Below are 72,089 nucleotides of genomic sequence, written 5' to 3' on the forward strand. Positions count from 1 at the left end.
ATTCAAAGGCTTTAACGAAGACTCTGCTCTTGATGGAATGGTAAGTAACAGTGTATTATTGCTTGGGAAACAGCTAGAATTGGACATTGACGGGAAGGTTGAGCTTGCAGGCCTTGAGCTGGAGAAGGTATCAATGAGGAGCTGATCAAACTGGAGTAAGAAAGAAGTAAAGAACTTGAGGCAGAGGAAGAAGTTTTACCCAGGGCATCAAGAAAGTGCACAGCAATGAAACTGCAGAGGTGTTTGCTATGATTAGCAGTGGTGTATAGATGTTATAAGAAAACACCGCATGTTCTCACTCATAAGTGGGTGTTGAACAATGAGAACACATAGACATAGGGAGAGGAACATCACATGCTGAACCCTGTCAGTTAATGGTGGGGACTAGGGGAGGGATATCAGGGGGTGGGAGGATTGGAGAGGGCTAACATTAGGAGAAATACCTAATGTAGATGACGGGGGATAGCTGCAGCAAACCACCATGGCATGTGTATACCTATGTAACAAACCTGCACGTTCTACACATGTACCCCAGAACTTAAAGTATAATAAAAAAAATAAAATAAATGAACAAAAAGGAAGAGAAATGGGTGTATCAAAAAGACACATGCATTCTTATGTTCTTCACAGTAGCAAAGACATGGAATCAACCTTGGTACTCATCAATAGTGGTTTGGATAAAGAAAATGTGGTACATATACACCATAGAATACCGTGCAGCCTTAAAAAGAATGAAATTATGTCCTTTGCGGCAACATGGGTGGAGCTGGAGACCATTATCCTGAGTGAACTAATTCAATAATAGAAAACCAAATACCAGATGTTCTCACTTGTAAGTGAGAGCTAAATATTGAATACACATGAATGTGAAAATGGGAACAATAGACACTGGGGACTGCTAGACAGGGGAGGGAGGGAGGGGAGTGGAGGCTGAAACTCCCTGTTAGATACTATCCTTACTGCCTGGGTGACAGAATTGTTGGAATCCCAAGCCTAAGCATCATGCAATATATCCATGTAACAAACCTGCACATGTAACCTTTAAGTTTTTTTTTTTTGAGACAGGGTCTCACTCTGTCACCCAGGCTGGAGTGCACTGGCATGATCTTGGCTCACTGCAACCTCTACCTTCCAGGTTCAAGCAATTCTCCTGCCTTAGTCTCTGAGTATCTGGGACTACAGGTGTGCACCACATGCCTAACTAATTTTTTGTATTTTTAATAGAGATGGGGTTTCACCATGTTGGCCAGGATGGTCTCGAACTCCTGGCCTCAAGTGAACCACCCACCTTGGCCTCCCAAAGTGCTGGGATTACAGGCATGAGCCACTGTGCCTGGCCAGTACCCTTTAGTCTATAATAGAAGTTGAAATTATAAAACAAAAACAAAAAAAGAGAAATGGATGCCAAATATGAGAGATTTGCAAGAGTTTCACAGGCAGATGCAGTATGCTCTTGCTTGCTGTAGGGAAATGTGTAATGAAAAGAAGAAACAAACTCTACAGTCAAATTCAATATCTTCCTGAACATTATGACTGCTAAATCATCAAGTGTTGATGTCCCAGTGCCTTCTACAGGTTGAGCATTCCTAACCCGAAAGTCCAAAATGAAAACCTTTGAGTGCTGACATGATGCCACTCTGGAAAATCCCACACTTGACTTCCTTTAATAATTTCACAAAATCATAAAAATATGGTATATAATTACCTTCAGTTTATGTGTATTATGTGCCTATAAAACAAATAAATTTTGTGTCTGGACTTGGGTCCCATCTCCAAGATCTCTCATTATGTATATGCAAATATTCCAAAAATCCAAAAAAAAAAAAAAAAAAAAAAATCTGAAATACTTCTGGTCCCAAGCATTTCAGATAAGGAATACTCAACCTATACCAGCTATTCTCTCTGGAGCCTCATTAGAAGAGTGAGAAATTGACAACTTTGTGGCTGTGACATTCCCTTCATTCAGCAATTAATTTCAGTTCAGTGCTTCAAATTTGGGTCCAGTGTACTTTCAGTTGTCTACATTAATGGTGAGGACCTATACAACTGCTCTATTTTTCACAGTTTGGTATTCAGTAAATTACATGAGATATTCAATACTTTATTATAAAATAGGCATTGTGTTAGATGATTTTGTCCAACTGTAGGTTAATATAAGCATTCTGAGCACATTTAAGGTAGGGTAGGCTAAGCTATGATGTTCAAGAGGTTAGGTGTATTTAATGCTTTTCTGACTTACAACATTTTTCATTTATGATGGGTTCATCGGGATGGAACCCCATCAGAAATTGAAGAGCATCTGTACTAGAATATGGCGGAGGCTTGCCCAGCTTTTTCTTGTTTTTAATTTAGTGGAATTATATTGATTTCAAAGGCTTTGCACTTGAGCATATTGAAATGCCCTTAATTGAAAGAGAAAGATATCTACTTTGTTTGAATAAATGTATGGTAATGTGCTGGCTGAAGTCTTTGGCTTGTCAAATACAATAAAAGTTACTTACAATGTCTGGTTATATGAAAGAAATATTTTAAGTGACAGAGTTTTTACATTTGAAGAGGATTTTTGTGTGGGCAGATAAATTGAGCTCATTTTTACTTTTTTTTTTTGAGACATAGTCTTGCTCTGTTGCCCAGGCAGAGGGCAGTGGTGTAATTGTAGCTCACTGCAGCCTCGACCTCCTAGGCTCCAGCGATCCTCCTTCCTCAGCCTCCTTGAATAGCTGAAACTACAAGTACACATCACCACACCTGACTTATTTTTAACTTATTTTGTAGAGATGGGTCTTACTATGTTGCCCAGGCTGATCTCAAACTCCTGGACTCCAGCCATCCTCCTGCCTTAGGCTCCCAAATCATTGGGAGTAGTTACAGAACACCTTGCCTGGCCCATTTTTACTTTATTTTAATTGAGATTTTTCTATAGTGCTTAGATTTTTTTTTTCCAAAAAAGACTACATCATGATTCCTGTCAGGGAAGCCCTGCTTTAGATACTGTTAATAAATTATAACATCATTAATAGCAACAATTTGACCACAAGTAGTAAGGAGAATGATTCTGAAAGACTATTCAAATAGTAATTTGAATAGTAATTGTATAAAACTTGAGAAAATGGAAACTAAACATGTCAGTTTAATGAAAGTTTGCTAGCTAATCTTTTTTGTTAGTGTACCTGTACCTCTTAAATTCTTTTTGTTTACGTTTTAAAAATTATTTTATTTATTTATTAGTAGATAGGTTCTCACTTTGTTATTCAGGCTAGAGTGTAGTGGTGCAACTACTACATAGCTCACTGTAGCCTTTACTTCTGACCTCAAGTGATCTTCCTGCCTTGGCCGTGCAAAGTGCTGGGATTACAGGCATGAGACACCGCACTAGGCCTTACTTAGGTTTTAACTTGTCATTTCATTTTAGTTAGAAGCATTTATTCACTTCAGCTTGATGGAAATTATTCCTATCGTTAAGCGCATTGGTTTATTTTTGTGTGGCTCCATAGTAATAATGGAACCACACAAAATCATGCACTTATTAGATTCCAGGCCTTGTGTTTGCTGCATGCTTTATGAGGATTTTCTTACTGAATCCTTCAACAGCTTCATGGAATAGGAATTAGGACTATCATCTCTGTTTTGTATATTAAAACACAGGAGTGGAATCCAAATCCTGTAATTCAAGAACTTGCAGTCTTATCCACTATGTTAAATTTATTTTAAGTAAAATTAAAGAGTTAATAAATAAAATAGGGAATAAAGGTTTTTTGTTATAGAAAATTTCAAGAGTTAAAGAATTATACTGAAAGAAATAATTATCCTGTGTACCCTCATGTACACATGTCCAATCTTGCATATGTAGATGAATCTCTGTATCCTCTGTCTTCTGCCCCATAACTATTGTAAAGCAAGCCCCAGACATCACATTATTTCATTAAAGTGATTTTGTTCTTTGAGTCAGGATCTTACTCTGTTGCCCAGGCTGAAGGGCATTGGCATTAACACGGCTCACTTGTAGCCTCAAGTGATCCTCCCACCTGAGCCTTCTGAGTCGCTGCTGGGACTACAGACACCTGCCACCACCCCCAGCTATTTTTTTTTTTTTTAATAGAAGCAAGGTCTTATTATGTTACCCAGGCTGGTCTCAAACTCCTGAACTTTAGTTATCCTTTCACCTTGGCCTCTCAAAGTGCTGGGATTACATTTGTGAGCCACTGAGCCCTGTCATTGATCCACTTAATTTTTTTGAAACAGAGTCCCACTCTGTCACCCAGGCTGGAGTGTGGTGGTGTGATCTCAGCTCACTGCAACCTCTCCCTCTCGGTTCAACTGGTTCTCCTGTCTAAGCCTCTCAAGTAGCTGGGCCTACAGACACCCATCACCATGCCTGGCTAATTTTTGTATTTTTAGTAAAGACTGGGTTTCATCATACTGGCCAGGCTGGTCTTGAACTCCTGACCTCAAGTGATTCGCCTGCCTTGGCCTCCCAAATTGTTGGGATTACAGGTGTGAGCCCCTGCGCCAGACCTAATTCACTTCTATAGTGCTGCAGATAGAATTGATCCTGTGACTTATTTCCTGAATGCTGTATTTATACATTTACTTTTGTGCTTAAATTTGCTGTGCTTTAAGTGGAAACCAAGATGCATTAAGCAAATTCTGTTCTCAAGAAACTTAAAATCTTATTTTGGAAGGCCAAGGTGGGAGGATCACTTGAGGCCAGGAGTTTGAGATTTGCTGGGCAACATAGTAAGTACCTGACCCTACAAAAAATATTTTAAAATAGTAAGCAAAATAAACTTAAAATCTAATGGTAGGGATAAAATATGTACATAAATATTCCTAATATAAATAATGTGATACATACCAAGGTCATGTATAGCTAGGTTTGGAAGAGAATTCAAGTATCTACCATTTGTGAATGACTTCTATTAGATGTTTTGAGCTCATAATTGTGTTATTTTAGTGCTTCAATACCCACCTTAAAAGATGAATATTAACCCCAGTTATCAATGATGAAGTTGAGGCTCAGGCAGGAGGTGGCAATTGAATAGGCCTGAGGGCTAGGGAGGATTTGCATAGCTGGCAAGTTGGGCACCCCAGGTGTGGGGAATAGCTGTGGCATGGCACTGAAAACACCCGGGTCCAGGAAGCAGAGAAACATCCCAGTGCATCGTCATGGAATAGTGAATGGAAAGGTAAAAGGCATATTTTAAGGCTTCTACTTTGTAAGGAAAGATGCTGAGTGGCTGGATATGTATTGTCATGTGTATGTTGAATGAGGAAAATACATTGGAGACAAACACAAGGGCAGATGTGTGATTTCTACAAAGGATCTGCTTATCAGTGCAACACCAATAGATCCTGAGTGATGTGAGTGTCTTGGAGAGGTCATGACCTTAAAAAGCTAAATAAAAAATAAAATAAAAAGTATTAAATAAATAAACGTGAGCACAAATCACAAATCTCTGATTTTTGAGACCAGACTGAGCAAGACCTTGTCTCTACAAAAGTATCTGTAGTCCCAGCTACTCTGGAGGCTGAGGTGAGAGGATTGCTTGAGCCCAGGAGTTTGAGGCTGCAGTGGGCTGTGATCACACTGTGGCACTCCAGCCTGGGCAACAGAGGGAGTCCCTGTTTCTTAAAAAAAAGAAAAGAAAAGAAATAATACATCTTCTTGTGGTCTGAGTCAGCCAATGAGAACACAACTGTGGGAGGATCTTGGAGTCAGAACAAAGTCATAGAATTCTAGGAGTGCAGCATTCATTGTCCTCTACTTTCCTGTGTTAAGGCAGGCCCAGCCATTCTTTGTATGCCTCGATTTCCAAAAAGTCTTTTAGTGCTATCTTCTCTTAAGAATGCATCTTGATTTTATAATGAAAATTGGCTCTCAGCATTTTTCTTTTGTACTTTAAAGCTTAAGACACAAAGAAAAGCATGCATAATTAATCTGTCGAATCTAGGGATAGCTCTGTATATACTGCCAAGTCTCTTCCTCTCTTTAAATTTTTTGTTAGAAATTTGTGGCAGTAAATTACATATCCCTGGCACCTACCACATCCTTTTGTTTTCATAGGCATCTTTGACTTAAATATTCTCTGCCATCACTTATTCTTCCACCTCCAAACTCATTTAAGTTTGCTATTGTATTTTCACTTTTTATTTATTTTTATTTTTGAGATGGCATCTTGCTCCGTCTTCCAGGGTGAAGTGCAGTGCAGTGCAGTGATCATGTCTTACCACAGCCTTGAACTCCTAGGCTCAAGTCATCCTCCTGCCTCAGCCTCCTGAGTAGCTGGGACTATAGGCAATCACCATCACACCTGGCTAATTAAAAAAAAAATGTTTTGCAGAGACAGGATCTTGCTATGTTGCCCAGGCTGGTCTCAAATTCTTAGCTTCAAGTGATCTTCCTCCTTGGCCTCCAAAAGTGCTAGAATAATAACAGGAGTGAGCCACTGTGCCTGGCCTCTATTTTCATTGAGAACTCTCTTTTAGGTCTAGTATTATCAGCTGCATCATAAAAAAAGTCCAGAAAAACAAAAACAACATATTAAAACTTAGGTCAAGATTTCTTTGATTTTCTTTTTTTTTTTTGAGATGGAGTCTTGCTCTGTCACCCAGGCTGGATGGAATGCAATGGCATGATCTCAGCTCACTGCAACCTACGCCTCCAGGTTTCAAGTGATTCTCCCACCTCAGCCTCCTGAGTCGCTGGGATTACAGGCACCTGCCATTATGCTGGGCCAATTTTTGTTATTTTTGTAGAGATGGGGTTTTACTGTGTTGTTGGCCAGGCTGATCTTGAACTTCTGACTTCAGGTGATCTGCCCACCTCAGCCTCCCAGATTGCTGGGATTACAGGCGTGAGCCACCATGCTCAGCCTCTTTGATATTTTTATATGATTGATTTCTTGCTGGCCTTCATTGGCCACAGACACATTTACATTTGTTAATGGTTCTTGGGCTAATAATCTCACTTTAAAGAACAACATAAATTGTTTAGATGACATGCGATTATAGAAAGGGACTGATCAAGCCAGGAAATGAGGATCCCCAGTCAATCATTTAGTCACTTACTATGGCCTAAAGTGAAATCAATTAAGTCCTTCCCGAATAATTTTTTTTTTCTTAATAGTGACAGGGCCTCTCTCTGTTTGTCACCCGGGCTGGAGTACAGTGGTGTGATCATGGTTCACTGTACCCTTGACTTCCCAGGCCCAAGAGATCCTCCCTTATTGATATGGTTTGGCCGTGTCCACACCTGTCTCAACTTAAATTTTTTCTTGGAACATTCCCACCTTTTTTTTATAGGAGCGACCCAGGGGTAGGTAATTGAATCGTGGGGGCTGGTTTTTCCCGTGCTAGTCTCAGGTCAGTGAATAAGTCTCAGGAGATCTGATGGGTTTATCAGGGTTTTCTGCTTTAGTCTCTTCCTTACTTTCTCTTGCAACTACCGTGTAAGAAGTGCCTTTCACCTCCCACCATGATTCTGAGGCCTCCCAAGCCATGTGAAACCTCCAATTAAACCTCTTTTTGTTCCCAGTTTCGGGTATGTCTAACAGTAGCATAAAAATGAATTAATACACATATCAACCTCCTTAGTAGCTAGGACTACAGGCATGTGCCATCATGCCTGGCTAAATAAAAACTTTTTTTTTTGTTGTGATAGGATCTTGCTATGTTGCACAGGCTGGTCTGGAACTCCTGACCTCAAGTAATTCTCCTGCCTGAGCCTCCCAAAATGCTGGGATCACAGAGTGAGCCATTGTACCTAGTCTTCCTTGTGTAATTCTTAGTGTAAATCTGGAACAATTCGTATCAATCTTATCGAAAAATAAGGAAGAAAATTGGTATGTATTTGTTTGAAAGAGATAAAATAATTAGATACCTTCAATTCAGCTGTTATACTTTTAGCAGAAATAACAATATTTACTTGTAGAATGCTTTATTTTCTTAAAAAACCCAAACAAAAAGACTTGGAAATCCTTTTCTACATAATCTTTTTATCTTGAAATTTACTGTCTGTTGAGAGAAGAGATGGTTTCCGAATTTTTTCTTGCATCACAATCTGCCAACCACAGAGAAATTAAGTGACTGCTTAAGAAACTATAGCCGGGTGCAGTGGCTCATGCCTATAATCCCAGCACTTTGGGAGGCCGAGGCAGGTGGATCACGAGGTCAAGAGATTGAGACCATCCTGGTCAACAAGGTGAAACCCCGTCTCTACTTAAAATACAAAAATTAGCTGGGCATGGTGGTGTGCACCTGTAGTCCCAGCTACTCGGGAGGCTGAGGCAGGAGAATTGCTTGAACCCAGGAGGCGGAGGTTGTGGTGAGCCGAGATCGTGTCATTGCACTCCAGTCTGGGTAACAACAGCGAAACTCCGTCTCAAAAAAAAAAGAAACCATGATCTATATTTATTTTCAGCATAATATTTTACTGATTTTTTTCACTGTCTATAAAATATCTGTGATGACTATGCCTAAAAATCTTACCTTTTTAAAGCTTCATAATTGTGTGATTTCTGGTTGGTGCTCTCTTAATCCATTTGCAAACATTCATCACCATTTAGTTCAGATGGAATGTCCTTGGATTATTTGACCCATCAAAAGGCCTCTTCTTCTTTTGGCTGTTTAAGTGATGAATACTGATCTCTAAAATGACTGTTTATAATTTAATTTTTTCACTAGTCTTTTTAAGTAAGAAAGAAAAGCTGTCTCTTCAAAATACAGAATTTCATCAAGTATTAAGGAGATCATAAGTGTTTCCTATGAGTGCTTACTGTATATATTACGATGATGTAAAAGGTGTAACTAGCTCACTCAGTTATTTGTGGTGGTAATATACAATATATTTAACAACCTGAAGGGCATGGGTGCCAACCAAACAGAACAAGGCATTGGCCTTAGTGCTAGAGAAGATTGCTGGATCATGAGGAGGGGGCTCCTGGGAAGGGGGGCCAGGGTAGTTGGGGAGGGATGGAAGTAAAATATTCAGAAAGCTGTGCTGTTTCACTATTTTAACAATAGCATGGCTGTGCTAAAAAGACCCCACCACCCGTAAGTTCTGTTGTTTGAAGAACTGTGTCAAGGAAGCCAAGAGTATAGATTTCACCTGGATGTAGCCCTGTTAACAGATACAGCAATTTCCACTACATTCTAATAAAGCCACATGATGATGAAAGAAAAGAGCACAGACTTTGGAGTCAGCAAGGCTGAATTTGGAACCTTTCTTTATTCCTTAATATCTGCGTGATCCTGGGAAAATTTCTTGTGCTCTACAAATGTCAGTTTCCTCCTCTACAAGAGGAGACAGGAATACCCTCCCTGTAGGGTTGCTGAATGGCTACAGGTGATATGGGTGAAGCTCCGGGAGTAGCACTGAGGCATAGGGAGGAGGGGCTAAGAGCAGCTGCCATCATTCCCTTGTTTCTGTGAGTTCATTCTCTAAGAGTTGTTCTTCTTGGAAAAACTTTTCTTGAGCTCTTTGTTTTCTGCTCTTGCCTTAAATGTGGGTGATCCTTGGAATTCCTTTCTGCAAGTGTCTTGTTCTTTTTCTCTCTTTATTCTCTCCAGCAGCCTCATCCACAACCACGACTTCTGCTATAACTTTAGGCATGACTTCCTAATCTGAATCATTGTTCAGACATTTCTCCTGAGCTCCAAATCCGGCTTACTAGTGTTCTCTGCTTGACTATCGTTCAGCACACCCAGACTCCACGTGTCTGGAATTGAACTTATCATTTCCCTAGCACCACACTCTTCCTGCCTCTGCTACCTTAGTTGAAGGTAGCACTATTCATATATGTTCTTAAGCTGGGAACCTGGGGGTTATCTATTAACATTAATTATCCCTTTCCTTTTTCCTCTTTCTCCTCTCCTCTCCTTCCTTTTCCTTTCTCCCTCCCTTCTTTCTCTGTCTCTTTTTCCTCCCTCCCTCCCTCCCTCCCTCCCTCCCTCCCTTCCTTCCTTCCTTCCTTCCAGATCTTGCTGTGTTGCTCAGGCTGGAGTGCAGTGGTTTGATCTCAGCTCAATGCAGCCTCGACTTCCTGGGCCCAAGCAATCCTCCCACTTCAGTTTTCTGAGTAGCTGGGACTACAGGTATATACCACTGCACCCAGATAATTTTTGCATTTTTAGTAGAGATGCTGTTGCCCAGGCTGGTCTTGAACTCCTGGGCTCAAGTGATCCACCTGCGTCGACTTCCCAGAGTGCTGGGATTATAGGCATGAGTCACTATGTCCTGCCAATTACCATTTCTACATCCAAATAATGTCATCTCTTCCTGTTAATTTTGCCTGTTAAATATCTTTTTATCCATATTGTCTTACTCTCCAGTCTTTCTCCACTATTAACTTAACCTTATTGCTTGTAGCATCAACCCCCTTCAGAGTATCCTATAAAAAGCCTAGAAGAGGCTGGGCGCAGTGACTCATGCCTGTAATCCCAGCATTTTGGGAGGTGGAGGCAGGGGGATCACTTGAGATCAGGAGTTGGAGATCAGTCTGGCCAACATGGCAAAACCCTTTCTCTACTAAAAATACAAAAATTAGCCACGTGTGGTGGTGTATAGGGGTAGTCCCAGCTATTAGGGAGGCTGAGGAATGAGAATAGCTTGAATCCGGGAGGCAGAGGTTGTGGTGAGCTGAGATTGTATCAGTTCACTCTAGCCTGTGTGACAGAACAAGACTGTCAAAAAATAACAAAAGGCCTAGAGAATAATTCTTTTCTTTCTCATATTATTTTATTTTCTTTTTTGGTGGCAGGGTCTCACTCTGCCACCAGGCTGGAGTGCAGTAGCAATTGTAGCTCACTGCAGCCTCACACTCCTGGGCTCAAGTAACTTTTAAAAATTTGGCTAGCTAAAAATGACTATTCATTGTAAAAAGGTGAAAAAAGTTACAGGTAAATAAAAATAAAAACTACCTAAAATCCACCATACTAAAAATTTGGTACACATTTTTCAGATTATTTTAAACATATGCATAATATAATGCTGTGTAAGGTTGAACTCTACTCAATTTTGAATCCTTCTTGTGATGAGATTTAAAATAAACTAGGATGTGAAGTCTGAACTCCACTGGGCAATTGATAGCATTTGTGCTAATGAATTCAAGATAAATCATTGGTTGCTTGCTGACTGATTTTTGGTTGATTGTATTTGAGAGACCATCAGGCCAAATCACCTACCTTTCTTGGGGCTAAAAAGGTTTCTCCTAAAGGAAATAGATGTACCTGCTGTCAGTCATCCTAGGGAGCATTTAATCCTTGGAGCATGAAGTTGGAAAACAAGCCCTGATGAGGCTGAAGGCTATTCTCTCACACCGGAAGTACTTTTTAGTAAACTCTGAGGAAGAGATTCAAGGAGCATTTCCAGGGGAGGAACAGATAAGGGCTACATGAAGGAGGCTGGGTGCAAACCAGCTCTTCCCACATCCTTTTTTTTTTTCAGAGATGGGGTCTCCCTTTGTCTCCCAGGCTGGAGTGCAGTGGTGCAATCATGTCTTATTAGAGGCCCAAACTCGTGGGCTCAAGTCATCATCCTTCCTCTGCCTCCCAAGTAGCTAGAACCTCAGGCACGCACCACCACACCTGGATAATTTTTCCATTTTTGTTTTTTGTAGAGACAAGTTCTCATTACATTGCCAAGGCTGGTCTTAAACTCCTAGGCTCGAGCAACCCTCCCACCACAGCCTCTCAAACTACTGAGATGACAGGTGTGGGTCACCAAAGTCGACCTTGCAAACCAGCCTTGTTAGGGACCAAGGATATACCTGGGCATGCGCGGTAGAAATTCTGAGTTACTCTGCGTGTAGCGCTCCCTTCTCAGTATTCTCAAAACCATGGCAAGACTCAGTGGAAGTGACAATCTGCTTCCTGCTGAACCAAGGAAGTAAGGGAAGAAGTCTGGTTGATACTTGAGACAAAATTAAATGACTGAGAAATGCAACTAGGGCATTAGAATACAGCCAGGATAACCAATGAGTAATCATAGTTGAAATGTATTAGGTGTCTTGTCAGTAACTTAAATTCAGTAGTAATGGTCATTCTATAGTAATAAAAATTTGTAGTGTCAATGTAGCAGACAATTGTCACCTTTTCAGCATCTATGGTACTTAATTTATTTGCATCTTAAAATTCTGTGTGCAGCAATAACTTATCCAAATGACCTTTAAAAGGTAAAGTCTTCTTAAGGTATTTGTTTTTTACGTAGATAATAATCCTTTGAAAAAAACCAAGCCTTCCTAAACAATAGGTGGGTATGAATATCTGTTTCATTTCATTGCTCTGAAGCTCTTCATTGATGATGGTCATTCATAGGTTTTGCAGAGCTGTGGGTGTTTCTGTGGTTGGTGGTGCCCCACACAACATTTCCATGTTGCCTTCAGTGATGATGTTGCTTTGGCTCTTGTTATATGACCTATTATCTTGTGGAGGCATTTGCAGTTCTGCAATTTAAATCTATCTTCTTGGCCAGGCGCAGTGGCTCACGCCTGTAATCCCAGCACTTTGGGAGGCAGAGGTGGGTGGATCACTGGAGCGCAAGGGTTTGAGACCAGCCTGGCCAACATGGCAAAACCCTGGCTCTACTAAAAATAAAAAAATTAGCCGGCACAGTGGTGTGCACCTGTAATTACAGCTACTTGTCAGCTGAGGCCCCAGAATTGCTTGGACACAGGTGGCAGAGGTTGCAGTGAACCGAGATCACGTCACTGCACTCCAGTCTGAGTGGCAGAGCGAGACTCTTCTTCAAAACAAACAGTGGCTATCTTGTTAATGTTTCCTTGTTTTACTAGTGGAAATTAGATCTGAGATTTCCTGAGTCTCAAGAGACATTCTGTGTACCAATTATTTTAACTTAATAACTTTGAAGACGGGAATTAATGTAGTATATTTAAGTTGCTAAGTTTTTTCTCTGCATATCCTGGATTTTGAAATGACACTGATTATTTGTATCACATGCTGGTTAGACCAAGAGAAGATACTTCAAATTAATGTAAAACAGGTTCAGCCGTCCCATTCTTAAAGTTAGTTTTTAAAAAATGTTGTATAAGTAGGAATCTGTTATGTATGTATGTTACATTTGTTTCTTAAGAATAGTCTTTTCATAGCACTAGACTAAAAGACTTTTCGGTCTTTTTCTAAATATTTTGCATTCATGGATATGAAATGGGAATATTTTAGTTTTCATAGTATCAAGATTTGTAAGAACTTACAGCAAAATAATAATGTATACTAAGATAATTTCTGTTTCATAAATTGTTTTGTACTGATTGAAATTACTCCTGTTCATGTACACTAATATTTAAGTATTTGTCTTCTCCTAAGGTCCAAGATAACAGGTTGTTTTTGCCAGTGGATCTCCAATTTTAGCATGCATCCAAAATGCCTGGAAGATGCTGAGTCTCACCCTGAGCTTCTGACTCAGTAGGTCTTGGGAGGGGCTGAGAATATGCCTTTGTAAAAGGTTCTTAGGTTATGCTGATGCTTCTGGCAGCAGACCCCACTTTAGAATGATTATTTTATTTTATTTTATTTTTGTTTTTTGGAGACAGAGTTTCGCTCTATCGCCTGGGCTGGAGTGCAGTGGTGCCATCTCAGCTCATTGCAACCTCTGCCTCAGCTGGGTTCAGGCGATTCTCGTGCCTCAGCCTCCCAAATAGCTGGGATTACAGATGCCTGCCACTACACCTGGCTAATTTTTGTATTTTTAGTAGAAATGGGGTTTTACCATGTTGCCCAGGCTGGTCTCAAACTCCTGACCTCAAGTGATCTGCTCTCCTCAGCCTCCCAAAGTGGTAGGATTACAGGTTTGAGCCACCGCACCAGTTGAGAACCATTAGTTTAAACATTCAGGAGGATGCTCTGGATAGGCTTGCCTGAATGCTGGAAAGTTTCTGTGACTAATAGACACAGACAGAGGATCCCTCACAGATGTTCCGATCCTAAGTGCTTAGGTCATATATCCCCATTTAATTTCATAACACATGGAATGCTGGCTCAGTTGATGGGAAGAGGGCTAAAGCTATAAGCCCCACTTCAGCTGTGGGAGAGTACAGGCAGGAGTGGAAGAGTGTGTTAGTTTAGCTTTGTACAAATGGAATTGGGAGTTCAGGTGGAGCTATAATGAAGGCAAATAAAAATTAGGGACCAAGACTCAGGAACAAGAACAGGACTGCAGAGAGAAAAGAAACTAACAACTTGTTGACTGCCTAATGATAGATGCCTTCACTGACTCATTTCATTTAATCCATACCAGTCTCCTGAGGGCAGGGAATAGTATTCTCGTTTTTATAGTTGATGAAAGAGACTGAGATTCAGAAGGTTAAGTATCTTATTCAAGGACACTCCCAAATTATAATTCTCTGTGCCTTTAATTAAACCCCAGCTGGTTTGTTTCTAAACTTTCTATTGAATCTGTGGATGAGGGTTTGAGAAGGGAAGTTAGGCAGAGTGTAACATACTGCAAAGATATCAAGTGGGAAAGGGACACTTAGATTTGCCATCTGAAATGAAAAGCTTTAGCATTTTGGTTACCAATGCAAGTCCCCCAACTGCAGAGGGCAAAGTAGGAGATATAGTAAGTGAAGACTCACTTTTGAAAAGGTTGACTTTGGCTGGGCATGGCTCATACCTGTAATCCCAGCACTTTGGGAGGCCAAGGTGGGAGGATCCCCTAGAGCTCAGGAGTTTGAGATCACCCTGGGCAATATAGTGAGACCTTGGCTTTACCAAAATTCCCCCCAAATTAGCCCTGTGGTATGGTACATGACTGTGGTTCCAGCTACTTGGTGGGCTGAGGTGGAAGGATCACCTGAGCCTGGGAGGTCGAGGCTGCAATGAGCTATGATTACACTACTACACTCCATCCTGAACGACAGTCTGGCTCTGTCTCAAAGAGAGAAAGAGAGAGACTTTCAAAAGAAAAAAGCAGTAGGATGATACCTTGAGGATTAAGATCTTCCCTTACACAGACACCCATGCAAATTGGTGGGTAGTTTATTCAGACACAGTCCATTAAAATGTTGCTTCAAGGTTTTGGACTACATTGAACTGATGTCTCTTGATAGATTTTTTTTTCCGTACCTACATTTGTTGGAACACTTACAAACAAGCAGGGTATTCCGGTCTTGTCAGACTTCTCCTGCCAAATAGGTTTAATTATGTAACTGGGTGAGGTGTGCATTGCCTCTTACATAAGAACTGGTTTTTCTCTCATTTATAAAGCTGGATTGGGCTACTTCTCTCTTGCTTGTGTGCATGTGATCTGTGAGGAAGAAGGTGCCGATAAAAGCATTACTTAACAGATTTTCAGTTTTAGTTTAAGCTTTAGAGCCGATGAGCTTAGGTTCTTAAAATGCTTAACACGGAGAAAATTAACTCTATTATATTTAAGTGCTTGAAGTGTTTTGCTAGTGATCCAAAATAAATGAAATATTAAGTGATTGATTCATATGGGTTAATCCATTCACATAAAAGGTTGTGTAAAATATTCCATTCCTCCTATAAACTCATTATTTTATCTTTTTGTTTTGGAGTTACTATGGAGATAACTTATAAATGACTATAGATTTTTTTTTCCTGCAGTATGACTACTAAGATTCTTAGTTGATTCATTACTGAACTCCCAAATATTTAACAGGTAGAGCTAAGAGAGTGAATAATATATTAAACCTGAACCTAATGTAGCTCAAATTCTTTTTTAGAACCAGGCAGGTTATAAAGTAATTAACACATTACCAAGATGCTAATCAGTATCTAAGGGAAATGAAATTGTTTCTATCATGTGAGTTCTCAGAATTAAAATAGATTTTAGAAATGATTTATGGATTTTTCTTTTGTCTGAAGAATATTCTAGCCACATTTTCAAAACTGCTAGAAATTCTCCCTGAGGATTAGTATAAAAGTGTATGTGAATCTATGCTTTTATTTAATTGAAAATATATATATATATATTTACATATATATATGAGAGAGAGAGAGAGAGAGAGAGAGAGAGAGAGAGAGAGAGAGAGAGAGAGAGAGAGAGATTGGGTCTTGCTGTGACATCCAGGCTGGAGTGCAGTGATGTAATCACAGCTCACTGCAGCTTTGACTTCCTGGACTCACACAATCCTCCCACCTCAGCCTCTCAGGTAGTTGGGACTGCTGGTGTGTACCATCACACTCAGCTATTTTTTTTTAATTCTTTTTTTCTTGAGCAAGTTGTTCCAACACTCAGCTACTTTAAAAAAATGCTGCAATACAGGTTTCACTGTGTTGCCCAGGCTGGCCTCAAACTCCTGAGCTCAAGCGATCCTTCTGCTGTGGCCTCCCAAAGTGCTTGGATTACAGGTGTCTGAGACTGCACCCAGCTAAGCTGTGTTCTTTTTATTCTTTACCAACATGAGAACTCAAGAGTAGACAGACACTCAGACTTCCCCCAAAGTCAACCCTACACATAGGCAAATTTTAACAGCTATCTGTATAAGATTACAGGACTATCAGCAGCTTCTAATTTTTTCCCCCTTTGGTCCATTTACAAGCCAGTGGTGACACCATCCTTTCCATCTAAATCACCTGAAAGAAATCCAAAATATTAGACCATTGCTTTGGGTTACATATTAAACAGGTAAATGATCCCCTAGACCACTTGAAACTACTGCTAAAATACATATTTGGTACCATAAGCTCTTTGGTCTCAGTTTTCTCATCTGTAAAATGGGGATAATAGTATTCCCCTAATAGAATTTTTAAAAGCCATTATTTGTAATATGAAATAGAGACAGGGTCTCCTTATGTTGTCTAGGCTGGTCTTGCACTCCTGGGCTCAAGTAATCCTTCTACCTCGGCCTCCCAAAGTGCTGGGATTACTGGCATAATCATGCCCAGCCTAGAGCTGTCATGAAGAGTAACATAAATATTAATACATGTAAAGTCCTTAGAACAATGTGTACCATAGAGTAGTCTGCCAATTGAAGTGATACATTTATTCCCTGAGAGGGAAGAGAGAATAAGCCATCTTCCGAGAAGCTGTCAGCGAAGAGTGGCAGAAAAGTGGAGGGGATTGAAACTGGGTGAATTTGGCAGTTCAGAGTCAGATTTGATGGCACTGGGGCAAAGGAAGGCGCCCAGGAGGGGTGCGCCATGACTGAGATCGATCCTGTCTGTGTAGGAGGGTACTTCCCATGGACTTCGTGTCTACCAATGTGTGGTCAGAGGAACTCAGGGTCAATCCATATTTGCCTTCAGCCCACTGTAATCTCTGAGCCCAAGCCCCAGACTTTGAAGGATGGTGCTTTCTTAAACTCAAGATGCAGGGTCCATCTAACATTAAAAAGGATGCTACTTTTTTTTTTTTCGGTGAGATGGACTCTTCCGTTGTTGCCCAGGCTGGAGTGCAATTGTGTGATCTCAGCTCACTGCAGTCTCCGCCTCCTGAGTTTAAATGATTCTCCTGCCTCAACCTCCTGAGTAGCTGGGATTACAGACGTGTACCAGTACACCTGGCTAATTTTTGTGTTTTTAGTAGACATGGGGTTTCACCATGTTGGCCAAGCTGGTTTTGAACTCCTGCCCTCAAATTATCCACCTGCCTTGGCCTCCCAAAGTGCTGGGATTACAGGCATGAACCACCATGCCTGGCCAATAAATGGTACTTCTTTTCCAGGCTCTCATTTCATATCTCCAAATGGGAAAAAAACCGATGTTGTTTACCTCTCTAAGCCTGTGTCGACAGATACTTTTCTTAACCAATCTCTCTAATCAAAGAATTGCAATGCCTCCTCCAGGTGTATATTTAGAAATGTTTCCATGGTCACTGTTTCCAGTTTGGACGTCTGTCATTTGGCTGTTGCAGCCTGCAGGTGAGATGCTTCTCATGGTCATATCACATCATGTCTGGGCGAGGGTGGGGGTGGGGAGTGAGAAGCTCAGAAGAACCTGTTACTGCCATCAGCACCCTTGCTGATTGCTTTATGATTTTACTTTAATTGGGCAGGTCACATGACCTCCCTGGAATGACATTCTGTCCTTTGTGAAATGAGAGTGCTGGCTAAGCCTCTAGAGCACCTTCAAGCACTGGTCATATTTGATTGATGTGACCCCAGTCACTAAGAAGTTGACTGATTCTAGGGCTGCTAACTTCTTTCTTACATACCTGTTACAAAAGCAAAACCAGAAAGCTCTTCTACTCAGTAATGATCTCAAATAGATTGGATCTAGTGACCCTGAAGCCATCATGACAGTTGACTTCTCCCTGGGCTCTGTTCCCTCTGGTATGACCCCTACTGTCCCACTTAACTTGAAACAGGCTTTGCTGTTAGTTACTTTCTGAAGACTCCCAAACTTCAAGCCAGTTCATCAAAAAACTTCCTGGGCTCCTAAGACTTCATGGAAATAAAAGGTTTAATTCTAGTCTTTGCAGGATTGGCCTGACCACAGGGAGACTGTTCAAAATAAGTAGCATCTAAAACTTCTGTTATTAACAAAAGCTGGTTTAATAAGTGTCCAATTATACTTTGAATTGGGTCATTTCCAGACATGATCCTGATAACATTTGCTACATTTGGCAACACTTCTTCATGAAGTTTATAAGCAAATTGCTTAAAAACTATGGAGAGAGGGCATGCAAAGAAAATTACTAATATGGGACTATGAGGTTGCTGTGAAATTGCACAATTGTGGTTTTTTAAATGTATTTTGGGAATGACAAAGTGACCATAAAGAAAGATTAATGCTGACTCCGTTAGTGACTGGAGAATGCTAGGACAAATATAAATGAGCTCATGGATATGATTCAGATGCTGATGTGATTTGCTACCCATATATTTCTAGCAGTGAGCTGTTTAAATATCTTGATATTCTGTAGTTGGAAAACATGCAACTGTCATCTTTGGATGAAAGGTTTTGTAAATTATTTTGTAAAGTTCTTGTGGGTGATGATTTTCTAAATTCTTTGTCTTACCCCAAGAAACTGAATTCATTATATTCACTGTATAGATTCAGATTTGGATGAAAGGTTTTGTAAATCATTTTGTAAAGTTCTTGTGGGTGATGATTTTCTAAATTCTTTGTCTTACCCCAAGAAACTGAATTCGTTATATTCACTGTATAGATTCAGCTATTTGAAATGATTTTTAAGATGAAAAGAGAAAATATTTACATACATAAATACATTGCATAGTGTGATTAATAACTATTTTAGGTGGAAGTGTGTTCCCCTTGTCTGTGGGAGAAGCCTGCATAGGTTCTTGAATAAATTCATTTAAAAGGTTCAATTTCTATTTTATCATTGCAGGGTGGGGACTGGGAAAATTTAAGTAATCTAAATGCATAAACCCAGATATTTTCTTAATATAAGTAATGTATTTTATTTTAGACTCAGGGTGTTAGAAACAAGGGCTTCGAGTCGCAAAGAAAATGAGCACTCAAAGGATTTCTCAGCAAGACAAATGTGCTTCTGCAGAAGGGTGCTGTTTGCACCTCTGGCTGCTGTGAGAGCACACCAAACAAAGGAGAGAAGGGGTTTTCATTCCTAATGCAGTTCTTGTTTCTGTGTCCTTTCCCTATTGGCTGGGGTCAGGCTGCACACTCTAAGCTGATCCTGATTGCCTAAAACTTAAATCTAAATAAGGTAGTAAAATGAAAGCTTTGAAGGCTGAAGTAGAGAAAAGGATGAGTAATGTGGGGGTTGGGTAAATTTATTACAACTTATGGCCAGGAAGTTGAGTTTGAAGAGAAACCAAACTTACAAAGCATATTTGGGCATCTCAGGGCATGACAAAGGCAGATAGGTTTGTCACAGAAAACCCATTTTGGCTCAGGGAGGGACAGTTCACAGCAGAGCAGATAACTTGGGAGAAGGGACTAGGAAGTTTATCTTGAGAACAAAGAATAAGGAAGTTAAAAGTTAAACCTTTGAAGAGGAGCTCACTGCATCACTGTATCTGACAAGGGTACATTTGCAGGTTTGTTATATAGGTAAACTTATGTCATAGAGGTTTGTCGTACCTTTATTTTGTTGCCCAGGTATTAGGCCTAGTACCCAATACTTACTTTCTCTGATCCCTTCTCTCCTCCCATCTTCCACCCTCACATAGGGCCCAGTGTCTTTTGTTACTCTCTTTGTGTGCATGAGTTCTCATATTTAGCTCCCACTTATAAGTGAAAAGATGTGGTATTTGGTTTTCTGTACCTGCATTAGTTTGCTAAGGATAATGGCCTCCAGCTCCATCCATGTGCTTGCAAAAGACATGATCTCATTTTTTTATAACATCTATTTCTTCAATATCAAATGATTTAAAGTTAGAAATGGTTCATTTACCAATAACCCAAGAAGTTACAGATGTATCTTCTCTGTTTCTAATATCTTCACCAGGCCCAGACATATATACCAGCCTATTCTTCAGCACAATTTAGAAACTGTTTTAAAGTTTCATGTTAAAGAACATGGGTATTGGGATCTGCTCATGATTCACCATAGCATGCATCTCATTAAAACAAAAAAGAATGTAGGTAAAGATATTCGCATATTTTTTAGTTTTCAACATTATGACATATTATAGATACATTGAAAAGTATAGGTGATAGTATTATGAATACCTACTGCACTGATCATCTGATATAAGATTATTACAACCATAATTGAAGTCCCTTGTGAAACCTACTTCCCACCCTCCTTCCCTCTCAAGCTTTTATACTTTTACTCTGTCTATGTATATACACACATAATGTATATATATATACATAAATATATGGCCTTAAAATTATGCTATCTTTGGCATGTTTTAATTTTTATATAAATTGTATCATACTATACATATCCCTACTTTTGAAAAGTTCAAAACACTTTTATTGCTGTTTAGCGATATGTTTTTTAGATACCCATTTTGGCAGATCTGGTTCTATTTTATTTCCTTTCACTGATGGTTGTTATTTATTAGGTGAATAAATCCACAAACTTTTCAGCCATTCCTTTTTTTGTTTTGTTTTTGAGACAGTCTTGCTCTTTTGCCAGGCCGAAGTGCAATGGCATGATCTTGGCCCACTGCAACCTCTGCCTCCTGAGTTCCAAGTGATTGATTCTCTTGCCTCAGCCTTTGAGTAGCTGGGATAACAAGCATGCTCCACCATGCCCAGCTAATTTTTGTAGTTTTAGTAGAGACAATGTTTCACCACCTTGGGCAGGCTAGATCACTCCGGATCTCAAGTGATTTGCCCTCTTCGGCCTCTCAAAGTCTGGGATTACAGGCATGTGCCACTGTGCCAAGCCTCTCTCCAGCTTTAATTTTTATATAAATTGTATCATAATATACATATTCCTTCTTAAAACGTTCAAAAACACTTTTATTGTTGTTTAGCGGTATGTTTTTTAGATTTATCCGTGTTGACAGATCTAGCTGTATTCACTTTCACCAATAGTTGTTATTCATTGGGTGAGTAAATCAGAATATCTTTCAGCCATTCTTATATTGATTGATTATTTCAAATTTTTTTAGTTTTAAAAATATCATATTAAATCTTATTTTACAATTATTCATATCTTCTTGGACAATACTTTCTTTAGGAATATATATGTAGCAGTAGGATTGCTGGGTTATAGGGTACACCTGTCCTCATTGGATGTGGCCAAATTGTTCTCTAAAGTGATTGTATTAATACTAATTTATAGGCTCCGCTAGCAGTGTTCCCTTGCTGCCTCTCTCACTAAAATTTATCATCAGAATTTTTTATTTTTTCCAATCTGCTGAGTATAACTAGAATATCTTATTGTTTTGTTAGGAATTTCCCTTGTTGTAACTGAGGGTGAACATCTTTTTATATACTTACTGGCCATTTAGGTTTTGTGTTCTGAGAATTTTATCTTTTTTACTTATTTCTTAGATTGCTTATGTTATTAAGGATTTATAGAAGTTCTTTATAATATTTGGTCATGAATCGTTTTTCTCCCAATCTGTGGCTTATCTTTTGATTTTTTTACCTTTTTTTATTTTAAATTTATTTTACTTTAGGTGCATTCTATATCTGGCATTTCTCCTCTTGTTATCCCTCTTCACTCCTCATTGTCTCTCCCCTACCCCCCCAACTGTCCCCTGTGTGTGATGCTCCTCTCCCTGAGTCCACATGTTCTCGTTGTTCAACAGAGACATAGACCAATGGAACAGAACAGAGACCCCAGAAGAAACATCTTTTGATTTTTAAATGCTATCTTTTAGGCTGGCCACGGTGGCTCATGCTTGTAATCCCAGAACTTTGGGAGGCTGAAGTGGGTGGATTGCTTGAGCCCAATAGTTCAAGACCAGTCTGGGCAACATAGCAAGACCTCATCTTTATAAAAAATACAAAAAAATTAACCAGGCATGGTGGTACCCACCTGTAGCCCCAGTTACAGGGAGGCTGTGGTGGGAAGATCCCTTGACCCTGGGAGTGCTGCCGCACTCCAACCTGTCTTAAATGGGGATCTCGTTTTATTTTATTTTTCCAAAAGAATAACCAATTATTGTAGCAACTTACTGAATGCAACTTTCCTATGCTGGGAATGGGAAAATGTTTGCTAATCCTGTTTGGGCTTTTCTTCTTGAATCTAAGAGAGGTCAGTTGTTACCATTTCTGAGAAAACTTAAGATATTGTCTCTTTGAATTTTTTTCCTGTTTTTTTTTCCACTTTCTTTCTAAAACTCATATTAGAACTACTTTAGACCTTCTCCTTCTCTTTTCCACTTTTTTTAGCTTCTTTTTCATGTTGTTTTTTACTTTGATTCTCTATCTTGCCTTCTGTGCAATTTCCTTAGATTTAAGTTACCTCTTATTAATTATTTCTTCAGCTGTGTCTAATATTCTCTTTAACAATTCCATTGAGTGTTAGTTTCAATGACTACATTTTTCACTTACATAAATTCTATTTTTCCTTTTCAAATCTTTTTAGTCTTTTTAGTCCTTATTAGTCTTTAATCAAATAGTTTTATCCTTTTTTATAGTGTCATTAGTTTTACAGGTATCCAATTTTTTTTATCTTAATTTAAACAAACTTTAAAAAAAAAATCTCTGATAATTCTGTTACCTGAGTTCTTCCCATCATGTGTTGTGCAGATCAATTTTATTACAGTTTCCTTGTTTATTTGTAGATTTTGAAAGGTGAACTTAAGTGAGTTTTTGGGTGGGAATCTTGTACAATCTCCAGAACAGATTTTAATTTCCTTCTACCAAGAATATTACCAGCTTGGCAACACTAGTTGTTGTTATTAGGTTTTTGGCTTAGACATCTCCAGACAATTGAATATAGTAGTTTATACCTCTTTTCTTTATTTGTTTGTAAATTTTTGAGATTGGATTATGAGACTGGCTAATTTTTGTATTTTTGCCAGAGACGAGGTTTAGTCATGTTGCCCAGGCTAGTCTCAAACTCCTGGCCTCAAGCGATCCACCCACCTTGGCCTTCCAAAGCTCTGGGATTACAGGCATGAGTCATCGTGCCTGGCCTCTTTCCCTCTTTTGGATAGCAGTGTTCAGTATACCCTTTGCAGAGAGGAAAATGTTTAGGGCACCTTTCTTGATTCAGGAGCCTCAGCTCCTCCTTTTTCTCTGAAAGACTCCAGGGCTTAATTGTTACTCATGTGGTCACTAAGATTGTAGACTTTTGTTTGCAAAGATGAATAGAACCCCGTAGAGCTGTCTAGCATTATCAGCTCATTCTTATCATTATCAGCCTTTCTGGTTGAAGTTTCTTCATCAGTTTTGGCCACTGTAGAACTGTTACCTTACTACATTTTGTTTTATTTTAGTAGAGACAGGGTTTCACTATGTTGGCCAAGCTGGTCTCAAACTCCTGACTTTGTGGTCCGCCTGCCTAGGCCTCCCAAGTGCTGGAATTACAGGCATGAGCACCGCACCTGGCCTTTACTACATTTTGTTTTATAGCAGGAGCATTTTTAGGTTTTTCCTGTAGAACATTAAGTAACTCCCTCATTGGCAGAAAGAGAAGTCCATTTACTTGACTCTGTAAGCTTGACTATCTGATGAGAGTCTTGGCTTAGAAATGACTTAAACAGTAATAGAACCAAACAATCACAGAGTGGAATATAAATGTTTACTTTATAAACATATAATATGTTCACTTTAAAATGGATATTGTGCTTTTAACTGCATTAAATTGCAATTTTGAGGAAAGCAACTTACTCTTGACTAAAAATGTTTTTACTGTTTCAACAGGTAGTTACTGTTAACTGTTTGCACAACAGCATGTGATACACTTCAGATTTCAGCATATTAACTACTGACCTATTTCTCTCTCAGCCAAAAGATAAACAAATTGATGATTGAATTAGAAAATGATAATCAATGCTGTGTGTGTTTTCCCTGTGAAAAATACATCTTTAAAACAAAACAAGAAAGTGTAAATGGTGCTGGAATTTTGATAATGTTGTCATGAACATTCTACCCGTTGAAAGTAATGCCTCTTGTTCTTTGTAAGTGGACATGTAGCTTAATGGGGTACCTTGCAACCTGAATCTGATTTTATCTTTTTTTAAAAAAAATAATTATGACCCAAGGGAATACTCAATGGCTATATCTATCCTTATACATGTTTATATTCATTTTGCTCCCTTTGAAATAATATTCTATTATTTGTACCAATGTTCTAGAATTCTGAAAGCCTGGTTATCTCAGTAAGAGAATGCACATGGATGCCAGTTCACATCTATTGATTTGGTAGAGAGAGAAAGCAAGAATATAGTAGTTCTGGCATATTTATGGTTTTGCTTTCTGTGGTTTCAGTCACCTTGGTCAACTACAGTCTGAATATATTAAATGGAAAAACTTCAGAACTAAGCAATTCATCTTTTTTTTTTTTTTTGACGGAGTCTTGCTCTGTTGTCAGGCTGGAGTGCAGTGGCTCAATCTTGGCTCACTGTAACCTTCACTTCCTGGGTTCAAGTGATTCTTCTGCCTCAGTCTCCTGAGCAGCTGAGATTGCAGGCACACACCACAAAACCCAGCTAATTTTTGTATTTTTAATAGAGACGGGGTTTCACCATGTTGGCCAGGATAGTTTTGATCTCTTGAACTTATGATCTGCTCACTTTGGCCTCCCAAAGTGCTGGGATTATAGGCATGAGCCACTGTGCCCAGCCTCATCATTTTAAAATGCCACGCTGTTCTGAGTAGCATGATGAAATCTTATGTCATCCTGCTTTATCCTGCTCAGGGTATGACTCGTCTCTCAGTCCAGTGGATCCCTTTGGTCACTTAGTAGCTGTCCTATTTATTATGTCAACTGTCCTGTTGTCACATTGCTTGTATTTGTCACCCTTATTTTACTTATTAATGACCCAAAGCATGAATAGTGTACTGGCTATGTTGCTAATCCCTTACTGTGCCTAGTTTATAAATTAAACTATCATAGGGATGTATGTATTTAAAAAACATAGTATATATAGGATTCTGTTCTATCTAGGGTTTGAGGCATCCACAGGGAGTCTTGGGACATATCCCCTGTGGATAAGAGGGGACTAATGTGCTGTGAGTAATGCCCGTATGCTGAGACCCTTCTGAAAAGTCACCACAAATGGGATTTGAAGCAAGTGTTGTCTTGAGAAAAAATAATCAGAATTGACCAAATAATTTGCATCATATGGCTATACCAGAATGTTTCTGTGCCTTTCACTGGCTAAAGGATCTCTAGGTATACAGATCATATAATAATTATTCTTGGAGTCAACAGAATTATAGGAAATCTGTTTCAAGCTCACTGTGACCTTGAAGCAAGCTAGCATACCAGCAATCTCCAGATGGCTCTTCCTGTGGTCCCAAACTTTGTGAGGTGGCTCAGGAACTCCAAGGGACACCCCAGGAGTATGAAGACAGAAGGACAATCAGTGTCCATAGCTGCATTGTTGTGGCCTTTCTGACTTTCTTTCCTCAATGCCTGAGATGGGCATAGGACCCCCACAGCCCACAACAATGGAAAAGCCTGTGGGGCTATTTTGCTTTTGCCCATGGTTGAGTTGACTAGTAGGGTGCCGTCTTAGAATTGAATTTGTGATTTATCTGACTCACGAACAATCAGTGGATGACTAATTCATTTACGAACACTTGATGAGAATCTAGTAGGCGCTTGAGTTGAAGTGACAGAGGCAACTCAGAAATGGTTCCTGCCCTGAAGGAATTCGCAGGACGGCGCAGGAGTCAGAGGGGTCGATAAATCTGTTAAATACAATATGATGAGGTCAATGTGGACAGAGAGGGAGTATGTGGCCAACCTTGGGAGTGTGGGAGAGAGGGTCAGAAGGGTGGTCCTCGCTCTGTCATCCAGGCTGGAGTGCAGTGGCACCATCATGGCTCACTGCAGCCTCAACCTCCCCGGCTCAAGCAATTCTTCCTTCTCTGCCTGGCTAATTTTTTAATCCTTTGTAGTGATGGAGTCTCCCTATGTTACCCAGGATGATCTTGAACTCCTGGACTCAAGTGATCCTCCCACCCTGGCCTCCCAAAGTGCTGGGATTACAGCCATGAGCCACCATGACTGGCCTGGTGTAGCTGTTTCTTGAACCAAACTGTTCCACTTGATTATCTTAGTTTTTGTTTTCTTTTTATTACCTTGACAGCTTAGCTCCTACTAATTATTTTCAGAAGCAAAAGTATTTCACCTTCTAATGGCTTAGATGTTGTATATCATAATTGACATCTAGACAGTGCATGCTCTATATTCCACTGTTGGACCAGGGCTGATTTGCCCAGAAAAGATGTCGCAGGAGGGTGACAGTGGATATTGCCTATTCAGTCTGTCTCCTCTCAGGCAACACATCAACTGGAAAAGACTTTTAGTGGCTGCAGTTGAATCTCAGCTTGAGGTTCCTGTCAAACTCAATGTACCTCATAACTGCAGTGATTAGAGCAAAGCCTCAACCATTTGCTTTGAACTATATTGATGAGTACATGAATTCAAGCAATGAATGGAGATAAAGGATAGCTTTAGAGTGGAGGCATGGAAAATAGATGGCAAGCTCTGAGAGTTTCCAGGGTTCTTTCTTTTCACTCCAGTGAATTGACATTTCCCCACATTTTGAAAGTTTTTATTCTTACCATTGAAAAGCGTGCCTGTAGTCCCAGCTACTCAGGAGGCTGAGGGAGGAGAATTGCCTGAACCCAGGAGGTGGAGGTTACGGTGAGCTGAGATTGCGCCATTGCACTCCAGCCTGGGTAACAAGGGCAAAACTCCGTCTCAAAAAAAAAAAAATAATAAATTAATTAATTTAAAAAAAAAGAAAAGGAACAACATAACCTGAATTCACTGAGTGTTCACTCTTAGGAAGTTACTTTAATAAGTACTGAGTTTAGAAGGATGAAAAAGACTTATTTTTGCTTCAAACTGCTTTCAATGTAGATGGACTCTTGAACATATAACAATAACACAGTGATAGAGTGGATTTCACTAATAGGTGAAAAAAATTATATTTCTGTGATCTTATTACCCCTGGTTCCAAGACAAAGTGTGATAAAATGCAGGAGTCCACAGCCAGGCCCAGGTCTTGCAGAGCTGTTTGTTCTGTAATTTTGCTTGCATTGTACACCTCCAGATCCCAGTCATAATTAATATCTGTTGACTGGCTTTACCACTTTTGCAAAATTGTACAGCTGCATGCAAACTCAACTTCATAGCCGAAACAAATAGATGGTCTCCAGACTCCTTGTTCCCGGAATCCCCACCTCTGCTCTGTATCTCCTCACTCCCAACACTAACCTTGGCCCCAGTTTATTATTAATCTTTGATTTGTCCTCTGCCTCTGCCATTCAAATCATTTATTCAAGTCCTATCATTCTTAAACCTCCATGGATTTCAGCAAGATGTAGGTAAAATAAAAAATGGCAAAAGTACTCCTTGGAGTTGCAACCTGGGCCATTTAAACCATCAGTGCAAATTGCCAACAGTAGAGCCAGGATCCTGAGAGAACTGAGGGTGGCAGTAGAGGAACGAGCATGCTATTTGGCCTTGGTGCTGATAACAGCCAGATACAGGAATTCCAGATTCATTCAATTTTCTCTCACAGATGGATTATTTCTCTTCACGTTTCTATTTCTCTTCTTTTTACCCCTTTCTAATTCAGCCTTTTGTCTTTTCTCCCTGATTCTCTTCCTCCATGTCTTCTCAATTGCTTTTGAAGAGTGTGCGACTGGAGATATCATTTCTAGTTTTTTTTCTTCTTTCCATCGAGAAATATTAAATCTGCCATCCTGTGCTTTTTTGTCCATTTAAGCCTTACTTAAATAAATAGGCTCTACAAACTTACATAATGCAGTTCCTTCTTTGTCATCTTAAATACAAAACTTAGAGAAATAATACTGGGTGGGTAAAATTAGCAAAGATATGGATTTAGGGAATTGCCTGTAGAGTTTTCTGCAAGCAGCCAGTATCCGCATCAGGGACTGGCTAACTACAGCCTGTGGTTCGAAACTAGTCTGCTGCTTGTTTTTGCAAATAAAGTTTTTTTTTTTTATTACATTTTAGGTTTTGGGGTACATGTGAAGAACATGCTAGATAGTTGCATAAGTACACTTGTGGCAGTGTAATTTGCTGCCTTCCTCCCCTTCACCTATATCTGGCATTTCTCCCCATGCTATCTCTCCCCAACTCCCCACCCCCCACTGTCCCTCCCCTATTCCCCCCAACAGACCCCAGTGTGTGGTGCTCCCCTCCCTGTGTCCATGTGTTTTCATTGTTCAACACCTGCCTATGAGTGAGAACATGTGGTATTTCATTTTCTGTTCTTGTGTCAGTTTCCTGAGAATGATGGTTTCCAGGTTCATCCATGTCCCTACAAAGGACACGAACTCATCGTTTTTGATTGCTGCATAATATTCCATGGTGTATATGTGACACATTTTCCCAGTCCAGTCTATCATCGATGGGCATTTGGATTGGTTCCAGGTCTTTGCTATTGTAAACAGTGCTGCAATGAACATTCATATGCATGTGCCCTTATAGTAGTACGATTTACAGACCTTTGGATATATACCCAGTAATGGGATTGCTGGGTCAAATGGTATTTCTGGTTCTAGATCCTCCAAGAATTGCCACACTGTCTTCCACAATGGTTGAACTAATTTACACTCCCATCAGCAGTGTAAAAGTGTTCCTGTTTCTCCACATCCTCTCCAGCATCTATTGTCTTCAGATTTTTTAATGTTCGCCATTCTAACTGGCGTGAGATGGTATCTCAATGTAGTTTTGATTTGCATTTCTCTAATGACCAGCGATGATGAGCATTTTTTCATATGTTTGTTGGCCTTATGTATGTCTTCACAAATAAAGTTTTATTGAAACATAGCCATGCCTACTCCTCTATATATTATCTCCCAGTGCTTTTGCACTTCAGTGGCAGAGCTGAGTAGTTGTGACAGACCCGTATGGCCTGCAAATCCTTAAATGTTTACTTTCTGGCCCTTTCCAGAATTTGCTGATCTCTGCTCTAGGTGACTGTATTAGTATGCCGAAGCTAAAGTATACTGACGCAGCAAATAATTGCAAAACCTCAGTGGCTTAGAACGAAGGGTTATTTCTCATTCACATGACATGATCTTTGAGAGTCAGTTTCAATATGTCACTCCAGAATGCAGGCTAAAGGAGCAGCCCCTATCTGGAATATTACTAATTTAGTAAAGTGTTTAAAAGAGAGAAAGTAGAACCGCAATAGCCCTTAAAACTTTTCTTAAGTGGCACATGTCACTTTCACTCATGTTTCATTGGGCAAGAAAGTCACAAGGCCAAACCTGGGGAAGGAAGTGTATTTCTCCTGTAGGGACTTCTGGTTTAGCATGCTAGGTTTCCCACCAGATTACTTAAGGACTTATATTGGCTGCTTGAACCTTGAAGGCCAAATGGTGAGCTAAGGCTAGGCTGTCCAGCTGAGAAGCAGGTGTAGCTGAGACCCAAACTGAGGGTATCTGAGAACCTACCAAGAAAAACAGTCACATCACCGAAACACAGTGGGCAAACAGCCAGAAGATTATCTTAAAAGCAGTTGAGACTGGGTTTGGTGGCTCATGCCTGTAATCCCAGCACGTTGGGAGACTGAGAAAGGTGGATCATGAGATTAAGAGATCAAGACCTTCCTGGCCAACTTGGTGAAACCCCATCTCTACTAAAAAAATACAAAAATTAGCTGGGTGTGGCTACTCAGGAGGCTGAGGCAGGAGAATTGCCTGAAGCCAGGAGGCAGAGGTTGCAGTGAGCCAGATCGTGCCACTGCACTCCAGCCTGGAGATAGAGCGAGACTCTCTCTCACAATTAAAAAAAACAAAACAAAACAAAACAAAAAAACAAGCAGTTGAGAGATGTGAGGCGGTGCACATCTCTAGAGCTATCCTGCTGTCATCTAGGAGTGCTCTGTATGTAAGTACTAATAAACTCATCTACTCACCAAATTGGACTTGTCGAAGTCATTTTTTAAATCTCTCTCTTCCTTCCCAATTTTGGGGAGAGGAATCGTATAGTCCCAGGTTTTTCTTGTAACATCTGGGAGGGAGGTCCTTGCTAGGAAAATCTGGAGAAGACTTTGACAATAATATACAGTTGATCTTTGAACAAATTGGGGTTTGGGATGCTGACTACCTGCATGGTGAAAAGTCCATGTATAACCTTTTTATTCTTTTTCCATTTTTTATTTTCAGTGCAGGGGTAGAAGTGCAAATTTGTTACCTGGGTGTATTGTGTGATGCTGAGGTTTGGAGTATGAATGATCATGTTGCCCAGGACCTGAGAATAGTACCCAACAGTTCTTCCCTCCCTTCTTCCCTTTTCCTCCCTCCCTCCCTCCCTTTCTTCCTTCCTTCCTTTCTTTTTTTATTTATTTATGTTTTTTCATTTACTTTTTTCTTTTCTTTTCTTTTCTTTTTCTTTCTTTCTTTCTTTCTTTTTTTTTGAGACAGGATCTCACTCTGTTGCCCAGGCTGGAGTGTAGTGGCATAATTTCAGCTCACTGCAGCCTCAACTTCCCAGGTTCAAGTAAGTCTCCTGTCTCAGCTCCTGGGCCGCTGGGATTACAGGTGTACGCCACCATACCTGAGTAACTTTTGTATTTTTTGTAGAGACAGGGTTTCACTGTGTTATTAGGCTGGTTTTGAACTCCTGAGTGCAAGCAATCTGCCTGCCTTGGTCTCCCAAAGTGCTGGGATTACAAACATGAGCCACCATGCCCAACCAACCCACAGATTTTCAATCCTTGCCATCTTTCTTCCTTCCCATGTTTAGTGAGCTCCAGTGTCTATTGTTGCCATCCTTATGTCTGTGATACCAGATGCTTAGTTCTCACTTGTAACTAAGAACATTTGTTATTTGGTTTTCTGTCCCTGTGTTAATTTGTTTAGGATAATAGCCTTCAGCTGCATCTGTGTTGCTGCAATGGACATAATTTCATTCTTTTTTATAGCTGCATAGAATTCTATGGTGTATATGTACTGCACTTTCTTTATCCAATCCACTGTTGATGGACACCTGGATTTATTCAGTTTTTTTTTTTTTTTTTTTTTTTTTTGCTATCGTGAATAGTGCTGTGATGAATAAGCAAGTGTGTGTCTTTTTGGTAGAATGATTTATTTTCTTTTGGATGTATACCCAGTAATGGAATTACTGCGTCAAATGGTAGTTCTAAGTTCTTTGAGAAACCTCTCAACTCTTTTCCAATGGACATTGTTGAGTTGCTGAACTAATGTTCATTCCCACCGACACTCTATAAGCATTCCCTCTTCTCCACAGCCTCACCAAACATCTGTTGTATTTTGACTTTTTAATAATAGCCATTCTGGTATGAGATGGTATCTCACTGTGGTTTTAATTTGCATGGTTCTGATGATTAGTGATGATACACATTTTTTAATGTTTATTGGCCATTTGTATGCTATCTTTTGAGAAGTGTCTGTTCATGTCCACTGCCCATTTTTTTAAAATGGAGTTATTTTTTGCTTGCTGAATTGCTTAAGTTCCTTATAGATTCCACATAGTAGACGTTTTTTAGATGCATAGTTTATGAATATTTTCCCCCATTCTGTCAGTTGTCTGTTTACTCTGTTGATAGTTTCTTTTGCTGTGTAGAAGCTCTTTAGTTTAATTAGGTCCTACTTGTCAATGATTGTTTTTGTTGCAATTGGTTTTGAGGGCTTTGTTATTAATTATTTCCCAAGGTCCATGTCCAGAATGGTTTTTCCAAGACTTTATTCTCTCGTTCTTACAGTTTGAGGTCTTCATTATAACCTTTGACTCCTCCAAAACTTAATTACTACTTCTCTACTATTGTCTGGAAGCCTTGGCAATAACATCAACAACCAATTAACATATATTTTGTATGTTACATGTATTATATACTATCTTTTTACAATAAAGTAAACTAGATAAAAGATAATGTTATTCAGAAAATCATAAGAACGAGAGAATATATTTACTGTTTATTAAGTGGAAGTAGATCATCGTAATAGACTTCATCCTCCTTGTCTTCATGTTAAGCAGGCTGGGAGGAGGAAGGAAAAGGAGGTGTTGGTCTTGCTGTCTTAGGGGTGCAGAGGAGGAAGACAATTCACCTATAAGTCGACCTACTCAGTTCACACCCAAGTTACTCAAGGGTCAACTGTAATTACAGTGCCTGTTCAGCTTTTGTTAAGGATTCACCATAAAAATGAAAACTTCTACAAGATCTTGGGGCAGAAAGGCTAACTTTTTCCCTCTCTTTTCTTGAAGCACATTAACAGTATTAGTTGTACAATGAGTACAACCTCAGAATTCTATGTGTTCTGGGGTGAAAAGGGGACCTCAGAGCATGTGATTCTTGGCAAGACCCCCGACCTTGCTCTTCTCCATCCTGCCACTCACAGTCACCCTCTCTCCCTATTTATTTTCAAGATTGACCTCACCCTCCCCTCATCCCCATGTTGCAGAAAGTTTTTTGAGAAGATTTGAATGTAGGTGGTTTACAGGGATGTACTCTCAGTATCACCAGTAGTGGAGGGAATGGAAAGCAGATGCAATGGGGCCTTCACAGATCCTGCAATACTAGGAGAAGCTCTGAAGCTTGGTCATCCATCAAAGTGGTTGCCAAGGGGCCAGGCATTGATGTTTTCATATTGACCAGTCACTGGGTTGAGCTAAGACACTGGGCAAGGTGGCTCTTTTTAGTTACAGGCAATTCCTGCAGAGGGACTCAGCTAAAAGCTGTCAGCACTAACACTCCTAGCAGCTCATAAATTCTCAGTTGGAATGGATACTTGTAACAAGAGATGGATTAACAAGAGAAATACGAACAGAAATTTATTAACATGTTTATTTTATATATTCACAGGAGATACCCAAGGAATGAGTAATTCTCAAAAACGTGGCTTTGAATTTGAGCTTCATATAGAATTTTGAACAAAGAACAGTGCATTTTTAGGGATGTGACAAGAGACAAAGGAAAAGGACTTTAACTCTCTATGGCAATTTATAGGAAGGCAAATGACCATCAGATAAATGCTGGTGAGTAACACTTGTTAATGTAGATGTCGCTTGTACTATCTCCAGGCCCAGAAGGGTCTAAAGTTGTCTCCACTGGTCAGCCTTTGTTCTCTCTGGTAGAAGGGGATGTGGGGACTGGGTATCTTTAGTATTTATAAATCTGTGTCTTGCTTTTAGGCAAATTGAAGGAGGGCAGAGCACTTTCCTGCAACTGCTTCTCTTTAATTGTCTTCAGATCAACAGTCTTTTAAGAGGCGTATTTTGGGGTGACATATTCTAGTCTCCCAAAAAGCCAATAGACCAAGATTATCAAAGGAATGGTAGGTAGAGAAGAGGTCTGAGAACCAAACTCTAGGAATTATATTTAAAAATTGACAAGAAGAACAGCATCCATCAGAGATGCTAAGGCAGAGTAGCCAGAGATGAAGAAGAGCAAGAGTGTGTTGTCCAGAAACTAAGATAATAAATATTTCAAGAAGCAAAGAATAGTCAAGCAAAGGACAAGAAAAAAGGATGGTCAAATCCTGCTGATATATAAAGGAGAAATGAAAATCGTTCATTGGATTGGGCAGTGGGGAGGTCATAGGTGACTTTGACAAGAGCAGATAAATGGGGCCTTTCTGGGAGGGAGTGTGGGGTCAGTAGTAATATTTTAAGATGTGTAAATGCTCATAGAAATGACTCAGTGGAGAGAGAAAGTTGATGCAGGAGAAAGAGGTTGTATTTCAGAACTGACATTGTTGAGTAGGCAAGAAGAAAGAAGAAGTGGGTTCTAATGCACAAGGACAAGGTTTATTGTCATAAAAAGGAAACAAGGTATATGGCTATAGGTACAAAAAGTAAATTTATTGATAGGGATTTTCTTATTTCTCATTGAAATAAGGAGCAATTAGCAAATCTTAAAGAAAGGAAAGGATTTGGGAGGTTTGAGGAGAAGATGTGAAATAGTTCTTTAGGAGAATGGACTTGGTGAATGTTCTCAAAGAATGGCGGGTAGACTACTTAGGGTCAGCCTTTTGTTTGTGGTCATAATTCTTTTCTTTTTTTTCTTTTTTTTTTTGAGATGGAGACTTGCTCTGTCATCAGGGTGGAGTGCAGTGGCATGATCTCAGCTCCTTGCAACCTCTGCCTCCTGGGTTCAAGTGCTTCTCCTGCCTCAGCCACCCAAGTATCTGGGACTACAGGCACACACCACCATGCCCAGCTAATTTTTGTATTTTTAGTAGAGATGGGGTTTCATCATGTTGGCAAGGATGGTCTCGATCTCTTGACCTTGTGATCTGCCTGCCTCGGCTTCCCAAAATGCTAGGATTACAGTTGTGAGCCACTGTGCCCGGCCGTGGTCATGATTTTAAAGATACCTGTCAGCATCATTGTGCTTTTCTGTAACCATACTTAGATACACAGGTGCAGGAAATGAGTGAGTACAGAAAGCAGATTTGACTCAGGCTGGAGTTATTCATTTATTTATTTAGAGAAAGTCTTGCTCTTGCCCAGGCTGGAGTCAGTGGTGGAATTATAGCTCACTGAAACCTCAAATTCCTGGGCTCAAGTGAGCCTCCTGCCTCATCCTTTTGAGTAACTGGGATCACAGTTGTGCACTGCCATGTCCAGCTAAGGTTTGTATTTGTTTTTGTAGAGACAGGGTCTTGCTGTATTGCCCAGGCTGATTTTGAGCTCTTGGTCTCAAGCGATCTTCCCACCTCAGCCTCTCAAAGTTGCTGGAATTTTAAGTCTGAGCCACTGCACCTGACCCCGAGGCTGGATTTTGTCAGGTAGTTCTGAGTAAAGGAGAGTGAAGTTGAAATTGAGGGTGTCCACTTATGATGTTACTCGTAAGCATTACTTTGAGCTGAGTATGCCAAGAGGTCAGAATGTTAGCATGGGGATAGAAATTAAAAATGAGAAGCCAGTAGGGTCAAACACTGTTGGAGTTGGGGTGGAAGAGGGTGTGAGCTGGTGGTAGGAGAGTGGGATGCTGGAAACTTGGGACTTGGATGGGATGCATTTGTTGGTAATGACAGGGACCAGGGTATGACCATGGAGGTAGGTGGCTGTGGGGAGATGGAGTACAAGATCCTTGCTGGTGAAAAGTAAAACATTGGTAAGCTAATGCATTGAACATGCCACCTATGTTCATATCACCTATGTTTTGATACCTTTGGTATCAAAATGCCCAAGAATTATGGCAGGAATAGTATTGAAGAGAGACAGTGAGTTGGGTCTAAAATCTTCAGTGACTAAGAGGTAGTGACTGTGATTTCTGTTACTGATTACAGTAATTTGGGTAGTAATTATCTTCTAGTACTATTTTTATGAGCTTGGTTAGTGCATTCAGTTAGTATAGGTTTCAGTTTCTTTGTCTAAAAACAGAGAAGTTGGTCCAAGGTATCTCTAAGTTCCCCCTTTGTTCTAAAATTCCTTAACTTGAAGAAATATATAGATTACATTTTTTTTTTTTTGAGATGGAGTCTCACTCTGTTGCCTAGGCTGGAGTGCAGCGGTGCGATCTTGGCTCACTGCAGTCTCCACCTCCTGGGTTCAGGTGATCCTTCTGCCTCAGCATCCCAAGTAGCTGGGACTAAAGGTGCATGCCACCACACCTCGCTATTTTTTTTTTTTTTTTTAGTAGAGACAGGGTTTCACCATCTTGGCCAGGCTAGTCTTGAACTCCTGACCTCGTGATCCACTTTCCTCAGCCTCCCAAAGTGCTGGGATCACAGGTGTGAGCCACTGCACCCAGCCAGATTACAATTTTTAAAAGCTCCTCTTGTTAATTATAGAAGAATTGAACTTTATTTCAAATCTATTTAGTTCGGACTGTAATGTGCAATCTTGCTAATTTGCAAGGGCATTTTCTTATAGCTAACAAGATAAACTAAGGGCCTTGATGGGTTAAAGGGGAGAATGATGAGGGAGGGGGAGGCAAGATTTTATTCTACAAGTGTACTAAGTACCAACTGGGGAAATTTGGAGTTAATGTTGTTGGAGGTTTTTGCCATTGAAGAGAGAAAATTGTGTGGCTGCAAGTTTATGAAATGAGCCACTAGCGAGTCTTTGGCATGAGAACTCTAATTGAATGAACACCCACATACATCAGAGAGGAATCCCTCTATCCTCTGTTATCCCTTGATCCTGCAGCCATGCTCCTCCACCAGAGCACTTTCCTCATTGCATCCTAGTAATTTGTTTCTCTTCTCTATTACCCTGCCAGGAATTGGAACTCCACGAGGGAAGAATTGTTTCTTACTCATTTTTGCACCCATCTTCAAGCCCAGTGCTTCTAATGTGAGTCACTTAATAAATATCTTTTTTCTTTTTAAGAGCCACGGTCTTGCTATGTCACCCAGACTGGAGTGCAATGGTGCAAGCATAGCTCACTGCAGCCTCACAGTCCACAGCTCAAGCAACCTTCCTGCTTTAGCTTCCTGAGTAGATAGGATTACAGGTGCGCACCACCATGCCCAGTTAATTTTTAAATACTTTCTGTAGAGTTGAAGTCCATGTTGCCCAGGCTTATCTCAAACTTCTGACCTCAAGCGATCCTCCTGCCTCAGCCTCCCAAAGCACTGGGATTACAGGCATGAGCCACTGTGCCCAGCTGATAAAGACCTAATTAATGCAGGGTTGAATAGGTGATTGAATACATGAATGGAAACAGTAGGCACTTATATATTTGCTTTAGCATCCATTAAACTATAACCGTCTTGTGGGTTGAAGTTACTGTATAACTTACATGTTTGTAGGTATTTGACATGCACATTTGAAGGAGCACATGAGAAAGCCACCTGACTAGGCAGTGTGATAGGATTGCTGATTTCTGCTGATGGCCATGCCTACCTTACTCTCGGATTCTGGGATTTTACATTTGCATGAAACATCTCTCCTTGTGCTAACTCCTGATTTGATCTGCATAACATCACCAAAGTGTTTCTAGTCATCTAGAGTTCTTGGAAACTGAGGCCGTGAATCATTGAAAGACCTATTGGAAGCATTTTGAGAAACTGGGTGCCCATCTGGCCTGTCATTGGCAGGGGCTCTGGACTGGGATGGAAGTCTCCCATATCCATGTGTCTGGGCAAAATGCAAATGGCGGTAACCACAACCAGCTCCTTATTTCTCACTGATGGTGCTCAGAGACCCAGCAACATTCACCCTGGAAGTAATCCAGTGGTTTTGACATAAACTCTGAGGTGGGGCTTGGTTTTTCAAGAAACCTCTGCTGCCAAGGCAAGTTGATTCCGAATGCTGGGAACCATGAAGTGGCCACCACCACATGGAGCAGTTGAGACCCACAGTGAGGTGAGGATAAAATAATTCGTTGTCTTGCTTTTGTCTCTCATTGGCTAAGAGAACGTAGGCATGTTACTTCTAGCTATGAAATTCTATTTTGAACTGTAAAATAAGAGGGTTGACTCAAGAGGATCTGAAGAGCCTTTTCCAGCTCTGTCATTCCTGCAGTACTGTGGATTTTTCTTTTAGGGATGAAAATGGGTTCCAGTACAAGTTGTTCTTCTCACTCTAAGGAAGCCCTGAACCAGCCATTTCCTTTTCCTCTTGAGATAACATTTTAGTTATCATCCTTCTCAGTCCCCACCTCTGTCTTACAGTGTTTATTTTTCATGTCATTGTTTTCTCAGTTACCTCAAATATGAGTTGGTTTACAAACATTCTGGAAAAAGTCACATTGACTCAGCATAGATTTATGTGGGTAATAATCTGCAGCACACACTGAAGCAAGGACATGGGATTAGGTCTTTCTTGCATTGCTATAAGGAAATACCTGAGACTGGGTAATTGATAAAGAAAAGAAGTTTAATTTGCTCACGGTTTTGCAGGCTATTCAGGAAGCATAATGCTGGCATCTGCTCGGCACCTCGGGGTAAACTCAGGAAATTTACAATCATGACAGAAGGTAAAGGGGGAGCAAGACCTCTCCTATGGTAGGAGCAGAAGCAGGGAGTGGGGGGTGAGGTGTTACACACTTTAAACAACCGATCTCATGAGAACTCTTGCACAAGAACAGCACCAACAGGATGGTGCTAATCTATTTATGAAAGATCCACCCCCATGATCCAGTCACCTCCCACCAGGCCCTACCTCCAGCACTGGGAATTACAATTTGACATGAGATTTGGGTGTGGACACAGACCCATGCCATATCAGACATGAACAAGAAAAGACAGGCCTCTGTCCTTCAGGATCACACAGCCTGAAAGAAAAGTCTCTTAGCTCCATTACTACAATTCCATTCTAAAGACTTCAGGTGCTCAATAGCATTTCCTCTCCCTCTCAACCTGGGACTTTTATTTATGCTATAGGAGGGAAAAACTATCTTTTTCTTACCCATCTTACATTCATGGCTGAGGCCCCTGTAACGAAAGTCAGATTAACAAAAGAAAAGCATACAGATGTATTTAATATAAGCTTTATGTGACACAGGAACCTTTATAGGGAAATCAACATCCAAAGACACAGTTAAACTCAAATGTTTTAAAAAAAATATTTAAAAAATTTTATTTGCGATGGGGCCTTGCAGTATTGCCCAGGCTAGTCTTGGAATCCTGGCCTTAAGTGATCCTCCTGCCTTGGCCTCCCAAAAAGCTGAGATTATAGATAGGCGTGCACCACTGGATCCAGCCAACCTTGAGTGGTTTTTTATAGCTGGTTTGATCAAGAATGGACAGTCGTAAAGAAATATGAGTGGGGAAAGAAGGGTATGATCTAATGGTAATAAACTTGGGGGAACCAAGTTCAAATTCTTCTGTGTCCCTGTGTCTTCAGAGATGAGGTTATTCCTTTTTTCTGCGTCTAGGGCAGGTACCTTTCACAAGAGATTCTTACACTCTGCTTCAGGGGAGGACAAGTGAAGGTCAGAGAGAACTTCCTGTTTCTGCTGTTCTCTCAAATTCCTTCAGCTTGAAATATTCAGTATGTCTAGGTGCCATACTTTGGGGTAGGGTGTTTGGAATCCACCATTGCATTTGAAAGGAATATGAAGGTGTTACCAGTAGCTATAAATACATACAGTGATGGTCATTTTTTTTTTTTTTTTTGAAGCAAAGACAGTGCATACCTTCTATCTAGTACTGGTTTGGTTAGGTTCTTTTCGTTTTGTAGAATTGTTATCTTGCTATGATTATGTTCTTTTAACAGTAAGGAAAACCATGTAAAAAGCAGGGTGTTCAAATTCTGGGGACTGAGACTTGGAAAGAAAGCTGGCCCAGCAAGCTATGTGGTTCTGCCGCGCTCTGATGAGGGAAAAGTTGATTTGAGTGGCACAGAAGGCACCATAGCGCCCTCTAAGGGTGGTAGTTATTGAGTTATTATACTTCGTTGACAAACTGTTTACTCATTAAAAGTCTTGGAAAAGCAAAATTTTAACTACTTTTACTCCAAGAGAATGAACTCAATTTCGAACAAGGGAAAGCTTTCTACTTCTACCCAGGAAAGAGCAGGGTGTGGGCTGGGAAATGACAACTTCCTAGGTTTTCACAGTGAAGTTCATTTTGTGATCTGGTCACAGGTCATAGAATACCAAGTTCTTATACTCTACATTGTAAGCACAAAAGACTTCCAAGGAAAATTGCAATGATTTTTGGATAGCACTCACCTCTGCTTCTCTATGTTATTTCAAATATTAGAGAGTTGATAGCATCTTTCTCTCTCTCGTGCACGCTCTCTCTCACACACACACACACACACACACACATTTTACAATTTTTTTTTAAACAGTAGTTTGAGGTTCACAGCACAGTTGAATGGAAGAAATGGAGTTATCCCATATATTTCTGCCACCCACCATGTGCATGGCTACCACTATCAACACCTCCCACCAGAGTGCCTTATTTGTTACTTGATGAACCTACACTGACATGTCATTATCATTTAAAGCCCATAGTTTACATTAGGGTTCACTCTTGTTGTACATTCTATGGACTTAGACAAATGCATCATGATGTATATCCACCATTGTACTATATCCACCATTGTACTATATCCACCATTGTACTATATCCACCATTGTACTATCATACAGAGTAATATCACTGCCCTAAAATTTTCTGTGTTCCACTTAATCATCCCCTGCCCCCAACCTCTGGCATTCACTGTTTTTTTTTTCACTGAATCCACAGTTTTGCCTTTTCCAGAATGTCATATAGTTGGAATCGTGCAGTATGCATATTCAACTAAACATACTTTTATAAAACTAAACATTTTTTGTTTCTTAGGCTTTTCAGATTGGCTTCTTTCACTTAGTACTGTGCATTTAAAATTTCTTCATGTATTTTCATGGCTTGATAGCTCATTTCTTTTTAGCACTGAATAATATCCCAGTGGCTAAATGTATCACAGTTCATTTATTCATTCACCTACTGAAGGATCTCTTGGTTGCTTCCAAGTTTATTTTTTTAGCAATTATGAATAAAGCTGCTATAAACATCCATGTGGGCCAGGTGCAGTGGCTCATGCCTGTAATCCCAACACTTTGGTAAGCCAAGGTGAGGGGATCACTTGAGTCCAGAAGTTTTATACCAGCCTAGGCCACTTGGCAAAATCCTGTCTCTACAAATAATTCTGTTTAAATTGGCTGGGTGTGGTGGTGTGTGCCTCTAGTTCCAGCTACTCGGGAGGCTGAGTAGGAGAATCAACTGAACCAAGGAGGTCAAGGCTGCAGTGAGCCATGGTGGCACCACTGCACTCCAGCCTGGGTGATGGAGTGAGAGTAAAACCCTGTCTCAAAAACAAACAGAAATCCTTGTGTAGGTTTTGTGGAGACATGTTTTCAACTCCTTTGCGTAAATTTTAAAGAGTGAGATTGCATGGTAAGAGTATGCTTAGTGTTATGAGAAACTGCCAAACTGCCTCCCAAGTGGCTGTTTTGCACTTCACCAGTAATGAATGTAGTTTCCTATTGATCTACATCTGGAATTTGGCCATTCTAATAGATATGTAGGAGGACCACATTATATTTTACACACTTTATAGTTGAAATTTAATTGGTTACCATTCCCATGTTATTTATTTTTTGGTGGTTTCATTGTTCTGATTATTAATTATTAATGTCAATCTGGCACAGTGGCTCATGCCTGTAATCCCAGCACTTTTGGAGGTGGAGGCAGGTGGATCACAAGGTCAGGAGTTCAAGACCAACCTGGCCAATGTGGTGAAACCGCCATCTCTACCAAAAATACAAAAATTAGCTGGATGTGGTGGCATATGCCTGTAATCTCAGCTACTTGGGAAGCTAGACCAGGAGAATTGCTTGAATCCAGGAGGTGGACGTTGCAATAAGCTGAGATCACGCCACCAGCAATGGGTGACAGAATCAGACTCCATTGTCATTTATCATTAATGAATGACTATCCAGAAGTTTCTGTCAACTTCATTTGGATGTAAAAAATACTACATGATGTGCTTGCTATTAAGGAATATTTAATTAGGAAAAATGTCATTTTAGGAAACATATCTTTTTATGTAACTTATCCCATCTGTCTGTTACCACTGTCTCTGGGCTCTAATTTCCTCTTCTGAATTGCTTGCTCTTTCAAAGCAGAACATCATTTTGTTCACTTTTGTGTTCTCTCCAATTCTTTTCACATGCCTCACACAAAGAAAGAGTGTAATAAATGCTTGACTAAATATCTCGGATTTTAGAGGAAAAGAAACCAACCCTATGATACAAGCAATTAAGCAAATCATTGGCCCACTTGTTACTTGACGAGAGGTCAAGTACCTTGCTCCTGATCATATAGCTAGTAAGTGGTAGAACTTGGGTTCAAAATCAGGCAGTTTGATTTTAGTGTTTCCCATCCATAGTCATGTGTATGTATGTATTAGTAGCCACCCCCACCCCCTAATTGATATCTTCTCCCCTTCCTCCTATAGGAGCAACTTTCCTTCCTACAGAGGGATCCAAACCTCCTTTATACAGCCCATTTGCTGGGGGCAGCTGATTCTGTTTCTGGCTACTGAGATGGGGCACGTACCCAGGTGGAGCCTATACCAATGATGGAAAACCATTCCCTGATGAAAGTTATTGCATCCAGGGTGGGTAGTGAGCCTGCAGGTCATGTTTGCTGATACATTTCTGGGAAAGAAGTGTCCTCTGTTTTAGAAAAACTGGGAAACCAGCTTCTTTCTCTATCCTTAAATGTGAATGGAGGCAGAGACCAGGCAGGTTGTGGACAGCCAAAATAGGATTGCTGGGATTGAAGATGACATTGCCAAGGGCAGACAGATGTCGAAGTAAACCTGGTCTCTGATGACACTGTTGAGCAATTGAACTGAATCATTCCTGAAACTAACCTTACTTCTAGCATTCAGTCATGTGAGCTATTAATTCTCTTTTATCGTTCGAGTTTTTTTTTTCTCACTCAGTGGAAACTATTCATGGCCACAGTAAGGGAAGATAATATTTCTTTCTCAAAAGCTAACTAGAACTTTGATAGAGTATAGTTATTATGCTTGGAAAGAACTAATTAGATCTCAGTATTCGAGAGCTATGTGATAACTGGTTCATGTTATATTTACAGCTCTATATTCAAATAAAACCCAAATGTCAGATGCTTGAATATGAATATAAGAATATCAGGACCTGCTGTTACTGCAGCTGAAACTGAATTGTAGTTCTCTGAGGGAGAGTCAATAATTTTCTTTTAAGCCAGACTCAAGATTCCTAAATGTACTTCCAAATAACAAATAATAAATGGCCAAGGAAAATATTTTTAAAATACCTCTATGGAGGACAAAAATTAGGGGGAGAATGCCACTTGTCTGTTATATAAGAGTTGTAGCTGATAAAAGTTTAATTTATCACTTCATGTTTATGATAAAATGTAACATAACTCATTAATTGCATCCATTAATCATCTCTCATTCATAAAAATGGCATATGTGTTGAAGAGCTACATAATTCTTTACCATGTGTAGTATTATAGTGATAATCTATAAATAATATAAAAGTTTGCAGAAAACTAAAGTATATGGAACTGTAGAAAGAGATAAATTTTTAAATATTTACGGTTTTGCTCTGCTCCTTTAATGAACTGGTGTTTTAGCCATTTGAGCCACCTAGTGGTAATAGACATGAGATATGATATCTTATTCTGAAAAACAATGTTAAAGTTTAACAGTTTCCAATTTAGAAGAATTGAACTAAGTAAAGCGAATCATAACCGTTATATATTATATATTTAGCTTTTGAATTAATATTTCTTTATTGGTAGAAGATTATGAGAAAATAAATTATAAAAAATTTTTTACTTATTTTATTTCTTCTAATAGAGGCCACATAACCAAGCAAATTAAAATGATAAAAAAATTATAATTGAAGCAGATTCTTTTGAAAGGTATAAGAAAGAAAAGGCGATCAAATATTTAGTGGACTAAGATGAATAATGGATTTTCCAACTTAATTGTATTCAAATGTAACCTTAGGTAAGTGGTCTCGGGTGTAGTCATATTCTCTAAATCTGTCTTCTAGCCAGTCATTATTAGTCTGTCTTCTTATATTTAAAGAACAAAACTGAATCACTAATCTGCTCAGTGGTCCATTAGAAATACTCTGTAACCAGATTACACTGTGTCTAATTTTAGATTTCTTTAACTGGGAACTGTAGATCAAAGCAAGTTTCCATTTTGGCTCTGCTCTGGTATAATAACTTCCAGCAGAGCCAAATCATGAAATACTGCTAACTTCATGTGTTAGAATCCACATTCATCTTTGCCTTGTTAACTTTTAAGGAGTTTTTTATTTGTTGTTCCGAGAATGCCAGGTTCTTTGGTTTCCTGCTTTCTTAAATTGCCATATGTCTCTAAATAGGTTTTTTTTCCCCCCATAATCAGAATTAGCACAAAGATAGATAGATTTGTCTTCTTTGAATTCACCAGCCTCTCTGCTTGGTAGGATTGCAAAACTATCTTATGAACCCAGCAGAGAAAATATCCTCTCTTCTTGATGATCCTGCTTGTTGGAACTCTGACCTTCTCCATTTCTTCTGTGGTTTCAGTGGATAAGCTGAAGACAAATCTTCACATGTGGTTCCTGGAAGCAATGGCATCTAAAGCTGATCTAAAGTCTAGAGGATTGAAGAGTGTCAGCTAAGAGCAGACAAAACCTTTAAGGAGTAATTGAGCAGGGTACAAAGGCAATAGAGTCTAAAAGAGGAAGACCTTCCCTAATATATAAGATACCCAGGAAGATCAGTGGGGGAACAAGATAATGGAGGGAGAATTCTGCTACAACAGAATGGTGTCTGTTATTTTGCACCCCCCCTTTTTTTTTAAAAGAAATACCTTTTTTTTTTTCTGGACAGAATGTGTGAATTGAGGGGTAGAGGTGTTTGCTAGGCTGGGCCAATCAGAGAATTCCATGAGTCGTTTTGAAATTAGTTCTGGTGAGAAGTCTGAGATATCCTCTGGTGTCAAACTTAGGAGATGTGAATTGTGGTACTGCTTCCTGCTTTATGTAGAAAATCCATCCAGAAAATGAGATGATAGCCGAGAGCAGAAACAGGCAGAGACACAGAGGAGGGAATACGTCTGAGCCATGCTTTTTGGAACCAGCACATTTCCCCTTTTACCGCAGCTAGTTGGAGTTGAATTTCTGTCACTTATAACCCAAAGAGTCCTGATTAGTACAGAACAGATACTGCCTGCATAGTCAAGTAACTTGTTCAGTGAACAGAATATTCTGGAAGGTGAGAGAAAAGAACAGTTTCCAGAATCCTGAGAATCAGGAAGACAATGATCAGCAGTCCCCACCAAGACCTGATATTAATCAAAACAGGGTAATTGACTGCATTTAATATTCATAAGACACTGAGAGAAGGTGTGACTACATGGGTGTCTGAAGAATTGCAGGAGATGAACTTTTCATTTACCTTAAAATGCTCATTCCAGACCACGCATGTTTTCTTCATTTCTTAATATCAAAATATTTTACTAATATATCGTGATGACTAACTTTTGGAAGTAGGAAGTACCAGGATGCCTAATAGTAGCTTCTGGGTTGGGGCTGAGGCTGTGTCAATATTGCATCTGTTATGCTCATGGCCCTATTTCAGTAAAACCACTCCATTGAGCGAATGAGGCTTTTCCAAAACCTTCAGCCCCCAGCCGTGTTTGGTATCAGTGACCTGCCTGTACCCTTCCTGTCCCCTTCTCACTCATAGCTTGTTAGGATAATTCAAAATTTGAAAAATTGAGTCTTCCATTTTTCAAATTTTGAATTTTCAAATTCGAAATTTGAAATTTCAGAATTTGAAAAATGGAAGACTAAGCACACAAAATTCCAAAATGAACTTCAAAAATGCACAGAGACTGCAGAACAGTAAGTAAACTCGCTTAGAGAATATGAGGGAGCAGGGCCTTCCTTTTTTCTGGATGGATTTTTAATGCAGAGTCGTAGACATCAGCTAATGCTAGGGCCTGGCTCATATTCAGGTGGCCTTGGTTTCCCACCTTCATCTCATTAGCCACAGGCTCGTTGAATGAACTTATTAACAATCATGGCTTTAGCTTCTACCAAGGTGCTAATGACTCCCAAATTTACATCTCTAGTACTGAACTCTTCCTTTTTTCCTTTTTTGAGACAGACTCCTTATCAGTCAGGCTGGAGTTCAGTGTCATGCACTTCAGCCTCAACCTCTGAGGCCCAAGTGATCCTCCCACCTCAGCTCCCCGAGTAGGTGGGACCACAGGTAGGTGCCATCATGCCCAGCTAATTTTGTTTCTTTTTTGTAGATACAGGATCTCCCTGTGTTATCCAGGCTAGTCTCAAAATCCTGGGCTCAAATGATCTTCCTCAATAATAACTTAATTATATATTTAAAAATAAAGAATGTAATTGGATTGTTTGTGACCCAAAGGACAGATGCTTGAGGGGATAGATAGGGTTATTCCGCATGGTGTGCTTGTTTCACATTGCATGCCTGTATCAAATATCTCACGTACCCCATACATATGTATACCTACTATGCACCCAGAAAAAATTTTAAAAAAATTTTAAGAAAAGATTCTCTTGCTTAGGCCAGGGTGCTGGGATTACAGGCAGGAGCCACTGTGGCAGGCCCTAAATTCCTTCTTGAACTCAAGACCTGTGTATATAATTATGTACTGGACATTTTTTCTCAGTAGTCCCAGGGAAACCTCAAAGTCAATGCACCTCACAACTAAACTCTTCCTGAGTGCTTCATAGTCCCTGTGTCAGGGAGTAGTGTCACTATCTATCTGATTGCTGAAGCCAGAAACTTATGAATCATCAGTGATGTCCTCATTTATTGAGCCTACATGTTCTCAGTCATTATGGTACTTTGACACTATTTCTATTATTTCTCAAAAGCACCTCTTTCTATCCCCAGTACTGTATCCTTATATCCTTAGTCAAGATTCTTATTGTCATTTTTTTGTATGTCTCATTACAATAGCCTTTTAATTTCTTTTCCCAGCCTTGAGTTATTCACTTCTCAATATCATTCTCTTTTCTGGAGTTAACTTTCTAAATTGAAGATCTTGTAAGGTCAGGTTAAAAATCTTTCATGAGGGTGGGTGTCATGGCTCATTCCTGTAATATCAGAACTTTGGGAGGCAGACGCAGAGGCAGGGGGAATTACTTGAGGCCAGGAGTTTGAGACCAGTCTGGGCCACATAGTGAGACCCTTGTCTCTATTAAAAAAAAAAAAAAAAGAAAAAGAAAACCAAAACATTAGCCAGATGTGGTAGTGCAAGTCTGTAGTCCTAGCTACTTGAGGGGCTGAGGCGGAGGATCACTCAAACTTAAAGTTGAGGCTGCAGTGAGCAGTGAGGTACAATTGATTGCACCACTGCATTCCAGCCTGGGTGACAGACACTCTGTGTCAAAAAAGAAAGAAAGAAAAAAAGAAAAAGAAAATCTTGCATGAGCTCCTTTGCCAAGGAGCTGTGAGTTCTTTTGCATGACCTTTTTCATCCTCACCGACGTGGTGGTCAGCCAGTTCCTCCCTTCAGCTCCACATTCCAGCCCGGCTAGTTACTTCTCAGATGTGCTGTGCTCCTTCCTGCCTTGGTGTGCTGGCTGCTCCCTCTGTCAACATCCTCCCCACTGCTTCTGCTTGCATGGCTTCACAATTCAGCTCAGATGCTCCCTTTTTTCGAAAGCCTTAACATTTTTTCTCTGTGAACACATCTACCATAGCATTGCTGTGCTATCATCTAGTTACTTCTAAGTTTCCCCAAGTATGTTGTAAACTTCTTGAAGCTAAAACCAACACCTGAATATTCAATGAATAATCAAATAGAGTATTTTATTCAAGAGGGAAGTTCAAAGGTGATTAAAACCATGAACTCTTTATGAATTATCCTGTTTGGTGTTTACATTCTGGGCAGAATCAATTCTGAAACAAGTAAGAAAAATGAAGATAGCAGAGGTGTTATGTTAGTATTGGTAAAAGATACTGCAAAGGAGGAATCTCCTGCTATTATCCACCCACTTCTAGCAGAAGAGATTGGTGGGTGAGAGAAATGAAATATGGTAACCTAAGGTGACATAAGCTAGGGTGCGTGGAAGGCAGTCATTGCATTCTGATGGAGTAATACCTGGGTAGAGGTGCTGCTCCATTGTTGGCGGTTAAGCAGCCGTAACAAACATTCGTGGTTGTCTGAACTTTAAAAGCCTTTGATTGTCCAACCAAGACGGGGAAATACCTTTTCAGAAGAAAGAAAGAAAGAAAGAGAGAAGGAAGGAAAGAAAGAAAGAAAGAAAGAAAGAAAGAAAGAAAGAAAGAAAGAAAGAAAGAAAGAAAGAAAGAAAGGAAAGAAGGGAGGGAGGGAGGGAGGGAAGGAAGGAAGGAAGGAAGGAAGGGAAAGAAAGAAAAAGAAAGAAAGAGGAGTCGTGTAGCATCCTATGAGGACTCAAACAGAAGAGTGGATGTGATTTGGATTTTTATGCTCCCACCTCAAAGGAGTTGGCCAGGTAGCTGTTTTCAATTTTATCTATTTAGAATATTACTCAATAACACTTAGCAGATAGCTAGCAAGATAGCATTTAATTCTTTTTCTTTTTCTTTTTTTTCTTTTTTTAAAAAATAGAGACAGGGTCTCACTGTGTTGCCCAGACTGGTCTCAAACTTCTGGGCTTAATGATCCTACCACCTTGGCCTCCCACAGTGTTGGAATTACAGCGTGAGCCACTGTGTCCCGCCAGCATTTAACTCTCTGTAGTTCAACTATATTAGTCCTCAAGATCTCTGCCCCTTTCTTTCTGGGACCCTTACCTATCTGAATTATCCACAGAAGATACCTTAACCTTTAAGCTCCATAGAGGGGAGCTAGAGACACATTCAAGGGACATTAAATAGAGGATCTATTATACTGGTTAAATAGGAAATTTTCGGCAATTTTTATTTAGCACCAACTCAGAAGTTGCTCCAGAATTCCTATAAAAAGGAGGATTGAGTACATAATTTGTCTGAGTGGGGAGGGGCTGCTGGAGATTATGTAGTAGTAGATAAAGCTGCTTCTGTATTCTTGAATCCCCTTCTTGTATTGCCATGGTATGTATTTTCTTACTGTATTATGCTGGGCATTGTGGGAGATTTTTTCAAAAACAACTTGATAAAGATGAACCCTGCTCTCAAGAAAATTAGAGTTCAGCTGGGGGAGACAGAAATAAAAACAAGTTTAAGAGGCTATTTACCAAGAACAATTTTCTGAAGACAGCTGAAGTATAGAAAAATCCTAATGTAACTTGATAGATGAGAATCTAACAATTTTAATAGAGTAAATATGGTGTCTATATTATTTAAAGATAAATGAAATAATGAGGTGAGCCTTCGTGGCTGGTTAACCAGGAGTTCTGGGTCTAACTGCACTATTTAATACTTTCAGATATGAGTTGGTACTCTTTAGTGGCCATTGTGTTAAATGTCAATGAGGATGATTCTGGCTCTTGTGTTTGGATGGATTTTCAGGGCAGTGGTGGGGGTTTTAGAAATCCCTTGGTAACTTGTTGCCCATTTTTTCAGCCTAAGGCAGGGAGATTGGGCTGAGAGATTACAGGGGATGTGAACATACTTCCTTCATTTTCCAACTTCTTAAACAGGGTTGCCTGCAGTCTTTCCACCATATCTTACACTCTTCTGTATCTCATGTGTCTCCTCTCCAGAAAATGAGAACTTGCTTGCTCTGCCTCATTTGAAAAATGGGGTCAAGCACAGAAAAAGAGAGTTCCAATGTCCAATTGCATTATATCCGAGTTTACATTATGAAAGGGCATGTTTATTAAGGAATTTTCCTATAATAATATTCTCTTTGAGTTGAAAGAAATCAAAGTATTGCCTTGAGGAGAAAGGATTAAGATATAGTTATTGTACAAGGTAGATATGTGTGAGTAGTCATAACTAAATTTTTGAATTCATACTTTAAGCTAGACCCTGTTCTAAGCAATTTATTTCTTAGTGGCCCAATGAGGTCTGTACTATTAATATCTCCATTTGAGAGATGTGGAAATTTAGGTATTAAAAAAAGATAATTTTCCCAAGAGCATGTAGCTAGTGACAAAGTTAAGGTTATAACCTCACCCAGTCTTACCTAGAGACCATGTTTTTAACAACCATGTTACTGTGAATGAACAAGTATAGGTTGCCATGTTTTTGTTTTTGTTTTTAAATTAGCTCAAATTCACAGCTGGACCATAATAATTAAAAATCTTAATAGCTTGCTTTGTTATAAATGAAAAGAAACAATGAGGGTAGGAAAACTGTGCAAATACATGGAATTTTGATTTCTAATTTCCAAATAAATTCTAATTTGATTTCTAGTCCTAGCCTCTTATGTTTTCCCAGAGGCATCTTGCTATCTTACTTGTTTCTTTCTCTAGAATCTTCAGTTTTTCTCTTTTAATTCCTTTCTCTCACCCATGTCTACTCATCTTGGGAAAAACTGTAGGGTGACCTAGTCTTGACTGTACCTGCTTTCTCTAGTTTTTTAAAAATACCTGTTTCTCCCTTCTAGTCCCTCCATTTCTTCAAGCGTCTTCTCTTGAAGGTCCAAATAACCTGTCTGTGAAGTTCAAAGGCATGTGTCATTTCTATTGTTTCTTGCTCCTTTATTTTCTGTGATACCACAAGGTCCAACACTTTTGCTTCTTTTTCCTTTTTCTTACTTCTCATCTTCCTCCCACCCACTCACTGTGTGTTTTTCCAGTGCTTATTTCTTAGAACTCTGCTCTTCTTTTGATGCATTTTCCCCTTTGCAAAGGTCACCTGTTTTCAAAGTTTCATATCTTCCTTTCATACAGGCTACTTTAGATCTATCTATAACTTAGTAATTTCCTCTTACCTGAATGCCAGTATTTATTTTCAAATGTTTTCTGGAAATTTCCACTTAAATATTTTATAGTCACTATTAAGCTCAAAATACACAAGCCTGAGTTTATAATCAGTATTTTCCACATGGAAATAAGTTTTCGAAAAAGATGAGGGGTCAGCTGGGAAAGAACTCACTTGAAGGATGAGATAGTTGAAATTAATACAATATCTAATTATTATTTTAATAATTATCATAGAAAAACATAAAGCATGTATACTGAACCTGGTACTTTATATGGATTAACTCATTTAAACCTTAAAACAATTATTATTCTTGTTTTATATTTGAAGGAACTCAGCCTAGAAATGTTAAAGCAACAGTCCCCAAATCATGTCACATTGCTACTAACTGGAGGATACAAATTCATCTCAGGCAATGTCCTTGTATTAAGAAAGTCTACTCCTAACTAAGACACTATATTTCCATGACCTGTTTTCTAATTTCCTGTCCTCAAAACTATACTCATCAACATTCTTTTTTTTCTTCCAGTCCAATCAATAACTTCTCCACTTTTGTTTCAAAATGTTTTTGGTGTTTTTATCAGTCTGGGTCTGCAGAGGCATGCATGGCTCATTCCAAAAACACACAGAGCCATGTTTCAGAAAACCAGGAAGAGATGAGAAGGCTCCCAGGTATTAAATTATTGGGATGCTGTTACCACTCCTAGTCTTGAAAGGACAAAAAGGATGGGCGATGCTCTTGGTTGCCGGTCCAGAGAAAGCTGATCAATGGAGCTGGGTCTACCCACCAGTTTCCAGAGGAACACAGCTGCTACTGAACACTGCAGGGACATGGTATAGGGTGAGGAAGTGAGTGCAAAGAGCAAATGCCCAATGTCTGTCTCCCAGAGGCTTCCAGTATCTTGCTTGTGCTTCATAACCTCATGCCTGAATCCTTGCTGCCTCTTCAATAACCTTACTTCATTCCCTTCTGCTCTATCCCACCACCCACTGCCAGATCAGTCTCTGAGATGGTGCATTTCTTATACCATTTTTCTTCTCACAACCTTGAATGGCTTGTAACTGCTCCAGAGTTTGTTGTTGGTGATCCCCAAATCCTGAGTCCAATCTCTCATTCCAATGTTATCTTCTGCAGCTCTCCTAGCCCTTTGCTCTAATTGGCCTCCTTACCGTTCTCCCCTCTACACACAGCTCATTTTCCTGCCTGCTTCAGATGCCGTTACTCATAAGTCCTCTGTACACCTGAAATACTTTTTGTCTTCCGTCTACATATTATATATTCATCAAGGCCCATCTCTTGTGCAGACCTTCTCTGACTGCTTCTATACACGTGGGTTCCTCTGTCTTCCCTTGTTTTTGTTGAATTGTGGGTAGCACCTTACCAATTGGGACTTAATTATGTTTATGTTTGTTTTATGAGTGTGCATCTTGTCTCCTCTAGCTGGAGGGTGAGGATTCTAAATCAGTGGTGTAGTCCATGGTTCATTGGTATGACTCATTTTCTAAGCTATAACAGTTTGAAGGGGTATAATTTATGCAGTGTGGATTACATCTCAGCAAAGAGTGATCTATGCTCTAAACTTCTTACTATAAAACCAGGGGAATCCCAGCCTCAGGCACCTCCCTCTCCTGTCAGGTTCCCAGGTGTTCCCCTTTGCTGCTGGAAGCATATCAGATCAAGTGCCTCAAGATAATCTCTGCAGTGCTTGGTCTTTGCCGCCATAGGCTGCAGGCCTTACTGCAATAGGTCTTTGATGTTGATCAGTGCTCAGTAAGCACCTTTCAACTTTCTTTCTAGGGGTTGTTCATTTCCATGGGATCTGCATACTTTTCACTGTTCATGGTGCAAACCATCCTGTTTGCCAAGAATTGCCTGTCGGAATGAAATTATTTGAAGTATAACAGAGCTTCATACCTCCAGAGAATTCAAGCCTCCTGACCCTTAGTTAGTATCTCTGGCTTAAGTTGGTTCATGTCATCTCTTGCCCCTCTAGGGCAATGCTGGGGGCATGGTCTTCATTTCTCCTCTTTGCTCAGGAATCTCAGTGTTGGAGTTGATTGTGAGCTCTGTTCAACTGGAAAACCTCTGAGAAATTCTCTGTGACATGCTTGGACATACCTTAGTTTCTCTAACTGGCAAAACAATGTGTTTTCACATGGCCCTTGCCAGCTATCATCTGCATTATTGACATATTGATATGTTTTCTCTCTTTCCTTTTCCCAATCACATACTTTAAGGTTCTAGAATGTCCTTTACTTCTACTGGGAAGTTCTAAAACTCAAGCTTATAGTAGTCAGGTAGAGGCAGGAGGAGTTGGAGGCAGTAAGCGTATGCATTACGTTAGTCTTTTAGATGGTTTATCTGGCCTGATATCTAGAAGCTTTTCTCATCTTTTTGTATTTTTCTACCCTGCCTTTTCTACAGAATGCACCTTAAAGTAACATGAAATGACACATTCTCCAACAGCTTAGTCTGAACTGGAGCAATTTTAATCCTATGAATGCCCAAGGTATTTCAGAGGGAGGAAGAATTTACATGGTGAAATCGATTAATAATGGATATCTTGAGGTCTTCTGAATTATATACATACACTTAAAAATAATTGTGCTCATTTATTTTGGAGCAAGCGCATTCAACTTTCATCTTTTAAAAAATCTATGGTTGTAATTAGGTGACAAAATCTACTATTTTCGAAAGTCAACAACAGTTTGCTTGCTATCTAGTTGTTTCTTTCTATCAAGTGAAAGCTATATTGCCTTTCAGGAGTTGATCATAGAAGTGAAAAACATCACCAGACTAGTTAAATCCAGACACAAGGAATGGAGGGTAAAAAAGAATCCTTTAAAAAACTATTACCCATACAAGAACCTTCTCTGACGATTTTGGCATCATGAAGGAACTTATCTGTCTGCCTCAACTGTCATAAAATTGCACAATGTGAAACAAGAAGCTAGAGCTAGAGGGAAGCAGAGAAGGGGGCTGGGTGATTTCCTTTTGTAAGCACAAAGACCTCCTTTCCTTGGACGGAGAAGAAAAAAAAAAGCCAGAAGCTGAAGTTGGTGGGTTTGAGGGCTTGCAAATGCAGGCAGCTGAAACTTTGTAAACAGTTAGCATAAAACTCATTTTTAATCTCATAAACTTAATTTTTTCTCCTAGCATATGGGATGCATAAAAAGGAAATAAAACTTTAGTAAATTGAGCCTTACTTGTGCTTTATAAAAAAGAAATTGAATTGCTCTAATGGCAGCTGCAGCTGGCTTTCAGCTTCGAACAACCCGTGTAAATCTAGTTTTTAGTGCTTGATTTAGTAAACACTCAGCTGCAAACGGGCTTCAGCAGCTCTGAATGCAAGGTTTTCCATAACAGCGGTTTTGTAACCTCTGTGTGTTATGACTTTAAAATATGTGAAGGAGAGCAGCAACCTTGATTGAGATATCATACAATTATTCTTTCCTCTATATTTAAAGCTGCATAGACTTTGCTACTCATACATAGAGCTAGCACTAACGGGTCATAACAGGCCATGAATTTAAATGTATGTGCACTAGTCATTAAAAACAAAAGTAGAGTACTAAAAATGAGTTGGGGATCCATAGTTGAGTTGGACACATTGGTTGGCCACCTCAGAGGGATCATCACAGCTTGTTTGTGACTCTGCCTTTCTCTGAGCCTTTTGTCAGGCTCCCACATACTGAAGAGTCTTGAGAAATCATATTCTGCTTGGCAAAGGCTGCACGTGCCCGGCTTGTAATTTTCGCTAAAAATAGGGAAAAAAATCTTGTTCCTGATGAACAAGATGAAATGTCCAACTGTTTTTAAATGGATGCATAATAAACCATTAAGATTATAATGCTAGTCTGTCTAGAATATTTCCTAGTGACCTGGACTTACTAGGGGATTTGTAGCGTTCTGGTGGTTGCCACTTTTCCCATCACTAGATATCCACAGGTAGACAAAATGAAAGTCAGTATCTTATGGCATTCTTTCCAAATGAAACTTTAAAAAAAATCCTGGCTATGACGTTCAGGGTTAACTCTGGGAACAATTTTGAATTAGGATAAACCAGTGCCTGTTTCTTTCACCCTTAAATGTCTTCCAATATCTCAGGCTTATTTTTAGCTGGCTTTCAACCAAACCTGCCTAAGGCATCAATGATAAGTGTTAAGGTACGCCATTTCTCAGGGGTATTTCCAATTTTAAAAGAGACTCATGAAGGTGGGAAAAGTCCTAAGACCCCCAATTTGGGATATTTGCATGACACTTTCTGGGTTTGATCTGGGTAGAGGGCAACTTGTTCTAAGGCTGGCTCTGGGCACTGTGGCCAGAGTTTTGAGAAGTAAATTTACACACATCCTTTTTCTTTTTCCCACCATCTGGTTGTTCAGCTGCCAGCAACTGGAGCTATTAAACAAATGCGGACTTTAGGAAATTTGAAAACCATCCTGCTGCACAGCATGGTAGGTGGAGAGAGAGTCACTATCGATGCCCCTACTTGTGGCTTGCTGTTATGGGGCTGAGTGACCTTAAGGATGCCCCTGCCTGTGGCTTGCTGTTATGGGGCTGAGTGACCTTAAGGAAGTCACTTCAACTCTCTGTTCTCCTGCCTGGCCTTTTCTTGCAGGATCAAATAAAATCAAGAAAAAGCACAATGAAAACTGTGAAGTACTACACCACTGAGAGACCCCTTGATTATTTAACACAGTGAAGGACACACACATAATGAATAGTAGCTTCTTATTCCCAGGGAGAGGGTAATTATCACCTGTACTATTGTGATTCAGAGAAATAATGTGAGCAAGTAACAGATCTCGTTATACATGTAGATGAAAGTCTGGAACTTGCATATTAGATCACTGACTATTCAGACAATTATAAAGGATGGAAGCATTGCACGAGTTAAAGAGAAAGCATTAAGGTGAAGACAGTGGGCTATTCCAGTGTAATCTGTACCCTATAACCTGAATCCCCAGCCAGGGGTTCGAATAATACCAGTCCTCTATTTAATATTCAAGTCAATCACCTGAGTGCCTACCTGTTTTTACTGGAGGTATATATTGGCGTTCCAGCTTATTATTATTATTATTATTTGAAACAGGGTCTTATTCTGTCACCTGGGCTAGACTGCAGTGGTGTGATCCCTGGCTGAGGCAATCCTCTCACCCCAGCCTCCCAAGTCGTTGGGATCACAGGCATGCATCACCATGCCTGGCTAACTTTTTGGTAATTTTTTGTAGAGACAGGGTTTCACCATCTTGCCCTGGCTGGTCTTGAATTCCTGGGCTTAAGTGATCCACCTGCCTTGCCCTTCCAAAGTGCTGGGATTATAGGCACGAGTCACTACACCTGGCTATCTTATTTTTCTTTAATTTTTTAAATTACATTTTAAATGAAAAACTGTATATGCATGTAGTTTAAAAAGTCAAAATGGTAATAAAAGATCTATTACAAAATCCAGCAGTCCCCTGACTCGCCCCTTCTTCCTTCTTACAGGTCTCTTTTCCAAAGGGCAACCACTTCCAACTCTTTAACTTCTTTTTGGCATTCAACATCTCAATTCTACACACTACACATATATTGCTGTCTTTTGATTTGTCCATTCTAGATATTGTCTATCAAATTCTTGTCGTAGAAAACAGAACTGGCTTTCTAGACTGCTATCATTTTGCTTTCTTTTTCTCATTTTCCCAATATAGTCCGATTATAATTTTGGTTAAATCAGTATTGTTGTCACTGTAATATTTTTTATAACTCAGTACTGTAGTATACTATGGTCATTTTTCTTTCCTTCCTTTGTGTTTTTCTTAAAGTTAATAATGCCTTTTTTATTTGCTTAGTTTTCTTTGTACTATTTTTAAGTATTTCCATCTTTTCTAATGGCTGTTTTTAGTAAGATATTACACAAAGCTATTCACAATAGGATATCTATCATTTTCCCTTTGCATTTTTTTTGAGAAACTGCCTCTAGAGACTTTTCTTCTTCCTTCTAGGCTGGCTGGATATCTTTGAATTACTTTTGTTCCAGGCCTTGGTGAACTTTCTGAAACTTTTCTTTTAAACCCTTTTTCTAACTCTTTTTTGTTAAAATTAGAGAATATCCTCTAGGAGTTTCATCTAGGTTAAACGTTGTTATAGTAGCAGAGGGAATCCGAATGATAGCTCCTTCATGCCAATCACCCGAATCATACTATTTCATTCATTCTTCCTGCTTGGTGGGTGTTCTATGATCACTAGGGAGCTCCCTTCACCATCATCTTGAAAATTCTCTTTTTTTTTCTCTCCTGGTGTGAATCTCCTCTTTCCTGTAGCCTACATATTCTTAGGTTACTCCCTCACTCTGGTGAGGGCATAATATGGTTTGGCTGTTGTCCCTGCCCAAATCTTAACTTGATTTGTATCTCCCAGAATTCCCACATGTTATGGGAGAGACCCAGGAGGAGGTAATTGAATCATGAAGGTCAGTCTTTCCCATGCTGTTCTTGTGATAGTGGATAAGTCTCACAAAATCTGATGCATTTATCCGGGGTTTCCACTTTTGCTTCTTCCTCATTTTTCTCTTGCCATTGTCATGTAAGAAGTACCTTTTGCCTCATGCTGTGATTCTGAGGACTCACCAGCCATGTGGAATTGTAAGTCCAATTAAATCTCTTTTTCTCCCCAGTTTCAGGTATGTCTTTATTAGCAGCATAAAAATGAACTAATACATTAAATGGGTACCATAGAGTGGGGCGTTGCTGAAAAGATACCCAAAAATGTGGAAGTGACTGTGTAACAGGCAAAGGTTGGAACAGTTTGGAAACCTCAGAAGAAGATGGGAAAATGTGGGAAAATTTGGAACTTTCTAGAGACTTGTTGAATGACTTTGCACAAAATGCTTGTAGTGATATGGACAATAAGTCCCAGACTGAGGTAGTCTCAGGTGGAGATGAGGAACTCGTTGAGAATTGGAGTAAAGGTGACTCATGTTATGTTTTAGCAAAGAGACTGGTGACATTTTGCCCCTGCCCTAGAGATTTGTGGAACTTTGCACTTGAGAGAGATAATTTAGGGTATCTGGCAGAAAAAACTTCTAGGTAGCAAAGCATTTAAGAGATGAATTGAGTTCTTTTAAAAGCATTGAGTTTTATAAGGGAAGAAGAGCATAAAAGTTTGGAAAATTTGCAATCTGACTATGTAATAGAAAAAAATGCATTTTCTGAGGAGAAATTCAAGATGGCCACAGAAATTTGTATAAATTGCAGAGAGCCAAATGTTAACCTCCAAGACCATGGGAAAATGTCTCCAGGCCATATCAGAGACCTTCATGTCAGTGCCTCCCATCACAGGCCCAATGGCCCAGGAAGAAAAGCTGTTTTGTGGGCTGGGCCCAGGGTCCTCATGATGTATGCTGCTTAGGGACATGGTGTCCTGTGTTCCAGCTGCTCCAGCCATGGCTAAAAGGGGCCAATATACAGCTTGGGCTGTGGCTTCAGAGGGTGGAAGCTCCAAGCCTTGGCAGCTTCCACATGATGTTGAGCCTGCAGGTGCACAGAAGTTAAGAATTGAGGTCTTCCTCCTAGATTTCAGAAGATATATGGAAATGCCTAGATGCCCAGGCAAAAGTTTGCTGCAGGGGTGGGGCCCCCATGGAGAACCTCTGCTAGGGCGGTGCAGAAGGGAAATGTGGGGTCAGAGCCCCTACAAAGAGGCCCTACTGAGGTACCCCCTAGTGGAGCTCTGAGAAGAGGGTCACTGTCCTCCAGACCCCAGAATGGTAGATCCACTGACAGCTTGCACCCTGTGCCTGGAAGAGCCACAGATACTCAATGCCAGCTCATGAAAGCAGCCAGGAGGGAGGCTGTACCCTGCAAAGCCATAGGGGCAGAGCTGTCTAAGACCATGGGAACCCACCTTTTGCATCAGCATGACCTGGATGTGAGACCTTGATTCAAAGGATATAATTTTGGAGCTTTAGAATTTGACTGCCATGCTGGATTTTGGACATGCATGGGCCCCATTACCCCCTTGTTTTGGCTAGTTTCTCCCATTTGAAATGGCTGTATTTACCCACTACCTGTATCCCATTGTATCTAGGAAGTAATTAGCTTGCTTTCGATTTTACAGGCTCATAGGCAGAAGGGACTTCCCTTGTCTCAGATGAGACTTTGGACCGTGGACTTTTGACTGAAACGAGTTAAGACTTTGGGGAACTTTTGGAAAGGCATGATAGGTTTTGAAATGTAAAGACATGAGATTTAGAGAAATCAGGGGCAGAATGATATGCTTTGGATGTGTCCCCAACTAAATTTCAGCTTAAATTGTATCTCCCAGAGACCCAGAGGGAGGTAATGGAATCACGGGGGCCTGTGCTAGTCTTGTGAGAGTGAACACGTCTCACAAGATCTGATGGGTTTATCAGGGGTTTCCGCTTTTTCTTCGTCCCGATTTTTCTCCTGTGCCTGCCATGTAAGAAGTGCCTTTCAACTCCCGCCATGATTCTTAGCCTTCCCCAGTCATGTAGAACTGTAGGTCCAATTAAACCTCTTTTTCTTCCCAGTTTCGGGTATGTCTTTATTAGCAGCATGAAAAATGGACCAATACAGGACATTTTCAATAGCTTTCTGAGAAAGTGTGCATGAAAGTACATCTTTTGAGACCTTACGTTTCTTAAAGTGTTTTAATTCTACCTACCCTGCAATTTATGGCTGGGTGTTGAATTCTAAGTTGAAAGTAATTTTTCTTTATAATTGGGAAGGCATTGCTCCATGGTCTTCTGGATTCCAGGGCTGGTGTAGAGAAGTACAAAGCCATTCTGAATCCTGCTGCTTTCCATGTGACTTCTTCTCCCTCTCTCTTTCTAAATTGCAGAAATGTCTTAAAAATTATTTTTGGCAGTATTCTGAACTGATGTACCCTTAGATGAGTCTATTTTCTTCCACTGTGCTGGGTACTAAGTGGACCTTTCAAACTAGGAGCTGATATCTTTTAGTTCTAAGAAATGTTGCCAATAATCTTATCTCCTGTTTTCTTGTTATTTTTTTTTTTCTGGCAATCCTATAATTTTGATGTTGGACTTCTTGGACTTGTGTTCTAATTTTCTGATTTCTCTGGTTGTTCTTCTCTTTAGATTTTTCTCCTGTTTTTTGGGTTTTCTAATCTTTATGTTAGATTAAAAAAAAGAACACTTTTTATGCTTCTTTTTGGTGGATTCTGTTCTTGCTTCATTAAGGCATTATCTTTTCTTGTGCCTCTGAATATACGAGTTACAGTTTTTGTTTTCAAAGTATTCTTATCCTTGCATTGTTTCAGTTTCCTCCTAGTTGCTACTTTTTTTCTGTTTGTTCTCACCTTTATCTTTCATGTAGGTTTCCTCACACTTTTGGTAGTTCTTGCATGTCTTCTCATGATCAAGATTAGGGGACTGAAAAACTGATTAGCGTACTGTGAAGATGGTTGTACTTTTCAACTCTGAGCTTCATTGTGGGATCATGCTCGCTGGGGTCATTTGTTTGCAGAGCTGAGTATCAATATCATGAAGTCTTTTTCTTTTCCTCTCTTACTATTTTGGTAGACTTCATGATTTTTTTCTTTTTGTTAAAATTTCAGGATCCTACATAGCAGCATGTGCTGCAATATCTTATTATAATGCTGTGGCTTTGAATAACTTTTTGTTTTTTTTGAGACAGGTCTTGCTCTGTTGCCAAGGCTGGAGTGTAGTGGCACACTCATGGCTCACGGTAGCCTTGACTTTCCAGACTCAAGCGGTCTTCCCACTCCAGCCTTCCCAGTAGCTGGGACCACAGGCATGCCCCACCACGTCTGGCTAGTTTTTTTTCCCCCCTTTTGAAGATACAGCATCTCTCTCTCTGTTTCCCAGGCTGGTGCCAAACTACTGGGATCAAGTGATCCTCCCACCTCAGGCTTCCAAAGTGTTGGGACTACAAATATAAGCCACCAGGCCAGGCCTTGAATAACTTGTGTTGCTGAGTAAAACATTTGCAAATCTTGTTTCTTTTGTCTTTTACTGACCTTCTATGCTACTTAACTATACAATGTGACTTATTACATAGTGTCTCTTGGTATTATATTCTTTCTGAAAAAGAGAGTTTTTTTTCCCTATTGCAAAACAAAAGAAGTATTTCCCAGTCTCCTTACTTTGAAAGACATGATTTTCATCAGCTGCCTTTCTTTTCTTGGCAGCAGGCATTTGGAAAATGACAGACTCCACTCACACTATCCCCATCCATTCTCCCACCATCTGCTTTTCCTCCAAGCTTAAAGAGACTGTTATCCTCCTGCAAGGCAAATCCAATCAACCATTATCCTCCAACAACTGCCAGACCCTGCTAGTGGCACATCCATCAGTACATGAGTTGTATCAAAGCTAAGGTAGGTACCTGTTCCACCATCAGTTAAATGAGAATGTTTCTGATATTAGAAATTGGGCTACCCTGATTTCCCAAGCCTCTCTTTTCCCATCTCTCCGAGGCAGATAATAACACTAATTGGCAACGTGGTCATGAGCATTAAAACAAAATATTAGGCTGGAGGCTTCTCATCTCTGCTTGAGGGTAATTTCAGAACCTGGGGCTTTTCCAGAGCTTTTGAAGGCTCTGAAACATGCTCACTCTGCAGGAGTATGCAGGTGCCCACTGTGCCCTATGATGTGGACTGTGGAGTGTTCATTGTCTCAACAATTACTCACAGCAATGTATTTTCTTGTGGGGTGGTTTTTGTTACTCCTAAAATATTATTGCAGAAAAGAAAACTAGGTAATGAGAAATAACTGCATTTGATTTCTAGTGTTTTTTGTTTTGAGACAGAGTCTTGCTCTGTCACCAGGTGCCACGCTGGAGTGCAGGGACACGATCTTGGCTCCCTGCAACCTCTACCTCCCGTGTTTAAGTAATTCTCCTGCCTCAGCCTCCCAAGTAGCTGGGACTACAGGTGTGCACCACCACATCCAGCTAATTTTTGTGTTTTTGTAGAGATGGGGTTTCACTTTGTTGGCCAGGATGGTCTCCATCTGTTGACCTCATGAACTGCCTGCCTCGGCCTCCCAAAGTTGGCCACACTGGAGTGCAGTGGCTTGATTTCAGCTCACTGCAGCCTCTACCTTCCAGGTTCAAGTGATTCTCCTGCCTCAGCCTCCCAAGTAGCTGAGACTACAGGCACATGCCAACATACCTGGCTATCTTTTTTTTTTTTTTTTGTATTTTTAGCAGAGACGGGGTTTCACCATGTTGGCCAGGCTGATCTCAAACTTCTCACCTCAGGTAATCTGTCTGCCTCAACCTCCCAAAGTGCTGGGATTACAAGCATGAGCAATAACCCTGGGCCCACTGATCTTTTAAACGAGGCATTTTATTAAAGTCTCATCATCCTCTCTCCATAGGATACATCCTAGTGACAGAAACTCCAACTTCAAGGTACTCGTCCAATAATACAAGAGTAGACAGGCAATATGTTTATTAGGATTGTCTTAAATTACAATTTGAATTGTTTTAAGTAGACCCCCAAAATACATCATTATAGGTATTCAAATTATGTTAAATTACAACTAAAAGTTTTAAGTAGACCCTCAAATACATTCTTCTTAATATCTGTTGAAGACATATGCCACACTTAAAAAATATTTTAAGCAGTTCTTAAATAGGTTCAAAGATTCTTCCCCCCTCCCCATCTTTATTGAAGTTTAATTGACAAGATGTACAACTTGATGGCTTTCTATATGTATACATAGTTAATAATACTGTATGGTATGCTTGAAATTTGCTAAGAGGGTAGATCTTCAGTTTTCCCAGTTTTTGGTGATAATCATTGACCTATATCCCCTTTACACACAGAGAAAAAAAATAAAAGAAAAAAATAGTAATTGTGAATTTTGTGAATTTTTTTTCACAAAAAGGCCATAAAAGATGCCTCTGTGTGTGTGTGTGTGTGTGTGTGTGTGTGTGTGTGTGTATTTGTGTGTTATGTATGCAGCCTTGTTCGAATTGCTTTTCAAAGCAGACTGTTAGTTAGACAGTCTCCCCAGGCCTTGGTGGAAACAGAGTCTGCCAGGAAAAAGAAAAGACCAAGGGCTCTATTTTCAGTTGGCTCCTTTCTAAAGAGGTCTCACGCTTTAGAAAGGCAAAGGTCTTCACGATCTTCCCCTGTGTACGGTTTGTTCTTGGTAACTCCCTTGGATTCGGCAACCATTAGGCTTAAAAGCCATGTAATAACCATGAACCAATGAAGTATTTATATTAACTGTTTATAAGAAAATGATAGAGAACTAGAATAGGTGGTAGTTAAAACCAGAGGCTTCAGGCTGGGCGCGGTGGCTCAAGCCTGTAATCCCAGCACTTTGGGAGGCGGAGGCGGGTGGATCACGAGGTCAAGAGATCGAGACCATCCTGGTCAACATGGTGAAACCCCGTCTCTACTAAAAATACAAAAAATTAGCTGGGCATGGTGGTGCGTGCCTGTAATCCCAGCTATTCAGGAGGCTGAGGCAGGAGAATTGCCTGAACCCAGGAGGCAGAGGTTGCAGTGAGCTGAGATCGCGCCATTGCACTCCAGCCTGGGTAACAAGAGTGAAACTCCATCTCAAAACAAAACAAAAAAAATCAGGGGCTTCAGGACGAGACAGATTTTAATCTTTTACTAGCTGTTCAATCTTTGTACATTTTTAATCTTTAATTTCTTATTTAAAAAATTGAAGAGAATGATAGTTCTCAAGTTAAAGAATGAGAATCAAATGAAATAATTATTATATATTATATATTATCTTAATACAAATTAAATTTTTTATGAGAATTTAAATAAATTATTTTTATTATATTAATGACCAAATCAACATTTGATTAAACATCCCTTGTGATACCTTTCTATGTATGTAAGTTCACAAAAATATGGAAATCATTTTTTAAAGTAAATAGAATCAAAGTATACCCATGCTGTGATGGTAAATATTGAGTATTACTTGATTGGATTGAAGGATGCAAAGTATTGTTGCTGGGTGTGTCTGAGAGAGTGTTGCCAGAGGAGATTAACATTTGAGTCAGTGGACTGGGAGAGGCAGAACCACCCTCAATCTGGGTGGGCACCATCAAATCAGCTGCCAGCGTGGCCAGAATAAAGCAGGCTGAAGTTGGAAGAACTTGACTGGCTGAGTCTTCCAGCATTCATCCTTCTCTCATGCTGGATGGTTCCTGCCTTGGAACACTGAACTCGAAGTTCTTCAGCTTTTACTCTTGGACTTACACCAGTGGTTTGCCAGGGGCTCTCAGACCTTAGGCCACAGACTGAAGGCTGTACCATTGGCTCCCCTACTTTTGAAGCTTCCTTGCTCCTCAGCTTGCAGATGGCCTATTGTGGGGCTTCACCTTGTGATCATGTGAGTCAATACTTCTTACTAAACTCCCCTTCATATGTACATCTGTCTTATTAGTCCTGTCCCTGTAGGAACCTTGACTAATATACATGCTATTCTCTTACCTGATTTATTTGCTAGACTACATGTTGTAAGACATTTTCCAAGTCAAAAATGTAAGTCTTCATCATCTTTTTGATGGTTATAGATAGTTTTATTCAATATGCCTGTAATAATTTATATATCCACTCCTCACAAGTGAAACCTTATTTGGTATCTGTTTTTAAAATTAAAACATTCTGGAATAGATATTCTTATGGCCACACTTTGTGTGTGTGTATGTGTGTGTATACATGCGCACTTTTTTTTGTTTGTCCTACAAGGTAAATTCTAAAGAAGCAAGATCACAGGCTCCTTAAACACTGTTATTTTAACTAAATTGGTCCTCTTTAAAAACAGTTGCTCATCTCTGCTTGACACCAATGCAAAGTGTGGTTTTGATAGTTTTCTCAAAAATGTTCCTTACTAGCATTTTGTATATTCTTGTTTCATTTATTTTTAATTATACAAGTTATATAAAATTTTCTGGTAAAAAAACTACACAGATATAGAAAAATTATTGGTACCACCAATCTCTTCAAAAACAGATAACCACCGCTATTAATTCCTATGTCAGTAAACACAGATCTACCCCATCCTTTGAAGCTCTTGTACATAGATATTCCATGATTTAACCACATTCTAAATTAGGGCATTAAAATATTTTATAATGTTCAGTTTCATAAGTAATGTTCCAGATAAAATTCTTTTTTTTTTTTTTTTTTTGAGACAGAGGTCTCACTCTGGGGTGCAGTGTCACGATCTTGGCTCACTGCAACCTCTGCCTCCTCAGGATCAAGCGATTCTCCTGCCTCAGCCTCCCAAGTAGCTGGGACTACAGGCACGTGCCACCATGCCTAGCTAATTTTTGTATTTTTAGTAGAGATGAGCTTCACTCTGTTGGCCAGGATGGTCTCAATCTCTTGACATGGTGATCTGCCTGCCTTGGCCTCCCAGAGTGCTGGGATTACAGGTGTGAGCCACTCCGCCCAGTCCCAGTTAAAATTCTTTACATGCTCCTATGTGCATGTATGAATATGTCTCAGGAACAAATAACTAGAGAGAAATTGCTGGAGCAAACGGTATGCACAAATGAAGCTTTAATGGATAACTGCACAATTGTCTTCCAACAGGTGTTACAAATAATTCACATTTCAACAACAATGCAGGAGAATGCTCATTTTTTAGACAGTCTTGCCAATATGATAATATCAGTCTAAAATAATTTTGCTAATTTGATGGGTAAAAGAAAGGTTGTTTTAAGTTGTATTTTAAATTATTATTATTACTATTATTTGAGACAGGGTCTCACTTTGTCTCCCAATGGAGTGCAGTGGTGCAAACACAACTCACTGCAACTTTATCTCCTGTGTTGAAGCAGTCCTTCTCCTCAGCTTCCCAAGTAGCTGGGACCAGAGATGTGCACCACCATGCCTAGATAATTTTTAATTTTTTTATAGAGATGGGGTCTTGCCATGTTGCCCAGGCTGGTCTTGAGCTCCGCTCAAGCAATCCTCCTGCCTCAGCCTCCCAAAGTATGGGGATTACAGCCGTGAGCCACCACTCCCAGTCATATTTTAAATTAATAATGAGATCGAATAATTCATAAACCTGAATGTCCCATTCATAGCTATTGCCAATTTCCTATTAGGTTGTCCATTTCTTATTGACTTATAGTTTATTTTATACATATGTTTGTACATGTGTGAATGTACATCCATATACCAATTATTTTTCTTTTGTATATGTTGCTAATATTTTTTCTAGTTTGTTGTTTGATTTTTAACTTTTGGATAAGGTCCCTTGTATAGTTTTCAAAGTTTCATGAAGTAATATTTATTAACACATTTTTTGGGTCTGTGAGTGCATTTTTTAGTACAAGGTAGTAAACACATTCTCTTATATTTTTGAATTTTTTAGCTTTATATATCGTTTAATAGCTTTATTGAAATGTAAGTCATATGTCACACGATTCATTGATTTGAAGTGTACCATTCAATGATTTTTAGTATATTCTTAGAATTTGCAGCCATCACCACGATCAATTTTAGAGAATTTTCATTGATCCTCAAAGAACCCTCATACCCATTTGCAGAAACTTGACATTTTATGTCCACACTGTGACCTTCCCCAACCTACCATGCAACCACCAATCTGATTTTTGTTTCTTATGTTTGCTTGTTCCGAATATACCATATAAATGGAGTCGCATGTGGTCTTTTGTAACTGGCTTCTTTCACTTAATATTTTTGAGTTTCATCTATGTTGTACAGCTTTGTATTTCACAGTTAGATCTTTAATCCATCTGGAATTCATTGATTTCTATCAACTGGGTAAATAGTTACATGTAAATTTATCTTTTAAAAAAGGATAGCCAGCTGCACTGGTATTGTCTACTGAAGATTCAGTCCATCGTTTTTCACCAACCTAAAATGTCTCCATCATCCATATGTATGGATCTCTTTCTGGGCTTTACTTCTTTATTTTTGAGCCTCTACCCCACTGATTTAAGGATTCTAACTTTTTATGGAGATAGGGTCTCACTCTGTTGCTCAGGCTGGTGTACAATGGCCTGATCATAGCTCACTGCAGCCCTGAACTCCTGGGCTGAAGCAATCCTCCTACCTCAGCTTTGCAAAGTGCTGGGATTACAGTCATGAGTCACCATGCCTGGACCTCTTCGGTATAGTTTCGCTATCTAGTAGGGCAAGTCTTCCCTCATTTTTTTCCTAAGATTATCTTGATTTATTCACATTTCCTCTTCCATTTTAATTTTTAAATTGGCTTGTCAAGTTTCATCAAGATACTGGTTAAATTTTGATTGGAACTTCATTGAAGTTAGAGGGTTGTTTTGTTTGAGTCTCGCTCTGTCACCCAGGCTGGAGTTCAGTGGCATGATTTCGGCTCAATGCAACCTCTGCCTCCCGAGTTCAAGCAATTCTCCTGCCTCAGCCTTCCTAGTAGCTGAGATTGCAGGCATATTCCACCATGCCTGGCCAATTTTTTTATTTTTTAGTAGAAATGGGGTTTCACCAAGTTGGCCAAGCCGGTCTCAAACTCCTGACCTCATGATCCACCTGCCTCGGCCTCCCAAAGTGCTAGGATTACAGGCATGAGCCACGGTGTCTGGCCTAGAGATTAATTTTTGAAGAAATATTATGTTACCTTTATAACATTGAGTTTTTCTGTATTTTCATTGAATTTATAGCTGTATTTTAATTCAAAGGAAGATAGATACTCCATCTGGAATTAACATTTTAATTGTTATCAATGTATAGGAATATCATTTACTGAAGTAGAAACTGTAGAGGGAAGTATAGAATTTGATCAAAAAATGAGATCTGCTTAGATCCATTCTGCCTAAGATGTTTATGAGAAATGAAGATGGAGATGTACACACCAAATATTGCACCATTAATATTGGTGACTTTTTTGGAATGGCAATAAAAAGGTAGATGGTCCATAAATTGTTTTGTAAAAGAATTTGGCATTTTGACCAAAAATATGTGAAACTATTGGATTTGAAACCAGCAGAGCTGCTAACTTACAGTTGCAAAACGCTATTTTAATAAGGTAGGGAAAAGCACAATAAATAGTTTAATTGTACTATCTCAAGTTGAAGTCAATAGTTATTCTTGAAATAATAGCTGATCACACAGCTTCCTCTTTCTCCATGGCTTTCCTTTTCTGGGGGGCAGGGAGTGGTGGGGGATGGGGTCTCACTCTGTCACCCAGGCTGGAGCACAATCATGGCTCACTGCAGCCTTGACCTTCTGGGCTCAAGTAATCCTCCTGCCTCAGCCTTCCAAGTAGTTGGAACTACACGTACTTGCCACAAAAGCTGGGTACTTTTTAAACTTTTTTGTAGGTTGCCCAGGCTGGTCTTGAACTCCTGGACTCAAGCAATTCTCCTGCCTCTCAGCCTCCCAAAGTACCGGGATTACAGGTGTCAGCCCTGTGCCTGGCCTTTCTTCAAGGTTTGGCTGCAGTTGTATCCTTCCATTATCTTAGCCGTCAGCACAGCAAGTTGTAACCTAGATTTCCTAGGCCACCTAAATGCTTAAACCAAAGTGATGGTAACAGTAGTCAGTGATATGTCTCTCCTCTGCACACCCAAACTCTTGTAGGATCCCTGATATCTCTCTTTGATGTCCTTCTCAAATATCTTAGGAAACCTTCAGGAGAATCTTAGTGGATTTTCAAGCAGAGTCCTCTTAGGGTCCTTGCAGAGCCTGATATCTCTCCCTCTCCTGCTAAGCCTCTCTCACGGTGACCTGCTACACTATTCTTTGATGCCCACCCCGGCACTAAAGCACAGAGTTGGGGTACCCTTTAGTCAAGCCACATGGACTCTCTACCTGCTGTTTCACTGATGCTGCAGAAGATGTTGTATTCTCTACCAAAGTCGGGAGAATCTTTCCCCTTATACCCAAACATTGTGTAATACTTTTATCTAGCCAGAGCAGTGCTGCCTTGGGCTCTAGACACACTCTTGTCTACATGGGATTGAGTGGCTGGATGGGCTTAGTGTTAGGCTCAACGTTTTTTTTACTCTTCAGTTGGCCAATGTGCTTGGGGCCTTGACCTTGAACCAAGCTTGTGTACCTGATTTCCAGTCCCTTCCATCTTGGTTCCATAAATAGACTTCTAGGGTCCCATTGAGGGCTTCTAGATACCACCAGAAAGCCTGACTCTTAAGCTGACTACAGTTTAGGTTCAAGCTAGATCCCCCTCTGCTCATCTGAGGAAGTGTCTAAGGAAATGACTCAGAATCACGTATTAAGTTTGAATCATCCTAGTAGGCCTGGGCCATCTGCTTGTATGTGGTAAGGAAAGAGACAAATTGTGGTTTCAGGCATATGGCTTTTGCTATTAAGCCTTATTATCCTCTTACTGGTGAGAATGATATATTGTTTAAAACTAAGGAGTTGTGATAGCATGTTACTGAACCTACAGCAAAAGACCATCTCAGTTACATTTATGATTTGATGCCTAAACTAATGGAATGAGCATGAGAGCAGCAATGAATGGTGCATGCAGAGAATCGGGACATGGACAAAAACCAGGCTATTTCTCATTTATTGACATCTTTCTTAAAAATGGAGAGTGGTTGAGAGTTGTCAGGAGGCCTGGATGGTCAGTCTCCTTGCCCCAGTAGTGAGTACTGACAGTAATTTTTGTTTGTATTTCTCTTTTCACTGCAAAAGGATGAGGAAATTCAGTGACTTCAACCTGTCCAAGTTTTCAGGATCTGCTGCTGCTACTGTTCACTGCAATTCCTTAGGTTTAGATTAATTGGCACCATTGGGAACACGTAGAAGTTCATTTAGAGAGTGCTCGCTTGATGACTTTGCAGAGTCTTACAATAGTAGACAGAGGTAGAAAGGCAGGTATCAGACTTGAACTGTAGAAGCATGTTGCTTTAATCTGATCTCTGCTTTTAGGCAGATCTCATGATGAAAACTTCCTTACAGCTTTCTAATCTATTCTAATTTCCCAAAGACATCCTGTGGTTACGTATCCTGTGTCTCATAGGCATTATTATTTAGAGAAAGCTTGCCAACTTTTGAAACTTGAGTCATTTATTCCAGTTTTATCTTTAGTGAAAATGACAGATTCTTATTTAGTTCTTCTGGCTTTAAATTGCATGTGGAATGGGATGTAAAGGAATACATGTAAGTTCTGATGTCAGACAGACCTGAATTTAAACCCTGGTTTCACCACTTGCTAGCTGTGTGACCTTTAGAAAGTCACTTAACCTCTCTGAATTTCTCTTTATTTCTCTTAAGTGGGGATATAATACACATATCATCAAGTATCGTAGAAATTAAATAATGGATGTGAACATGGCTGGCATACCTTACTGTTCAACAATTGTCCTTGCCCTATGTGTTATTTTCAGATATGCTATAAATCCAAGTCATTATTTCATATTGATCTTGCTGCTTATGTAGCAGGTGACGTCAGCAAAGAAAGAGTTCATTACAGTAAAGGAAATCTTTAGAAAGCTAGTTATAGCTTGAAGATTGGACTGGAATCTGGGAGATGGAATTATTTTGCAACCTAAGATTAGTTCAGGGAAAAAGATTAATGAGTCACATTATACAAACAGATCAAGCTATTGACAAATGAAAATGTTCTGGTTTGTAGGTAGAGTTGATTTAATAATATTTGTGCAATAACAACATTAGATTCAAGGTCTCTCCTAGCAAATTGGACTGTACCGAGAACTTTCCTCTCAGAGGTAAGGTCCTCCTTGTTGGAATCACAATCTGACAGGTCGCTTTGGGTGCAGCCCTCTCTGTGGTGCAACTTTAGGGCTGTCTAGAGTTCCCACTCCCTCTGCAAGTCTCAAACACTCTGCTCTTTCTCTTCCCTCCTCTGATGTAGCTATTGAGGTGATTGAAGCTTTCATCTACCTCTTTCTAGGAATTAAGTTAGCTGAAAGAATCATAGAATAAGCCAGAATCTGAGATTAATACCTTAATTGGCACAGATTCATCTGATTAACCCTAGCCGAGAAAAGAATTCCAAGTTTAAATGGCATTAAGGAAGAACTAGTCGGGTTCCGGAGTGGGATCCTTGGGAAGAAGCAGATAATCTACAGGGGCTGGGCTGCTCCTGATGAGAGGCAGTTATTACCTCAGCTGCCAGGACATTCTGCTTACGTTCCCATTGGTGTTGACATCAGTTACATCTTGCTGTGGCATTTGCTGTCTTTATTTTCTGTTTCCCTTTGATTTTGAGACCAGGTCTTGCTCTCTTGCTCAGGCTGGAGCACAGTGGCATGATCATAGCTCACTGCAGCCTTGACCTCTTGGACTCAAGCGATCCTCCCATGTCAACCTCCCGAGTATCTAGGACTATAGGTGCTCACCACCATTCACGGCTTATTTTTACATTTTTTTTTTTTTGTAGAGACAGGATCTCACATTGTTGCCCAGGCTGGTTTTGAACTCCTGGGCTAAAGCACTCCTCCTACCCTGGCCTCCTAAAGTGCCATGATTACAGGCCTCTGTTTTTATATTTCTGTCATTCCTGCTAGGCTATAAAACTCTCACAGGAAAGGAGTTCCCGTTTCATATCTCTGAAATTCTCTGAGTGTCTTCCTTGCATCTAGTGGGTGTATTCAATAAATGCCTGCCTTACATCTAGCAGGTAGCCAATAAGTGCCTGTTGAATGAAGAGTCATTGAAGAAAGTCTTTACCATTTGTTTTTTTTTTTGCCTAGGACTGAACTTTATAATTCTATTTCCATTTGTTCTTCATATAACTTCCCTTCTGTGAAGTCTCTTCTATTTTCTGCCCAGCTTTGGACCTGTCTTCTCCTTCCTTTTGACCTTCATGGCCATTACCTCCAATACATCTGAACAGTCTCACCTCTCAGGTGAAGTATATGGCTTGTTTTTTTTCTTCCTTCTCACTAAGCTCTTGACATCCAACCAATGCTAACAGCAACCAGGAAGAAATCCACTGTTTCACTGCAAAATCACATAAGTGGAAATAATCAAAGTTCACTGTGCTTTTGAAGTGCTCTCTAAGTTCAATTTATAGTACAAAAATGGATCAATTTACTAATAAAGGCGAGCAAATATAATTGAACACACCAACTATATGCCAAGTCTGGAAATAGACAGTAGGTAAGATAGTTGCTCTAGGGTATTCCTGAAAGCACTTTGATGACTAAAGTTCCATTGTCCTGAACAATTTTTAAAACCTGGTCAGGAATATTGAAAATGTTTTACATTATAGTAAAATTCATCTTAATGTTTCTTTCATTGAAATGAACTGTATTGATTCATTCTGCCTTTTTTTTCCTATGAGGGAACAATAGGTTCAGGTTTTTTTATGATTAAAATTTTGATTTTCAAGTGACTACAGATTCATATGCAGCTGTAA

The 72,089-nt window shown here is 39.8% G+C and overlaps 1 long non-coding RNA gene across 1 annotated transcript; it reads left to right on the plus strand.

Annotated features, from left to right (window-relative positions):
• The first annotated feature begins 13,315 nt into the window (after positions 1–13,315).
• Positions 13,316–42,518, plus strand: LOC103794130 (uncharacterized). The gene is made up of 6 exons (XR_013519586.1): positions 13,316–13,419; positions 17,763–17,837; positions 33,297–33,469; positions 36,663–36,736; positions 37,195–37,750; positions 42,338–42,518. It is a non-coding gene; the product is annotated as an uncharacterized LOC103794130 (long non-coding RNA).
• The last annotated feature ends 29,571 nt before the right edge of the window (positions 42,519–72,089 follow it).

The sequence above is a fragment of the Callithrix jacchus genome, chromosome 7 (genome assembly GCF_049354715.1).
Source record: "Callithrix jacchus isolate 240 chromosome 7, calJac240_pri, whole genome shotgun sequence".
Taxonomy (NCBI): Eukaryota; Metazoa; Chordata; class Mammalia; order Primates; family Cebidae; genus Callithrix; species Callithrix jacchus.